This window comes from Pleurodeles waltl, chromosome 4_1, assembly GCF_031143425.1.
Source record: "Pleurodeles waltl isolate 20211129_DDA chromosome 4_1, aPleWal1.hap1.20221129, whole genome shotgun sequence".
Classification (NCBI taxonomy): domain Eukaryota; kingdom Metazoa; phylum Chordata; class Amphibia; order Caudata; family Salamandridae; genus Pleurodeles; species Pleurodeles waltl.
Window position 1 is genome coordinate 975,452,653 of NC_090442.1, and position 72,089 is coordinate 975,524,741.

Consider the following 72,089-nt stretch of genomic DNA (forward strand, 5'->3'; position numbering starts at 1 on the left):
ACAGCTTTTCTATAGAAACTAGGTCCTAACTATAACTACCTAGTGACAACCGCCACTACTGTAGTTAATATAAAAATAAATATATTCAGTATTTTTATCTTCCTTATACCTATATTACCTTCCTATATAATAATGTGTCTACCTATTTATTACTTTAGTCCTACTGTACAAGAGAAAAAAAGTATTTTTTTTAAATGACTCTCTCCAATCCATCCTCTATCTCCACTCTCTGACGTATCCCAAACCTCACTCTACTACTGTGATCTCCAAAATAACCCTTCTTAGACTCTTCCCCCCTCTGTCCCTCCTGGCTCACCCCAAACCTCATTTTACTACTACGATCTCCCTAATCCCTTTCCACAGATTCTACCCTCCTCCATCTCTCCTTTACTCATCCCAAACCTAATCTTACTACTATGATCTTGCAATTAACACTTTATGGATTCTCCCCTCTTCTATGCCTCCATTACTCTATTCAGTCCAACTCAGACAGTCACATGTCCATCGCTCAAATTAACTCATATTTCCTTATACTAATACTATACTCGTATTTCCCTATACTAATCCACCACTAATCCTTTTAGGTTCCGGAAAAGTGTGCTACTCACTGAAAAGCGCTTTGACGCTTTGTCAGGGTTAGTAAGCACCATATAAATACAATTATAATTACAAAGTACCAGTCACACAGTAGTAGAAGCAATTTTATACCAATCTCATGTTAGCAGTCTCACACAAAAAACAGCACTCCCAAATTCATCGGAGTGAAAGTCACCCATCAGTTGCACTCTGATGCTACTGAGTGCCCTATTAACAGCCATATCACACCACTTACAGGATAGCAATAAATCACATAGCCCTGGCTAATTACTGAAAGTGCCTCACCACTGGGGGGTTTGTATGATGTTGTTGGGAGAGTGGATGAATGCAAAAATGAATACATGCATCAGCAAATTGATGAATTAATGCAAAAATGAGTGATAGAATGCATATATGGTGAGTGATTGAGTGCATGGGCACAGAGATGAGTGACTGAATGAATGGATGGAGGAATCCGTTCAGGCATCTTTAGGTATAAACCATACTTATTGTAAGTGCTTGATTTGTACTAAATAGAACTTCCGCTGAGGTTCGGTTGCTGGTAGCTCATCGATTAAATTTTTCTGGTGCTATTAGGCCTGGTTATCCCATCATTTACACAGGACTATACGTAACAAAATGGAAGAATAAAACCTATTAAGAAGAGATTCTCTCGCATGAACATGGGAAACGAGATAACTGACAGTATCTCACTAGAAAACTTGATGACCTGTTGAGAGAACTCTCAGAGTGACGAGAGAGCACGTTTGGAGGCGGAGTATTGAAAGGCAGTGGTTGCCGTGGGCGGGAAGATGTACTCTAGCAGGAAGAGCGGCTCCACTGTAAGGGAAACTGTACGAAGCTTGTTCTGAACCCAACGGCAAAGCAAATATGCAGTAAGTCTGTGTTGTTTTAATGAAATAAACGGCTTCTGTTCAGTGCAGAGCAGGCGCTGTTCTCTTATTTTCTTGCTATGAAGAAGTTAGGCAGTTTGGACTAAAGGTTCCTCTTGTCTGTACAAAGAGTAGAGTTTGCAAACGCCCCTGCTACAGACATTGTGGACCTCAGAAAAGGTTAAACAGTAATCAAGTTCATTTCCCGTTCCTGCTTAAACGCATTGACTGTAAGAAGGAAAGAAAATAACAATCACGATTGAAAGAAATGTATATGTGATGCTTTTTTATATAAAATTCTGGCTTACGAAAGTAAAATATTGTAAACACCTGTTTGGAAGTACTAATAGACAACATATTTTGGCGATGTCAGACGCTTTCATGGGATGCTACAGTTATAGTGCTAAACAGAGCGGAGGGACTGTCTGATTTTAAATACCCCGACTTAAGCAATCTTGAGGAAATGCCTGACTTCTCAAGCAGTTCATTTACCCAGTGAAGAGCAGTGCATTTACCAATTTATGTGGAGCAGCACGTTTCCCGCTGTGAGATGTAGGTAGTTTTTTTGCTCTATCCGCTAATGCAGCTTTCCACCCAAATCAAATGACCCTGGTGGGAAATATCGTGCATGAGTTGCAAATGGATTCTATTAGATCCCGTTCCAGCGTCCATGGTGCGGTTTTGAGCATAGGTCTTTGTTACAAGCGACATTATACTGGTTACATAAATGTACCCCCGAAATCAATGGGAATCATTAAACACCAGAAGCCATTGCTTCATCAATTCTAAGATGCAATTGAAAATCAACAATGCAGAGGTCCAAAAGTCCTTATTACTTGGACTGGACAATTAGGAGATCATGGTGACTGGCCAAGTAGAATTTCAAGCAGAGAAGTGGCTCAGCAAATCTCTTCAGTGGCCCCTATTTGGAGAGTGTGCTCTTCAAACGATCACATTTACAGTCAAAACATAGCACTGTTATTGCTGTGGCTTGGAATCCACTCACAGAGTCCCAACATTAGAGGACTTCTTGCTTGAAGATCAATTCCCTTCACTGTACCTGCATTTTATTTAATCCACCCATGGTCGTGCCTCTGTCTGTCTTCTCTCGTTTCTTCCCCTTCATCATCATCAACATCCCGTTTGCTCTGATTCTACCTTTGTCTTACACTCACAAGCATGGACACCATTTGGACAATCCAGAACAACAGAAATGTCAGCTTGGAGGTCTTGTTTTAAACCCTTACATATGCTCCATTACCTCTGACCTTTCTCCACTCTTTATCTTGCCCATGCTGGCCATATCTTGGCCCTGTAGTCACCCATCACCTTGCTGGTCCCTTCTCCTGGCCATGGTTTCTTCACTGTATTCAACATGCCCACTCAACTTCCACCTACACGCGAGAAAAGAACACTCAGAATGGTGATTATGTTCTCTTCCCATTTATTTATACTTCCATCAGTACAATTTGCCTCGTCTTGGGCTCTCCCACCACTCTATACTTAATTGTTTCTCTTACCTATATCTGCCTGTTGATAAATCTCTTCATTGATTTGCTTAGCACTAGTCCCTTTGGGTGAGCGAACCTCCCCAATTCACTGGTTCCTGAAACTAGTCCCACCTTGTTGCACACATCTCCTTCTCCCTCACATCTTCATCCAGCCCTGGGATAGGCTTATGTTGTGCTGCATCCTAGTTCCTGACTCACCAGCACCCTGAATGCCCCCACTGCCATTTGCCAAGTCCATCGCTGTTGCACCATCTCATGTGACAGGCTTCACAGCCCCATGATCCTACAAGCAAGACTGTCTCATGCTTCACCTCATCCTGGCCCCCTTCAAGAGCCATCCTGTTCTTCTAAGAAGCAGGCACATAGGTCCCCAATCCTAGCTCAGTACTATTGCGACAGCATCTACTCCAGTTCCTCGCTTTGGGACTGTGCACTTCCCATCCCTGCCCCATGCTGCACATTTCAAATCTGCTCCCATACCTCATATTTCCTTCTTCTTGACAACTCTGTATTTGCCTCCTCACTGGCTCCTCTTTCTCTTATCACCTGGATGAGAAGCAGCTTGCCAAAGAAGTGATCAGGATCCCAAGTGAAGCCATTCACCTTGTTGGGCAATAGGAATCAGCAATGGTTTCGGTGTTTTCTGCCACAAGGTTATTCAATCAATCAATCAGTCATTTCTAAAGCCTGGCTAATCACCCGTATTGTCTCAAGGCGCTGTTTGTGGGCGTGCTGCTCGATCAAAGAGCCAGGACTTGAGGTCTTTCCTGAACTGCTTCAGAGATGTGGTCTGCCTGAGTTTGAGAGGTAGCATGTTCTATGTCTGGGCTGCGAGGTAGGAGAAGGATCTTCCTCCTGCTGTGCTTTTCCGGATCTTGGGAACGGCAGCGAGGGTGAACTTGGAAGAACAAAGTTGTCTGTTGGGTATGTAGAAGTTGAGGCGGTGGTTGAAGTATGCCTGCCCTATGTTGTGTAGAGCCTTAAAGGTATGGATCAGGAGTTTTTATGGGATGCGCTTGTTGACTTGTATGTCTCTAAGGTGGGAGTTGATGTGGCTGTGTCGGGGGATGTCCAGGATGAGTCTAACTGCTGCATTCTGGGTTCTTTGTAGTCTTGATTGTAGTTTATTGGTGATTCCAGCATAGAGTGTGTTGCCTCAGTCCAGATTGCTAAAGACAAGTGCGTGAGTGACTGTTTTCCTCATGTCGGAGGGGGTCCACTTGAAAATCTTTCCAAGGAAGGGTGTAGAAGCATGCCGACAAGATGGCGTTGACTTGGCGGGTCATGGATAGAGGGGAGTCCAGGATTATGCCCAGATTGCGTGCGTGGTCCGTGGGAGTGCTTCCCAGTGCGGTGGGCCACCAGGAGTCGTTCTAAGTGGAAAGGGTGGAGCCAATTACGAGGATCTCCGTCTTGTCCGAATTGAGTTTGAGGTAGCTGGCTTCCATCCAGGCAGTGACTGCTCTTATCCCCCTGTGGAAATTTCTCTTGGCCTTTACAGGATCATCGGACAAGGAGAGGATCAGCTGGTTTTTTTTGGCATAGTAGGCTATTTTTTACCCCGTGTTGTTTGATGATCTTGGCTAGCGGGGCCTTGTAGATGTTGATAAGCGTCGGGCTGAGTGATGATCCTTATGGCACTCAGCAGCATGTTTCTTTGGGTTCTGACATGAACGGCGGTAGTCTGACACTCTGTGTTCTTCCGGTGAAGAAGGACCTGATCCATTCCAGTGCTTTATCTCAGATCCCGGTTTCGTATAGTCTGGCGCAGAGGGTGGAGTGGGAGACAATGTCAAATGCAGCAGAGTGGTCAAGGAGGATGAGTACGGCCATGCCACTGTGGTCGCGTATGTCATTGGTGGCTGCTAGGAGTGCTGTTTCGGTGCTGTGGTTGCTTCTGAATCTGGATTGGATGGGTCTAGGATTTGGTGTGTCTTGAGGAATTCAGTGTGTTGCTGCTTGATGGCGTTTTCCGTTACTTTGGCTGGGAAAGGAAGCAGAGAGATGTTTTTTTAGTTTTTCAGTTCTCTTGGGTCGGCGGTGGGCTTCTTGAGCAGCAGGTTGATCTTGGCTTGTTTCCAGTCTGATGGGAAAGTGGCGGTCTCGAAGGATCAGTTGATAGTTCGACAGTGCTCAGGTGCTATCGTGGCACTGGCCAGATTGAAAATGTGATGAGGTCACAGATCCGAGGGTGCTCCACAGTGGATGGAATTCATGAGTCTTTGGATGTCCCCTTTGGTGATGGGGGTCTAGGAGTTCAGGATCTGGTGTAATGTTGGGTCTTTGGTGGTGTTCGTGGGCAGTGCATGTGGGGTTTGGTTCTTGAAGTCTTCACAAACGTCCTGGATTTTTCAGTGGAAAAAGGTGGTGAGGGTATCGCGGAGGTCTTGGGAGAGAGGGATAGATGAGGTGTCTTTCCCACGGTTTGTGAACTCTATGACAATGGCGAAGAGCTCTTTGCTGTTGTGAGTGCTGGTGCTGTGGCGTTCTTGAATAGCAGCTTTTTTGACGGCTCTGATGTTCTGGTGGTGCCTGGTGACTGCATTCTTGTAGGCTATGCGGTCTTCGGTTGATTTGCTGTTTCTTCATTACCGTTCCAGTCATCAGCAGAAGCATTTGGATTTGTGTAGGTCTGCCGTAAACCATTCAAGTGTTTTGCTGTGTCGGTTTCCTGCTGGTTTCTTTAGGGGGCTATGTTGTTGGCTCATTCTGATAACCAGTGGTGTAGTTTGCGTGAGGCTTCATTAGCGTCCACTGCATCTGGTGGGAGGGGTGGCTGAGAGTGTTGGTGAGTTGTGCTTCTGCAACTTTGCCCCAGCGTCTGCCGAGTGGGCGGGGTGAGGGCATAGTGGCATGCAGTGTTCTTTGTGAAGGTAAAGTGGATGCACTAGTGGTCGGTCCAATGGTGTTCACAGTTGTGAGATGGTGATGTTGTTCCCTGCTGAGAAGATGGGGTCGAGGATGGCGGGTGGGGACGTTGACAAGTTGTTTGAGGCCGAGTGTTGCAAGGTTGTCCGAAAGGTTTGTGTTGTTGGGTCATCATGGATATCGTGGAAGTTGAGGTTGTCAAGTAGGATGTAGTCGGAGGAGGTGAGCGATTGGGGGGATGACGACATCGGCGATGTCTTTGCAGAATTGAGGACGGGTTCCGGGCAGCCTGTAGTTGAGTGTGCCGCGGAGGGAGGAGTTTGGGGTTGGTCTGAATCTGGAAGCATAGATGTTTATGCGTTGGCCAAGACTATTGGTGATTGTCAGGTGGAGGGTGTTCTTATAGACTATGCCTCCTCCAAGCCGGTTGGCTCTGTCCTTGTGGATGATTTTGTAGTTGTCTGGGATGGCCGTGGCTATGTCCAGGGCCGAGGTGGGGGTTATCCATATCTCCATGAAGAAGGCGACGTCCGGGGCAGTCGAGGAGGTCCCAAACTCCTATTGCGTGCTTGAGGAGAGAGCGTGTGTTGAGAAGTATGCACTTGAGGTGGTCATCCTTGCTTGGTATGGGAGCGTGTGGTAGTCCTTGGAGGGTGCCGGAGCAAGCGTGGCACAAAAAAGGTCCATGAGTTTTCCTCATGTCGGCTAGGTGGCAGGCTGAGGATCTTTCTGGGCTGAGGGCATGTAGTGTGTTGGAGTCGAACCGGCAGATGGAGCGAGAACCAGGGTTTGTGGCACTGGGAGTGGATCAGGCACGGACGGCCACAGACGGGCTTGCCTTTGGCACATGTCCTCGCAGCGGCTGCCATTAAGAAGGGGAGGGAGGTTGGGGGTCCAGTCAGCTGGGAGACGGGAGGACGGGAAAAGCACATCATAGGGAGGGGGCGTATACGCAGGGGCAGCAGTGACGCGGGAAAAATGCGGGAAGAGTGAAGGGAGAGAGAAAGAGACAAGAAGGAAGGAGAATCAAAAAGGAATAAAAGACATAAAAATAAAACAGAGGAAAACAAACAGATGTAAATCAGAAGTAAAAGCAGGAGTAAACAGAGACAAAAGATACTTACATGCAGATGGCCACTAGGCCACCAGGGATGAGGCACAGGCCTGAGGGTGTAGGTGGTCCTTGAAATGAGGATCAGGCAGGCTCTCAGTTTGCTTGAGGCAGAGACAGCAGCAACAAGTGGAACCGCACAGAGGAGGGCAACAGACGCTGACAAGGTCAGAGGAGTTGTTCTTACATTACACCTTAATTAGGGCTAATGCTCCAGTTTTCACTGCTGCTGCAACTAATGCTGCATTCCTCCTTGCATACTGCACACCTTATACATGTATCTTGGTGTAGAGATGAACTTGGATCTACCCTGGCACGTTCTGACCAGTGATAGGCTCCCTATGTGACCTCCTAAGCTAATCACTGTAGCCTAGTGGTAAGAGGAGAGCTCCTTTCAAGTGCTCAAAGTTAAAAAAGGGGAACTGAGTCACAGCCAGCACCTTTTAGGTAGATCAGACCAGCAACAATCCAATCAATATTGAGAGTCCCAATGCCACCAACTGGAGAACAAAGAGGCTGAGTTGAAAGCGGGGTGTATTGTAAATTCTGTCCATTCTTGGAAGGTGTAAACAAGTCATCAGTGGGATGCCAGCAAGTGGAATTATGATCAGCATGTTTTAATATGATGCACCAGTACCACTGGTGGCAATTCAGAAAGCCATTAACCATTTTGACAATGGAGGACCTACAACAGCGGCTAGGATTCTGCAAACCTTACCTGGCCCTAAAAGTTTGCATAAAGCCACAAAACGATTGCAGCCCTTTGAGACAGATGACGATGATGTTCTGGTTAACACAGATAATGTTATTGGCTCTATTTGTGGAACTTATATTAAGGAACCAGACCTCACAGCACAACTGTGACCTCTAATGAGAAGGGCTGTTCCATTCTTTCTGGTACCATGATACAACCACAGTTGTGGAAAGACACTGGAGTGGATTCACAAAAGCAGTTATGAGTATGAGAAGTAGTACTACACTAGCACTCTTACATGTCCTTGTGAATTGGCCACAAGACTTCCAACGTCCTATTAGGAAAGCTGCAAAAGGCCCAGTCCTATTTGTACTAACGTTTATGAATATTCCCTAAATATTACAATTTTGTTCCTATTTTAGATGTTCTGGGGCCTTCACAAACGTATGTTAAAGAATACTACGGAGTACTCATAAGAAGGCTTAATGTCAGACAGGTTCCTATGGTTGATATTATTTTTTAATAATATTTAGACACTGCAGTCTTGTTGTTGGTAAACAGACACTATGAATGGAGTTGTGTTATTTCTTAGTGACAGATGGGAATTAATGATCACGTGTAAAGTTGGAGTCTGGGGAAATAAGATGAAACAGGAGTAAAAATATGAAAGAAGGTGTGGAGCAGAGCGGAGGGTGTAAGTCAAAGTAGAGAAGCGCTTTGTACAGGAACCTAACTTAGATGTTTCTTGATACTTGCACAGTACACTGACTCCTGAATTCTGTCTATCAAAAAAGGTAGAATTAAAGCAGTTGAATAATTACTATACATTAATTTGACACAATGTCCAACATTTAAGCAATTTTTGTGTTTCCAGAAATTCTGCTTCAAATGATGGAGCTCTTATTTCAAGAGAAATGTTGGAGGAGGCGAGGCGACAAGTCCAAGAGAGCCCTTTGCAAATCATCAGAACTCCACTGATCAACAGAGAAGAAACAACATTGTCTTTGGAAACCAAATGTAACCTGTTTTTAAAGCTTGAAAACATGCAAAATACAGGTGAGTGAATTACTCCTACTGATACAAACCAGTGTCCACTCATATGATTTGTACACACAGCAAGCAAATTTTGGTGTGCTCTCTAGGCCTCGTGAGCAACTGAAGAAAGGTGTGGACTCTGAGTGAGCAAGTATAGTGAGCAGTGGACTCCTTTTTGAGGGCTTCTCTTTCTTTGCCTAAGAGTTATGCAACAGCCAAGACACTTTGGGGGTCATTGACCACGGAAGCACCGCCAACAGGCTGGCGGTGCTTCCTGGGCTATTCTGACGCGGCGGTAAAGCCGCGGTCAGAAAAGGGGAACCGGCGGTTTTGATTTTGCCACCTCTGAGGCACGGGGTCTCAAAGGCAGTGCTAGAGGTCGTAAAGGGCAAGCCAGGGGTCGCAACTGCGACTCCTTGCAACCCCTAGATGACGTCCGTGCAGCTAGTTGCATTAAATGCTTTTGGTTTGTCCCACTGCTGGTTTCCAGCATTTACACTGATGTTTTAGGGCCAGTTCCTGCTTCACTGCATGTGTTTACTCGCTTCTTTAATTGTACTACTAAAGGCAAAAATGTGTTTCTGAAGCTCCCAAATTATTGGTCTGAAGATGTCAGCTTCCTCCTGCTCACAGATTTATGGAGTAGTACTACATCTAACTTTCTCTAGCCCGCCACAAATTTTCCTGTCTCTATATTTTTTAAAGGACTGTGAGTAGTGTTCCTTCAGCTCAATCCTGCTTGTTGCCAAACTGTTCACTTTTACAGCCGTCATCAAGAACTTCTGTGAGCCTGACATACTGTTCTAACCCTGGTCTTCAGTTTCCAGCTTTCCTGGTACTGAATTTAGCCGGCCACCATTAAAGAGAGCATCACATATTTATTTAGCACAAGCTTTACTCATGGGATTGTTCTAAGGTCATATACTAAATCTGCGTGGCCAATATGTGCTCAAACATGAGCGGCTTCTTTACAGCACTTCATCTTTTCGGCTATTTGCTTGTCTACTTAAGATGATCAAGTTCCTATTTGCCCTTTTGATCCTGTCCACGTTGCAGTTCTAGGAATAATGTTACCTCCAGGTCTGCAAACCATCCCTGTCGCTGGCTGTCCTCTGACAGGCATGCTTCAGCTGACTTTTCATTTTGATCACTCTCTGAATGTTTGGTGTCCAAGTTTGAGCGTCATGATGATCCTGTAAATTCGGTCGAATGACCTGCTCTTGATGGGAAAAAAAGTGGTAATGTTGCAAAGAGAGAGAGGAGATGGGAGAAAGCCCCTGTCCTGCAGAAGTATGCAAAAGCAAAACTGTGTCTCACACCCATTCTTTGCTTCTTTCCTCCATCAGTTGGTGGTTCCTTCACAGTGGCTTCTTAACACTTAAACTTACAGCCTCTATATATTTCTGCACACAATTCACTAACTGTTGCAGTTCAAGAGGACCTCATTGAACACAGTGACCTAAATTCTTTATATTGTGTGAATAGTACCCCTGGCCCTTAGAGCTAAAGTGTAAAGTGTAGCACATGTGATCTTAATTACAACACTTTTATTTCATCTTCCCCATCTTTTTGCAAATGTATTGTATTTAATTCCCCTCGTTATTGTTCCCCAATCCGTAATATAGACATTATTTTGTGCACAAAAGTCAATTTTGTCAAAATAATGGAATTAAACATTGAGCTGACTGTTTTGTTGAGTGTGTTTAGTGTTTTTTAAAGTTTTGATAATTATTTTAATAAGGGCATCACTGTTGGGTTCTTGTCAACACTTTTATTTCCACACTAACCTATAGCTTGTGCTCTGCAGTCCCCCGTTTGTTCGTGTCTCTCAAAATTAGCTATTATTCTATGTTACCCTTCTAAACTGCATGCCTGCTATGTTTTCACATTGCTTATGTGTGATATGTCAATGGTTTTAATGTACTTATGAGTGACATTTGACTTTTAAAACTGTGGCACTTAGTGTAACACATCATCATGAGTAAACCAAAGCAATAGGGCTAGGGACAGTATGTCAATGCCCACCGACACTATTGAATAACCACCCTGGCCTGTGACCCTCAGTTGATCATGCCCCTCGAGTCATAGGTTTTAACTTTTCCAGTGTGTAATTGACTCATCCATGCCAAGAACCACCCAGTGGCTGTCTGCCAGGCTGAGCCAGGGCATCATTAGGCGAGCTGAGGGCCCTTAAGTGAGGCTGATTGTATGCTGAGACAGAGAAGCGAGGCCTGATCTGTCAAAACTGGCCTCGGTCAGTGCTGCAATAGTAGATGCAGGTTGGAGCTCCTGTGCTAGGGCAGAGGGCAGCTTTTTTAACATAGAGAATTATTCTAAGAACAATTTAGTCAAGTCCAGGTTATCACCAGAGTAGCTAATCACCTCTCCAAGCCCGGCTTGTTATTGCCTGAGCTGCTTTTTAGGTTGCAGCATACCATACAGCAGAGCTGTCTGATTTGCTAAGGACATCTTAGAGACTTTCAGAAAGTTGACCTAGGAATGCTTTCTGCTCTTTGATTACCATTGGCTTTGTGGTTTGCAACTCACACTTTCTGGCTTTCCATTTGCTGGCTTTGTTTGCTTTAGGTACTCCACTCTCAGTTCGTCAGTCCGGTTGCCTAAACCATGTTTTCTGTATCCTTCCACAAACTCGCTTTCTGTTAACAGGCCTTTAAATCTTGTTCTTATCTTGTCTCATTTGCTGTGCAAGCAACGACCATGATCAAATGTCAGGCTCTGTCTTCCAAGCTTGATACTTTTCTTTCTCTGACGTCAAAATTAGAGGATTTATGTGACAACCTTGCTGGATACTGGGGCATAGGAAAGAGTATGTTTTCTAGCACGTTACATAATTTTAATGAACTGTGCAAGTATTTCAGAATATATCAGAATTATGAACACACAAATGAACCACATTTTTTGTTATTTCTGAAGTGTGTTTGAAACATATACTTTAATATGATCAAAATGAATCCCTAAACTAGTTGATGCAATTTCCACACATTTTTGTCTGTACACTGTATATTTATATTAGTAAAAGTCTGTGCAGATGTAATGGTCATTTTGATAAAAAATGTTTTGTCTGTTAATGCAGTGTGCTACCACACAATGAATACTCCACTCTATGCCTCTCCACTCTACTCTGCACCTCTCCACACCACTGCACTCTACTCTGCACCACTCCACACCACTGCACTCTGCACGACTCCACTCTACGCCACCGCACTCTATTCCACTTCATACTACGCCTCTCTAGTCTACCCTGTACCACTCAACTCTATGCCAATGCACTCTTCGGCACTCTATTGTCCACTACTGCTCTCTTTGCCACTGCACTATACACCACTCCAGTCTAGGCCACACCAATCTTCTCTGCACAACTCCACTCTACGCCACTCTGCAATGCTGCGCTCTATGCCAATGCACTGCATGCCAATACAGTCCACGCCAATAAGGTTTACTCTGTAACACTCAATTCTATGCCCCTGCACTCTATGCCAATCCACGGTACGCCACTCTAATCTACTCTGCACCACAACACTCTATGCCACTCCAGCCTACATTGTGCACCTCTGAATTCAATGCTACTGCACTTAGTGCCACTGCACTCTATGCCACTAAACTCTGCAACACTCTACACCAGTGCACTCTACAACAGTCTACTCTATTCTATGCTAATCCAGTGTATGCCAGTCTACGCAACTCCACGCTATGCCACTCCAATACATGACATTGTCTGCCACTCTACTCTACTCCACTGTTCGCCATTCCACTCTACGACACTCCACACCACTTTCCTCTATGCAACTAACTTTAAGCCATGCTGAACAGCAGTCACGCTGGTGAACAACATGGCTAAAACACATTGGCAAAGCCAAAAGCTCTTGCATTGGCACAACTTATTTGCTTTCCCAGTGCTTGTTTAAAATACCAATATTCTATAGAGGTGTCTACAGCGCTTCAGCATTCTGTTAGGAGCTAGAAAAGTATTGCTAAGCAGTGTAATGCGGTCATATGGACTTGGCAGGCTGACATTGAAGGATCCCTAGGTATTCACGGAGAGCATGAGTTGGTTCTCAGCTGTGCCATAGTTTTAGAAACAGTAAAATATTGGCATATCAGAGCGTATGTGTAAAATGCATTTGTGTGCACACCTGAAATTATAAATTATTGCCAGATGGGGAGCTTGCACAATGGGAAAAACGACAAAGAGCAAACAAAATGCGCACTTCTCTCAATGTGGGTGCTGAATTATGTGTGATAGAATGTATCCAAGACCGCATATTTACAGAGTCTTCTTTTTTTGTGGACAGGTTCTTTCAAAATCAGAGGCGTGGCAAATCAGTTTGCTCGTGCACAGGGGGGACAGTTCGTTACAATGTCTGCTGGAAACCATGGGATCTCCTTTGCCTATGCTGTGAACTGGTATGGTAAAAAAGGGAGAGTCTTAATGCCAAATACAGCCCCAGCTTCGAAAGCCAGAGTAATTTCTGTAAGATTTAGCATTTGTTATCTTATACAAAATGTTGCATGAGCCCATGGAAGCATTCATCCAAAATGGCTTATTTTCTGTGGTTCACACTAAATTCGTCTTCTAATTACATAAGTCCAAAATGGCCAATAATGCATGTTACAAATGTCCTTATCCTCACTTTTACATAAAACCATTCTTAAACATAAAATTTTCAAAAATTCACTTTAATTCGTGCCATGCCCAGTGTAAAGATATTCTACTGACCATTAGTAGCATTTGATCATTCATCGCTTCTGACAATGGGGATTCCTTTGCTGCTCCTATCAGGCAATTCACATATCATGCAGCCACCCTGTGCCTCACAACAAGCACTAACTGAAAGCATTTTAGATGTTGAAGACTTCGTTTATATAATTTTGTGGCCTTAATTACAAGTTTCACAGTACTGGGAACAGGGTAAAATTACTTGAACATTTACAGGTACTGCCCAGTAAAAGCACCCCATTTGTGCGTGGGATTGATTTTTCTGAACATAAATCCACAAGTATTTCACCATTCCATTGGATTTTACAGTATACATGTGTCACTTGCTGTGAGCAGGTGGGAAATGTATGCGAAGGACTGTTGGTGATGGGCCAGTAAGGCAGGAAAGTGGGAGGAGTAGCCAACGGAAGAGAAAGGGGTTTTCTTTATTGGGGAGGAGCATTGCATGCTCCCGCATTACGAAAAAGAAGCCGAATGAGGCTGGGATTTTTCCAGCCAAAAAACAGGATAAAGTTGTCCCACTTCCAGTTAAACCAGATGTAGAAAAACCTAATCACTCATAACCAGCTAGAGCAAAATTAACAGATGTGTTAATTTCACTCCATCTATCTTGTAATCAGGACCTCTGTGTGTGAAGAACTCCGTCATTTCCCACTTTGAGTATGCCTGGTGATAAAGATGGTGCACAAAAGCAGCTGACTCATCTCACTGTTGGAGAAGCCACAGTCGACAGTTACGCAGGTGCATCCAGTAGCTATGCAGAGATTGAGATTTGTAAAGCACTTTATTTTTTTGTGTGGGACAAATTTGGTTTACTGTATATGTATGAATATATTTGGCTGCCTTGACTACAATCTGTTTCCTGTTAGTGTGTATTCTACTTTTTTTTATTTTTTATAATATTGTTTGGTAAATTACTTTGGGCCAGATTTAGATCCTGGTGGAGGGGTTACTCCGTCACAAATGTAATAGATATCCTGTCCGCCGTATTACGATCCCCTTAGGCTATAATGGGATCGTAATAAAGCAGACAGAATATCCGTCACGTTTGACGGATATTCCGTCAAGATCAAAAATCAGGCCCTTTGTCTGGTAAATGTACAATGATAATAAAAAAAAAGAAAATCTTCCATCGGTTGCCAGTGCATAAGCGTGCCATCTACAAGCTTCACCTTGCTAGAATGAGAGGCTGTTCATTTTCTTATCTGGTAGCCTACCATTGGAATTATTTTCTGTAGAATCCCCAGTTAACATCCTGGTTTCCTAGGTTTTAGATGCTTTAAAAAAGTTGAATGTTCTAATCTGCTTTGTTTTTTTAGGCTATCCCATTATGCACCTTGTTGGTGATTAGACTGGATGTGGGCAAGCACACCCCCATCAGGTGTGAGTTTGGCACTCTATAAATATTTTTAACATATCAACGCACTCCATGACATTTTGGTCTGCAGATGTTTAGATTGGATGACATGTATCCTTCTAATGCTAATGCCAGACCTTGTACTGCAGTGCATGTGAGAGACTATTTTCACTTCCTCTCGCTTAACCTCCTTGCTGTCCCTTCTCTACCCAAACCCTATCTTTAGTAAGCCCCCAAACTACCCACCAACCAAACAGACACTTCCATCTCCACCTTCCTCACATATTGAGCGCTGCCTGTTATAAGCAGCAGCCATCTTAAAAACTTTTTCATCAATTCCAACATAGCTGTCTGCACGTGCTAATGAGTATGCGTCTGAGGTGGGCACCTTTGAATGTATTTATTTATATTTTTAAAAAATCTCATTCAAAAGTGGCTGGTGTGGATGCAAGCGCATTTACAGCAGCCAATCTTTTAATGGCTTTTCTTATGCTTTAAAAAACTACATTCACAAATTACCATGGCAGATGCATGCACATCCATAGTGGCCATTTTGAATGTATTTTCTTATCCACTTGACTGCTTCTGTTTCCCTCCCCCCCGGTAATGGGCCCTGTTTTTTAGATGTTTGAGGCAGTTTGCCCTTAAGCCTTCCTAAATTTTATTCCCAAAAAAATGTATCCAGACAAAATGTGCGTCCTTTTTTCTCACATCTTTGGGATTCCACACGGTAACAAGGGTTTCTGGTTTTCCTTGAATTCAACCAAGAAAATAGCCAAAATAAATCAAAATTGTGTTTTTTGTTGAAAAAAATGGTGCAAGAAAGGGTATGAAGAATAAAACCATTTTTTGCCACAGTGTTTGGATTTTTGTAATTGCTAATCCATTTTTCCCACTTTTTGCAATTTCAGCCTACTTGCAGGTTGTGGTTGAACTAGGTGTAAAACCCATGGGAAAACCTGGAAAGCTATATATTTGTGCTTATATTCTTTCCAAAAGCAAGTACTAATTGAAATAATAGCATAATGATAATAAGGAGGGAAAAATAGCAAATGGTGACAGTGTTTCTTTGCCCTGATGGCCAAGTTACGAAAGTAACATACTGTTATATCCGTCAGGCATTCAGGTCATGGGGATATATATAGAGTTTATTGGTTGTCTAAAGACATGTGATACCCAGAGCAACAACGTAACTCCAGTTTGTAAGGATTTTTCATTGTGTGCCAAACAAGCAACAATTGATACTGTAAAATCTAATAAATGAAAAATGGGTATAAAAAATGCATATGTATTTTTGAAATGTGTGAAAATACTGAGTTTAGGAGTAGTGAGGATTTGTACGCCTCTGAATTTGGGGTTACATTTGGAATCCAATAATAGAGAGAAATTCAATCCATAATAACAAATGTTAGAGTATTCTGTGCTCTCACTCTTCTTATTCTGATAAAATGACTAATCTGCTTGTGTGGCTTGGCCTGGTGCTTGCGATACAAAAAGCCCCAAAATTCCACAAAGAGACATCAACATTTCCTGTAAAAAAATGACCTGGTTTGACAACGGAGGTAACTGCAGTATTTGTGCCCAGGCTTGGCTGCTACCCTGGAAAACCTACCCTGGAAACCCAAACGGTTTAGAAAGCTACACACACCTGAAAGTCCAAAGAGGTGTGGAATGCATGAGTCCCACAACGGTTTCTTACCTACAATGCCCTGCAGACCTCAAACTTTCCTTAAAATCAGGCATGTTCCTCACATTTTTGTGGCAGAAACCTTTAGAACCCCTGGGGAACCACAATATTTCTACCACCTAGCATTCCTACTTCTTCTGAATCAAAATAGTGAGATCCAAAACACAAGGTGGCGATACCAACATTTCCTGTAAAAAAATGACCAAATGGCCCCTTCCCCAAAAATGACCTGTTTGAGAAAGGGATAGTGGCAGCATTTCAACCCAGACTTGGCTGCCACCCAGGGAAATGTACAAAGCCCAGCCGTTTTTCAAAACTAGACACACAGGGTAATCTAGTGTGTTGTGTTACATGCACCCCACAAAGCTTTCTTACCCAAAAAGCCCTGCAAACCTCAAACATTGCCTAAAATCATACCTTTTCCTCACATTTCAGTGATGGGAACCTCCTGAATGTCCCACAACATTCCTACCACCCAACATTTCCATACTTCTTCCCCCCAAAAAAATACCTCTCTTATGTGGGTGGGCCTGGCATCTGTGAAAGGGAAGGTCCCAAAATGCATTGTGTGGACATCAGATTTTCCCAGGCAAAATCTCTTTTTATGCGCTGTAGCTAGCTGTGGATTTTAGGCCTGGGTATGGTTGCTACCACAGGAAACCTACTAAACCCAGGTGTTTCCGAAAACTAAGCAGCTAGGGGAGTGGTCTGGCTTGCATGGATCCCGCTACCTTTTCTTACTCATAATGCTCTGCAAACCTCAAACTTTGGCTAAAGACATGCATTTTCTTCATGTTCCTGTGAATCTATGGGGATCCTCCTACTACTCAACGTTCCCACACTTTTACTGATAAAAAACAGTAGTCAGATTGGGTGGCTCAACATGGCTCATATGACAGGAACGGATCAAAGGAGGTACCATGGCAAGGCAATATTATCTTTGCATAGGTCAAGATTTGAACTGCTCCCGCTGTGGGCAGTATGCCCAGCCACACAGGTGAGGTACCATTTATATAAAGAGAAGTGTGGAAACATTAAGAGGTAGGAATTTTATAGAGCCCCACATCTGTCTGAAACTAAAATATAAGAAAAATGTGTAATTCCTGACAAAGTGTGAGGTTGGCTGTGCATTACGGATTAAGAAAAGGTACTTTACTAAAAATGACTGGCTTTGCTAGGTTTTCCTGGTTGCTAGCTGTCTCCATACCTGAATAATTCAGCATGTCAAGTGAGAGAATATTGCCATTTACCCTCTCTGCGAGAAGCATTTACTTCCACCTGTTCTCACCATGTCACAACATATCTTCTCATTAAAGTAGTGCAAGAGGTTTATGTGCTCGGTGCAGAGATGTGGGAAGCCAGAAGACATGAATTCTGGTTGCAATGATTCAGCCTCTAATACTACTGAAGTTGATAAAAATGAGTACCAGTGTATTTGTAGTAAGTGAATTTGCAGCACCAAAAAGCAATAGAACTGTGGCAGCAAATAAACTACATAAATCATGTTATAGTACTCATAGCTTTACCTCCTGTAAGGAAATGCCTCTTTTTGCAGTATAACCCCCAAAGGTTTGGCTGATGCTGCTGATTTTTCAACTCTAGTCTACTAAGGCGTGCTATCCAGACCTCAGTGTCAGTATTCCGACCCTTAAAAAGTTAAATGTTTGATTGTCTTATACCCAATTGGCCTAACATAACTTACTCGAAAGTCCCTTGTATATGGACCAGGGATACCCAAAACCTGTAGGTTAATTTGTCCATTAGGGCTGCAGTACTTATTGGGCTACCATGAGTGTGACAAAATAAAACATGTCTCTCAGCCTGCCACTGCAGACCAGTAGAGCAGTTTCTAAACACCTGACTTGACTTTGCCATTTGAACTAATGGCAAAGCCCTGATCTCCCTTTTTAATTATATAAGTCACCTCTAGAGTCGGCCTATTGAGTCCTAAAACAGGATGAAGTATATTACGAAGCAGGACATAAAGTTTTATATGTCATAACAGTAAAAAAACTAAATTGTTGTTTTCACTTTGGAAAGACTAGTACACCCATTGGCGGGTACAAGGTTGCACGCTGACAACTGAGCTGAGCTAACACCTGAATGAGACGACTAAAGTTGCTACTTCAAGCTATCAAAATAATCCTTACATTAAACCCAAATTTAATGCACCTTTTAGGTATAAGGCAACTTTAGAAAGTTGCCACTCTGTCGCCCCACTTTTCCATTGACCATTCGCAGATACTGGCCACAAGACAGCCTTCTGCCTTCCTGGGGAGAGGTGTGAATGACTCCCAGGAAAGTTAAAAAATAGAGGCCTACCATCGGAAGAGGTGCCACTTCTCCCTGGTAGGAAGCCTCACAGGGTGTGAGCCAAAAGGTAAGCTTTAAAGAGGAAGCAACCTTTGAATGGAAAATGATCTGTACATACGAGAGGGGCTGCTCTTTCCTCCTGGTGGAAAGGTTGGTGTGTAGCCCTCTGGTAGCCACACCTCTAGCGTGGTGTACTGAGCAGCACAGACCGATAGAGGAATCCTGCCATCTTGGGAGTGGGTGGAATGTTGCACTCTGGGATAGCTAGAAGCCACACTTCACAGTAAGTGGTCATCAAGCAGGAAGGGATCTGGTAGCCCACTGGCTAGTGATCTCTGCATTCCCCGAGTACACTTTCTCTGCATATATGGCACTCACACCCTGGATCACATCTGCTCTATAGAGAGGACTGGAGAAGGACTGCTGTGCTCCAGCCGCTGGACTGAAACTGCTGCTCATTGGACTAGCAAAGGGAGGACTGTGCCTGTGGTATCAGGCTTGTGGAAAAGTTGTTCCCGAGCCCCGAACAGAAGAGGTGAACTCCAAGAGTCAGGTGCCTGACTTCCAGTTACAGCTTCAGGGCCGCAAAGGCTGAAGTAGCCCCCATTTGCAGACCAATAGCCACAATTGCTTGACTGACACTAACCTCCAACATGCAGCCTAAGAGACTGAGGGGGTCATTCCGACATGGGCCATTCTGACTGGTGGCAGCGCTCCGCCCGTTTCCGGACGAAGAGCCGCCAACAGCCATACTGGCGGCAGGCGGGGAAGTGGAGGTAGCTCCACCTCCACCGCCACGCCAACAGAACACCGCCCAGCGAATCACGACCTGTGATTCGCTGTGGCGGTGTTCTGTTGGCGTCGCGGTGTCGGCGGAGCTGCCCGTTCCCTCCCGGAGGATCACCAGGAACTGGTAAGGTGATCGTCCGCTAGGGAAGGGGGGTGGGGGGGTGTTGTGAGTTGTGTGCGTGCATGGGGGTGTGCGTGTGTGTATATTGAGGGGGCGTGTGAATGCGTGCATGAATGCAGGGGGGTGTGTGTATGTGCATGAATGCGTGCATGAATGCGGGGGGGTTGTGTATGTGCATGAATGCGTGCATGAATGCGGGGGGGTGTGTATGTGCATGAATGCGTGCCTGTATGTGTGTATGTGTGTGTATATGTTGGGGATCGGGGTGGGGGACGGGGGTCCTGCAACCTTTTGGGGGTGGCAGGGGTGGTGGGGGGGTATGGGAGGGAGTTGGGGTGGGGGTTGGGGGTGGGGGAGACCCCTATCAGTGCCAGGGAAGGGATTCCCTGGCACTGATAGTGCTTACCGCCATGGATTGAATGGCGGTCCCCAACCTCATGAAATCCATGGCGGTAAGCCGGGGTCAGGCGGGTTGGAATACCGCCGGCGGTATGTGACGACCGCCGGGCTGGAGACCCAGGTCTCCAGCCCGGCGGTCGTTACCGCCGTGGTGGTCGGAACGGTGAAGCGCCGGCTGACCATGGCGGTAACCGCCATGGTCAGAATACATGAAAAAAGACCGCCAGCCTGTTGGCGGTCTTACCGCCGCTTCACCGCCGACCGCCAGGGTCAGAATGACCCCCTGGGTCCTGACACTCAAAATGTGCACCTGAATCCACTGGACCCCGGGACAGTTGTCAAAGTGCAGTTTGGTTGCCCAAGAAGAAAACTAACCCCCACCAAAGGGAACCTTTGGTTTCACTGTGACCAGAGACCAGTGACAACTGGACTTTTGCTGGTCCAACCAGCTCTTCGAGGGACATTGACCATGAGGCCAAAGTCGCACCACCAAGACCAGCGAGTAGCCCTGGAAGACCCTGTTAACTGCACAGCATCCTACAGCATCTTCAGCATCCTGTATCCCTTGCATCACGATCACTACATTGAAGTCTATGGCGATGGAGTAGAGACTGTCTTGTTGACATGGTACCTGTCCTACAACTCCTTACTGTCCCCCTTGACTTGCTGCCTTTAGAAAAATTGGTGCCTGGTCTCTTTCGTGTTGTGTAACTTTTTAATTTCGTTGTTTGGGTACATTTAAATACTTTTCACTTGTTCCTTTACTTAAGCCTGGCTGCTTGTGCTACAGCTACCCAGGGCTGAGTTTAGGCTTAACAAATGAGATTGACTAGACCCAAGTCAATATCATGAGTATGCTACATGATGAGGTCACACAACCTTAATATATTATAAAACATTTCCTCTTGTCTCCATTATGTGGTACAATATAACTGTAATGTTATAATGTGAAAGTTGGAGACCAACAGGGGCTCCTGTCCGTACCTGCCTTTAATATCTACTGAGCTCGCAAATTAAAGTAGGCTTGGAGACTAAGAGCCCTCAGTTCTGAGGGCTGCTTTAATCTCAGTTTGGCACAAATATACGTTTGTGACCAATTCAGGAAAAAATATTTTGCCCTAATAGCGCACTCACCATGCGGTTTTCCATGTGAGATCTGATGAAAATGTTGCAGGAAAAATCCACAATATTCAGCAGTTTTCTTCTCAAAGAAAATGAAAATGTGTAATCTTATAATATTGTAACTTGGAGAACTTGGAACAGTACAGTAGAACTGTAATGGGGAAAACTGAATTATGTTTATCATTTATATAATCATATGCAAGAGCAGCAATTGAGCTGGAGACCACAGTGTGTACTTTTGCAACAGGATGTAGAGCAGGCATGCCGGATGTGATTGTCAGCCAGTAACAGATTATTTTTAAAGTAGTCAGTAGGGAGTTTTTAAATGGGTCGTTTGAGTGGGGAGTGGTAGGTGAACTTAACACAGATTGTGTTTGAGGGCAATCAAAGAGCTTGCTCTGTAACTGCAAATCACATAATTGACCTCTGGTTTGCATGTGCATGCTGCTGAATTGTTTTATCAAGTTGAAGCTCACTGCTTCCAGTGCCACTGATGTAGTACAAGTGGTTAATGCATATGTAACTTGTGTAACACGGGTTCCAATTCAAAGGACAATACTCAAAGTTAATGTGTCTGTGTAAGAAACTGGATCTTTATTTGGGGCAGGTGAAGACCCAAAGTCACTAAATCAATCTGACCACCACCTACTGGTAGCTCAGACACAGAACATCCAGGCTTAACTTGGAGCTATGTGGAAAGTATTTATGCAGTACCAAAACAGTAATAAAGTCACAAAGCAAAACAATACAAACCCAAACTGAATTATATACAAAATGACACCAAAATGACAAAAAAACTAAGAGAGGAACTGGAGATATGAGTTTTTGAAATTGAAGTAGAATTTGTGCCAACATAGTCACTAGCCGTCGTAGATTGAGACGTAGGCCCAATTTGAGGCTTATATCGATGGAGCACAGGTCTACTTCTATGTCCTGAATACAAGGAGGAGCAGGTGCAGTCCTTCAGAGCTCATCTCGGCTTACAGACTGCAGGTTCAGTCCTTTTCTGATCTTCTGCAGATCAAGAGAGTGTTCTGAAGTGGGTGACTGGAGGTGCCACGTTTATACTTGGAACCAGCTGGTGGGCTGGAAAGATTCCTGGGCATGCCCTAGCCAATGGGGTAGAAATTCCCTGAGTCAACCCTACCCACATTTGCCATTTTCAAGATGTCAAAAGTCTTCAACCACACTAAACTTGGGCTGTGGCTGTATGTGGGGAGTGTCCTATGTTAATACTAGTGACCTTCTACAGCTGCCACTGAAATCTAGCTTGAGCCAACAATTGTATCCACATCAAACCCAGAGACAGAAGTCTGGTTGAACAAAAGCAGAATCTGTTAGCAACCAGGTGGTGTATCCACAAGTATTATCTTGGCATCCTGTTCTCTCCCCTTTCAAATGTGCCCCAAGTGCCATAAGTGAACCCAGTCATGTCAAGTAAAATTTGACACTCAAGCCGGATTTCACACTGTACAACAATACTGTAGTATTGTTAGACCTGCCTGCTCTTGGCTTGGTTTCCCCTTTGTCATTTTGGTTTTGGCCTCCTGTTTTTGATCCTATGCTGAATTTCGTTTTTGCTGGCTTAGGACTCTGGGCGCTCTAGCACTGCTGACCAGTGCTAGAATGCAAGCGCTCCCTGTCTAAATTGTAGTGGTGATTGGTTTATCCATGACTGGCATATCTGATTTACTAGTAAGTCACTAGTATAAGGCACCCAGTGTGCCTGAGGCCTGTAAATAAAATGCTACTAGTGGGCCTGCAACACTGATTGTGCCACCCACATGAGTAGCCCTGCAAACATTTCTAAGGATTGCCATTGCAGTGTCTGTGAGTGCAGTTTTAAACTTCCATTTCGACCTGGCAAGTATACCACCTTGCCAGACCCAAAACTTCCCTTTTACTACATGTACTTCACCCCTAAAGTAGGCCCAATGCAGTCCCATTGACAGGGTTCAGTTTATTCAAAAGGTAGAGCATGTACTGGTGTGTTTTACATGTCCTAATAGTGAAATACTGTTAAATTTGTTTTTCACTATTGTAAGGCCTATCTCTCCCGTAGGGTAAAATGGGAATGACCTTGAAATATCTTTTAAATGTAGATTCCCATTATGAGCAGATAGAGATATGTAGTGTGGGGTCTCTGAACTCACAATTTAAAAATACATCTTTTGGTGAAGTTGGTTTTTGAATTGTGAGTTTGTAAATAGCACTTTTAGAAAGTGGGCATTTTCTTGCTTAACCATTCTGTGCCTCTGCCTGTCTGTCGAATACATGCCTGGGCAGTGGCGGCCAGCTCGTATTTACAATTGGGGGGGATGCAATAAAAATACAATTAAAAAAAGGCACCTACCTGTCGAAGATCTTCTCTCCTCGCATCGCATCGTCTCTCTCAGCTCCGACGGTCACAGGACCCAGGAAACTGCACAAGCCAATCCTGACGCTGCTTTCATGCTGGTAACCAGGAATTGGTGGGAGCGGGTTCTCTCAGCGCTCACCAGAGCGCAGGAGGCCTGTGCCTTCTCTAACCCAGCTGTCTTAAGAAAGACAGCTGGGTTAGAGATGTTTAAAGTGCATTTGTCAGACTGTCTGTCACAAGACTGGAATTTGCTGTGCATTCCTGCTTGTGAAGAATCTCCAAGGACTTGAATTGAGCTTGCCTGAAGTCTCAGGGCCATCAAAGACTTCCTCTGCTAAAAGCTAGACTTACTGCTGAGACTCCTACCCTGCCAAGTGGTGTTCTATCCAGAAACTGGACCCTGGAAAGGTGAAGTTGGCAAACTAGAGCTGAAAATCCAAGCACAGGGAAATTTCCGACGCACCATCTGCAGCGTGGCTGATAAATGACATGGCGTGGGCTTTGCGGCTAAAATCACCGCTCTTTCTGCATCACTGTTGGGAGATCGACACATTGCGGCTGGAGAAACGACGCACAACACCCACTTGCGGCTGCTGAAAATGACACAAACCCCACGCAGTGCGGTTTTCGAACACCGTGTGACAGGATTTGCCACACATTTTCCCTAAGTCATCCTGACTCTGCACAGATTCGAGATGCCCCATCTGGAAATCAAAGCATCGCTCTCTTGCGAGGGAGAAAAACAACGCATTGCCGACCCCGTCGGAAAAGAAACAACACACGGCCTCCCTTGCGAGGAAGGAATTGACACATTGCTGCCTGTTTCGACGCATGCTCAGCCATGCGGCTTTATGGATTACGCTAACCAGTGGCTGGAGAAACAACGCCCAACACCTGTTTGCGGCTGCTAATAACGGTGCAAACCCCACACAGTGTGGTTTTCTAACACCATGTGACAGGATTTTCCATGCATTGTCCCTGAGTGTCAAAGTCATCCCGACTCTGCTCGGAATCAGGGTGTCCCGTCTGGAAATGGACTCATCGCTGTCTTGCGTGGCAGAAAAAGACGCATCACAGACCCCACAAGAGAAGGAACGACACACAGCCTCCCTTGTGAGGAAGGAGTTGACGCATTGCTGCCTTTTCCAATGCACACTCACCCGTGTGGCTTAACTTTTGACGCTAACCAGGTACTTTGTGCAGAAATCATCATTTCCATTGTTTTTTATGGAGTAAGACTCTTCTTCTTTTGAAAATTCGTATTTTAACTTGTGTATGTTGGATTTGTGCCATTTTGGTCTTGTTTGATTTAGATAAATATTACCTATTTTTCTAAACTGGTGTGGTGTCCATTTTGCAGTGTTTTCACTGTATTACTGTGTGTGTTGGTACAAATACTTTACACATTGCTTCTGAGATAAGCCAGACTGCTTGTGCCAAGATACTAAGGGGGTAAGCAGGGGTTATCTAAGTGAGTACCTCCATTGCCCTGACTAGAGTGAGGGTCCTTGTTAGGACAGGGGGTAACCTGACTGCCAGCCAAAGAGCCCATTTCTAACAAGGATGCACTGACCCACCCCCACCAAGGTGGCATGCTTCAATATCAGATTGTGCTACATGCTGGGTGGACAATGCAGGCCCCTCAGTGGTGACTACAGTTAGCGTTAAAAGCACAATTTTTATTTGTGGGCTTTATCTGTGGCAAGATTAAAAACCTATGTAGATCAGTAGAAGATAAGTTATTCCTTGGTCCAGTTAGTGGTCTACGTGTTTCACTCCTCTCTGCCCAAATGGCTCAGTGGCATTTCCTTAGGGCCTAATGATAGAACCCTACCCTCCCTTATCTAAAGGTTAATGTAGTTTTAGGTGTCTCTACCAAATTCTATCCTATCTCTGTATGTGAAGGAAATATCAGATTTGTCCCTAGATGAGGGAATTCAAGAGTTAAAAATGAAGAAGTGAGGAAGAGCAAGACAAAACTCAAATATAGTTACATATACAAGCAGGCATTACAATATATGGCTACAAGAGAGCTTTAGGTGACATCCGCCTCAGTTTTCTGAGAAAAACACACACTCACAGGCGGATTATTTTCATTCCCCCTCCTCATTGTATTGCAGTTTAGTTCCATTAGAATCGAACCAAGGCAACATGTGACTTTTTAGCAGTCTTTATTGCCCTGCATTACCTACACCACAAGTCCCAATCCTCCAATCTGGACCCTAGGAGTACCTATGCCTTGATGACTGGATCTGAGAAGAGCAAATAGAGAAATGGATTTCGAGTAGCTTTGTTGGTTTTAGTGACATTTGATTACATCATGCCATATGAATAAAGTGTACACTACTGCCGTTCCTATCTGATCTAAAGAGAGTTGTTGATGTAAAAATAGTTCATTACATTTTTGTGAAATACTGTCCTCAAGAAATATCAAAACGAAAATACTCTTATTTCAAACTAAATTTCTAAAATGTTATATTTTACTCTCCGTTTCTAAACTACGAATTAAAATAGACCTATAACAGATTCTTACTTGGATACCTGTGTCATTTCTATCTCTCAATTTATTTTGAGAAATAAAGGTTGGTGGGTGAAATGTGTGAATTGGTCCAGTCACTGGTTACAACCGTGGGTCAGATGTGCAAAATAATGTCTCCAATATGGTTTCCCCTTGCATGTAGCATTCTATTCCAATTGGAGAAAAGTGTTTACTTGTGGCAAAAATTACATCTTTTCTCACCTCATTTTCATTATATATGCTCCTAAGCTCCTCCTAACATATATTTGTGGTAAACTTGATTGTGACAGTTGCACGTTCAAACTGTTTATACCTTTAAAAACTGAGCTCTACTGTAAATATTTTTAGGCGCTATTTTGCCTACCTTCAAACTACCAGTTGCAGTATTACATTTTCAAACCTGATTTTTAATTTCCATGGATTGCTTACACCTTTTAAAAGTTGGCAAAGGTCTCTCTTTGGGATTTGCTTTTATTGCGGTATTCTGGTACTGTTCTTGCAATAGAAGGTTGGTATGAAATACATTTATTTTATATAAGGATAACAAGAAAACAATCAGCCCCTAATTTACATACGACCAAAGGGGCATTACATGGAGTTCCCACTTACTCTGAAGAGTTTGTTTGGACTATACTGAAATTAGTTCCAGTGAATAACTTCAAACAGCTGTCCTCTAAAGATTCAGTAAGCTTACGTCCACATTAGTCTCATAAACTTTAATTACATGTGGTACAACACCTACTGTTTTCTGGTTGGTTATGGAGTGTTGTGACGACAGACAGTCACAAATTTAAGATTATTAGTAGGTATTTGGGACCCACCACAAAGTGTGTAAGGCAAAAGAGCTGGTGATAAGTTACTAATGATTAGTTGCTGTTTGTTTAAAATCAACAATTAAGAAATGCAATTTAAGTTACTTGAGTCACTATGGGGGTCATTCCAATATTGGCGGGCGGCAGAAACCGCCAATTGGCCGCTCCGCGGTCAAAAGACCGCGGAGGCCATTCAGACTTTCCCGCTGGGCCGGCGGGTGCCCGCCAAGGGAGCGCCCGCCGGCCCAGCGGGAAAGGCCCTGCAACACAGAAGCCGGCTCCGAATGGAGCCGGTGGTGTTGCAGGGGTGCGACGGGTGCAGTTGCACCCGTCGCGATTTTCACTGTCTGCTATGCAGACAGTGAAAATCATGCTGGGGCCCTGTTAGGGGGCCCCTGCACTGCCCATGCCAGTGGCATGGGCAGTGCAGGGGCCCCCAGGGGCCCCATGACACCCGTTCCCGCCATCCTGTTTCTGGCGGTGAAAACCGCCAGAAACAGGCTGGCGGGAAGGGGGTCGGAATCCCCATGGCGGCGCTGCTTGCAGCGCCGCCATGGAGGATTCTCCCAGCCGGGGCTAATCCGGCGGGAAACCGCCGGACCCGGCTGGGCGACCGCGGCTTTAAAGCCACGGTCGGAATTCCACATGAAGCACCGCCAGCCTGTTGGCGGTGCTTCCGTGGACAGCCACCCTGGCGGTCAATGACCGCCAGGATTGGAATGAGGCCCTATGTTTTCTGGTTTGAGTTAGAGGCATGATTCACCGAGTATTCAGTGTAACTAGGAGCTTATGGAGCTTATGGTCTTGCAGTTACAAGATCATTAGTGGGACTAGGCTCTTGTAGCATCTATCATGCACTGGCACATTGCATAGTCTGTTTTGCCAACAGATTAAGGGGGTTATTACAACTTTGGAGGAGGTGTTAATCCGTTCCAAAAGTGAAGGTAAAGTGACGGATATACCACCAGCCGTATTACGAGTTCCATAATGGACTCGTAATACGGCTGGTGGTATATCCATCACTTTACCGTCACTTTTGGGACGGATTAACACCTCCTCCAAAGTTGTAATAACCCCCTAAATTCCTTGACTCAATTCATGTGATTTCCATTATCCAAAAATGAATGTTTTAAACAGTAAATTTTAAATCAAAGGTTTTCATGAAAAAGGTGAAAACATGAGTGGTGAATGTTGAATTCAGAACAGTGATTAATGTTATTGTTGTAGGGTTATGGCGTGGATGTAGAAATGCTGCCTTCCGAATGTGTGAAAGTAGAACTGGATCGATGCATCAGAGAACACAATATGACGTATTTGCATTCCTTTGATGATCTAGACTCGATTGCCGGTTATGGAAGGTAAGTGGGTGTTGCTTCTAGAGAAGCATACTTTTCTTAGATATGATTCCTGTTTAGCAGTTTCTTTATGAGCCATGGTCCTACATGTACAGATTGATGATGCCTTTTTCTGCATATTACATCCTATGTTTCACAGGAGGGTGTGAATGAGCTGATTAGAGAGCACCATCATGGGATGGTAATGGTGTGGGATTGTGTATTTAGAAAAGCGAACTTCAAAACCTCAGAAGGAGTAAAGAGGAAAGATAAGGACAGCGGCTCGTCCTCCTTCAAAACCGTACATATAAACCGAACAGGAGCCGTGCCCTAGGATGCAATGTTAACACTCTCAAAACGGGGACCTAGAACCTGTTGAATTTCCTGTGCAAAACCTTTACCCACCATGGTTAACCCTTGGTGGCATGCTTCATCATATGTTCCATTGCCGATCGAGGAGTGCTGCAACCGCCCAATTACGTGGGATCACTTATTATTTAATGACTATGATGATATGTGAATAGGAGTAGGGGTTCATAAAAATTTTAAAAATACCTGCCCCCTAGGAGAACCATAGTTTTAATACCTATTCTAGTGGTGGTATGATTAAAAGTGGGGTGGTTGGAAAATAGAAGGTGTAATATGTACCTGCCTTTCCAAAAGATGGTCTACATGTTTCAAGCCCACCCCTATGCTTTTCATCAGTACCAGGAGAGACTCCCAAGCGCCACTCCTTACAAATGTGCCAATACACCCAAGGTGTTAATGGAAAAATTATATTGCACCTACTTATAGCCGAGTTTATTGTAATACCCGTAGTACACAAAAGAAGAGTTAACCTGCTCATGGCAGAGTCATTGACATCTTGCACATAAATACTGTGCCTCTTGTTTATAATTCTCACCCTCAAAAAGTCCACTTCACTCATGATACAAACAATGTGATAGCACTCAATGATGGCAGCATAACCACACAACACAGAACAACGCATAACATATACATAATGTGGACACATGCATAATTTATAGATATGTGTATCCTGGATCCTCCAGTGGAGGGGGCTTATAGTCACACTTTGTAATGGGGAACAATAAGATTATGGGCTGGCACGATTGCCAAAAAGCGTGTTCCCATCACACGCTGCTAAAAACGTACAGTTGGTACTTACCACTCCAAATCTCAGCTCACCCCTATATACATATTGTTCTCCAGCCCAGGGTGCAAATGTTAGCGTGTGTACCAGAGGCAATACCTTTTAAAGGACAGTGAGAAGCACATGCTGTGAGCGGCACTGCCTGGGTCCTCGCAGCCACGCGTTAAGTCTAGATCGATGTTTCCCCAAAATGGCGGTGTCTATTTGGAACACAGGGTGTCTTCCCCGCAGGGCTCCGAGTACTCTACTACATTGCCTGTTAGAAAATGGCCTATGTTTACAAATGGAGTGAAAATGTGCCACACTTGAATAATTGGTGTAGAAATCACAGCGCCTACTGTATCCAAATAGGTAACAAGATGAGCAATGCAGGCACAAGGGTCCCCAAGAGTGCCTTTGAATGGTGGAGCATAAGATGCTGTTGCAGAGGCCATTTTAGACTCATAATGGTATATATATATATATATATATACGGAGCCCTCACCATAAATAATGTAAACTGGGGTCCCTCTATGTAAACAATAGCTGGGCGGCATATGAGTTCAGAAAGCTCATGAACACTACACAGTATGTAGGCCCTCATAAATGCAAAGATACCTCTGTGTGGAGGTTAACAGTGTGACTAACTAAAGTTATATGGTGGTCGTCATGTCTTTTACGGATTTACCTGGCCCCAAGGACTGTCATCATTCAACCCTTTGACATTTGTTTTCATTTTGTAAATCCAACGTTATTCCTTGTTGAACAATCTTGATTCATAGTTAGAGTTGTCTTTCAGCATTCCAAAATGACCCACCTATAATCCTGAACTGTGCTCTAAAAAATGAGCTGACATTTTCTAGTGGACCTTCCGCATCTGAGGTTGCTGCGATGTCCACTTATTCTTGTCTTGATCTTTCAGGTGGTAATGCCTATGTGGTGAAGATTGCATGGGTATGGTATCAGATATACCACCCATTTTGTATTGCAATTGATGAAATCCGTTAGGTCCAATGTAGTGTTGTTATTGAAGGTCACGGTTGTTGTGACCTTAGTAAGATGGCACACACAACAACCACTGCAAGGATGATGACCCACCACTGGTGACTGTGTAGCCTGTCTGTCTAGACAAAACTTTCCTGTCTGCTGTCCCATGAGGAAAAGTATAATCTAATGTGGTTTATTGTTTCCTTTTCAGTTTATATTATTACACCAGTGTATTTTAAGAGTGAGTTACCATAGTTAGATGATTTTCCCAAATTATTTTTGTCTTTTCTTTTGTTTTGTCCACATTTGTTAGTCTGTCCCCACACATGCAAGTCCAAATTCGTATAATAATAAAGATGGCCCAGCCCTGAAAACCGATTGCTATTAACTGAATTTTGATGATTTACTGATGTCACCATCATCTGCTTTGAACTCTGACTCTAATGTGCATATTATAGTTATGTTAATTTGTGTTATTCTATTGGAGTGTCTGATAGCATTGATGTTTAGTAGGTTTAAGCTCTTTAGATGTTTTGGACAGCCAGTGATTTTCATGTATGTTTATAATTTAGTTTTGCGCACCATATATGTTACATTGATTTTGGGATTGTAATAAAGCTTTGAAACTTTATTCAGTTTAGAGTTTGATTTTGTGTTTAAATTGGTCATGGTGCCTAGAATTATTTACGGTTATTCATGTTATTAATTTTTGTTGAATGAATCTGATTACCACACTCCTCACTGAGTCCAGATCCAATTGACTTCTAGTAGGTGTGATAAGGTATGGTGTCTCACCAGAGCGCTTGTGAGTTCTGAATCCGAGGTGCTCAAGCACTGACAATCTGAGCCACTCTTCAGGTGGAGTGTGGCTATTGCAGGTGTAACCGCATACATGGTTGGGGAAGAAAGGTGGCTGGAAAAAAGGGGATTAGTACAGAGGAGCATATGCTTTTGATTCTGCTTTGTTTTCCTGAATATTTTTTCCCTTTTTGTCTTCTTTTATGAAACATTCTACAGGGTATATGTCAGGTCAGTACTTATGAGACAGATTTTTCTGCTATGTGTATGAATATATTCACTAACTAGGATTAACTAAAACCACTGAGAGAGCACTACAATTGAGCCCAACATGCACGTTGCCGGTTATGAGAGTTAATCTTGTATGAGGAAAACAGATGACTTACCTGCATATATCTTAATTTTCTTTGAGGAACCGGCGGTGTGTGCTTCAGGGCTGGAACATGACATAGAAGTGAGAAGGGGAAATGAATTTACCGAAAGTCTGTTTGTTTCACATGACTTTATAAGACTCAACAAATAGAAAGAGATAGTATCCACCTGAGCTGGTTCTGATTCCTTGTTGACGCCTGACTATAACATGGATGTTTAGTTTGGCAGAGAAGGAACTCTCCCTGCCAAACTCTAAATCAGCCCCCTTTTCATTCCAGATAGAATTTTAGACTTCCATCATCATCGAGCAAGTGCACCCCCACCCTCCAAGCTCCAAGCTGAATCATTAATTTTAAAAAATTGACATCTGATCCAGGCACAGCTCTTCTGCAAGGGTGAAGGAGTGTCGCCCCCTGCCAGCAGCAGCAGCTGCAAACCTTTTACTATAAAACAATATTAAAAAAGTTTACTATTGTTTTATAGTAAAAGGGGTGGGTCTACAGCTATGACGGGGATAAAGGGGGAGTGCACTCCACTCCCCCTTAGTGTGCATGTATGTTTGGCCGGCTCCCTCTGGCCGGCCAAACATACATGTGCACTAGGCTCTCGCCAATCTGGCACTGTGTTGCCGGGTTGGAGAGAGCAGGCAGAGATTTTCACATTTCTCGAAGCTCCCTGGCTGGGCGCTTCATGACAGCATTGTTCGGATTGGCTGCAGGGCAAGATGGGAGCCTGTGCCTGCAGCAGAAAAGCTGCGCGGTGGGGGGGGGGGGGGGGGCAGTGGGGAATCAGGTGAGTGTCGTTTTTTTTGGTTTCATTTTAATTAATTCCCCCCTGCATGCGTCGCACCGCCTCTTCAAAGTGCCGCAAATCGCTCCTGATCTGAGCTGTGCACAGAATAACAGTATTCTCCATTAAAACAGTAAAACATTGACGTCTGATTCTGTGGGAAACACTTGAATGGCCCATGCCAGTGCTATAAATGTGTACTTTTAGAATGGCTATCACTGCGGTCATCAGCGGGAGTGGCAGAAATACGTACACCTTGTCTACATGAAGTTATATGAGGGGCTCCAGGGGCTTTGAAGGATAAAAAATGGAATGGAAATAGGCATGGTAATAGTAAAATATTGCCCCCCCATCTGTGACTCTGAAGTGCACTTCTTTTTAGAAAATGTGCACGTAATCATTGCTACATTCGGTGTAATGGGGTGGGTGGTAGGACAATGTGAATGACAGCTGAACAGACCAATAAATGAAGAGGATTGACCCATAAACTATCTGTGTATACCTGTGTAGTTTGATTTCAATATTTTATTTAAGATTTTTTTTCGATTACATGAGGCTGACGAAACAGTTAAAGCTGTTACTAGACCATCCATTAAAACACAGGAACACTGGCATCACTTTCTGCTTCTCCTCCACTAAAACCAAGTCCTCTTAAATTCTGAAAATCCCTGAAACTCACCTGTGCCACTTATTCTGCGACTTCTAAAGGTTCTGTAACTTTTCCTGCATGTTCCCCTCTACTTATATTTGCCTGTTTTGCCTGTAAATACAAGTTCAGTAAATAAAATAAACCAGGGTATTGTGGTTGGTAAAGGAAACTAGGACCAGACGTGCAGGACAATCCAAAGGCGAATAATTCCTCTACAGAATTCAATACAGCAATTTATTAAAGCAGTGTCTGTCCTTACTGGTTATTGTAATTCACAGGGAAGTGACCAGGAAGAAGGGCTAACAACTTCCGAAGTGCAATTTTGAGTTTGCTTGGCTCTGTACTTGCTTGCCAAAGTATTTGGCAAACAAGAACAATAAACCCTACATTGTAAGCTACGTAAAGTAACTTAGTAATGTACATTAACTCTTGGTTTTCTCATTCAGTTTAGCGTTTGAAATATTGGAGGAGGTTCCCAACCCAGATGTGATTGTTGTTTGCTGCGGTGGAGGTGGATTGCTTTCTGGTATTGCATCTGCTGCCAAACTTTTGTCCCCTTCAACAAAAGTGTATGGTGTGGAGCCAGAAGGAGGTAAGTTGCTTCCACATATCAACAGACAGGCACATAAAGCAGGTAACATTATCATGAAAACTGATGAAGTAAATAGACCAGGCCACGTCCTTCAGGACACTCTCTTTTCCTCCTTGTTCCAACAATGTAGTGCTCCGCTCTCCCTTGCCTCTTTCTCAAAGATGACACCTGTGCTCCAATCAAGACCATTCATATTGTTACAGAATTTGCCTTCACGACCATGTAAGTGTGCATAATGGTGAAAACGGAATGGCAAAAAGAGAAATATCAGACCTGCCCGATAAAGATAACGTTCTGGTAGCGGAATATGTACTCCTTTATATCTAGGTTGTCAGAAAAGCTCAGTTGAATTTGGAAACAGTGCGGAATAATGCCATCTCTATAAGTGAGAGTTTAGGTGTGGCTGAGTGGCAGACAGAAAGATACTGACCATTTAGAAACATCATTCCTTTTGGGAAGACTTGACTTTCGCATGAGTCCTGCCGGTTCGACTGTAGAAAGTGAAGGTGGAGCCAACAACGCAAAAGAATGATTCAAATCAACTTAACTGGGCAGACATTTCAATTAGATATTCATAAATACAATGAGTTTGAAGTGACCGCCTGCTCACCACAGCATCCTTTGTCAGTTGCCATGTATTTGAAACTATTGTTATAATCAGGTGTGAAATTTTATACAGCGCACGTCCACCAGTTACTTGGCTCCATAATGTTTTTACTTGCAGGTGGATGGCCAACGGGGATCAATTTGGGGGTTGTCCCTGGGCAGACCGCACCCCAATATGGTGATGGTGGGTTGTGCTGGATTTAGGCCTTGTGTTGTACGGGGTCCACTTGTACTTTCCTATGTATTAGTTGAGAGTGTATGTGGATGTGTGGGGTGTAGGGACCTGATCGCATTGCAGAGAGTTTTTAAATTATTATTATTTTTGAACCTATAGAGTGCATGACTGCCCAGACAGTCTTTAACTTCTTACAGAAGGTCTTAAGAGAGGTTTGTGTTCTTAATCTGAGAGGCAGCGCGTTCCACACTTTGGACCTAGGTAGTTAAAAACACCCTCCTGCCTGACCAACTTCACCCGGCGACACCAAGACCCAAGCCTCATGAGTGCAGGAGGTTGTTAGGGACATACTGAGACACAAGACTTTCAAGATAAGTCATAACTTTGTACATAAAGCACGTTGCTTTAAAGTTGACACACTGCTCAATAGTCAGCTGGTGAAACTTGCACAAGTAGGTTGCGACCAGGAAGTGCTGAGGAACATAACACAGGAGACTGGCAGTGCGTCCTGCACTGTCTGTAGTCTTTTCAGTGGTGCCTTCTTTATAAAACTAATTTTCGTAGTCCAAATATGATATAATGAGAGCTTGCACTTCAGCCCTTTCAGCAGGGACCTTAAGAAGCCTAAGGATTTTTTGCAAGACTCAAAGGAGCCCAAAATATCTTCTGAACATCCTATTAATCTGAGAATCCATCATAAGATTGCTATCAAGGCAAAAACTCAGGTCTATAACCATCTGTGTAGGTGTGGGAACTGGACCTAATTCCTCAGGCCGACCTGACAAACCCCAGAGCCGGTTATCCATAACGAGGGCTTCTGATTTCGTTCCCATTTATTTTCAACCAATTATTTTTCATCCATTAAGAAGCATAAGATAAGCAAGGCCTTACATAAATACTGATACTTTCCTCTGGAGTAAACGAGGAGAAAACAATTTGAGTGTCATCAGCAGAAGAGAAGAAAGTTATGCCAAAAGCCTGCACTGTGCCCGCCAGTGGGAGGACATAGGTGTTAAAAAGTATGGGTCTCAAGGAAGAACCCTGACACTAAACCCAGACACCAAACAGCATTTGGCAAACAGACGAAGAAGTGGAATTAGAAATGATCTGCAAAGTACAACCCTGCAAAATAGAGCAAAACCATTGCTAGATCATGTTCCCAATGCCACTATCAGTGAACCTTCTGAGAAGTATGGAATGAGAAAACATATCAAATGCTGCACTTAAATCCAAAAGAATCAGCGTGGCATTCTCTCCAGCAGCAAGAGTTGCTCTAAAATGTTATTTTACCCCTAAAAGAGCTGGCATAGTGCTATGGCCCAGACGGAAGCCAGATTGAGAACCATAAAGATTATTTGATTCAAAATTAGAAGCTACTTGAGAGTTAATCTGCTTTCAAGCATTTTTGTTCAGACCAGAAGTGAAATAGGATAAAAAGTTTCAGACTTTGTCATGTCTAAAGACAGCATTTTTGCCACCAGAACAACCGCGACATCCTTCCAGGAGGCAGGAACAGCAGCTTGTGACATAAACATGTTAAAAAGATCAATTCGAATAGGAGAGTTAGTTCACTGCCATATTTTAATGTCCACAAAGGCACAGGATCAGGCAGTGATCCAGATTTAATGGAATTCAAAAGAGACTCAAAGCTTTGAGAGTTCGACAGATTAAATGATGACCTGATCGACTCCCATCCCCTTCTGTCAACAGTGAGTGACACTTCTTCCTCAAGAACATCAAAAGAGGCAGAGATATTAGCTACCTTATTAAAAAAGAAATTAAAGTTTGTTGCATCAGTCTCGGGAAAGAGGTACGCGCGATGCCAGACATGCTGGATCTGTCAAGGATTTACCTATAAGGAACAAATCCTTGGAGGAATTGTTGGCATCAAAATAGGCTGCACGGGCACCATGATAGAGTTTCAAGGCTTCCACATACCTTATTTTCTCACTGATATTATACTGTTTCTGCCAGTAGTGTTTCAGGCGTTTGCTAGCTTATTTTTTTTTAAGTTTGATGTTCTTTAGAGAACGAAGGTGCAGGTAGACACCCGTTGATCAACTTGCATCACTCAACTGTCAATCGAGCCATCCAATCTTGGAATATTGTTCAAGAGGAGTTTACAGAAGGCAGTGGGATTAAACGAAAGTCTAATTTGTATGTCCATAGCCTTATTCAAAATGTCTGTAATTGAAGCAGCTCCATACCAAAATAGCTAAGTGATCTGTCCAAGGCAAGGAAATGGGTGGTTCAACCTTGAGCTTAGGCAAATTGGAAAAAATGAGGTCAAGCTGTTGCCAGCTGAATGTGTAGGATATTTAGCTTATTGGGATAGCCGAAGAACGTTTAGATAGCCCATTAAGTGAGAGGTCGTACGGCAGTCCTGATCATCAAAATGAATATTAAGATCGCCAAGTATGTTGGAATTGACAAACCTTAAAATAAACAAATTAATGGCATCCACAAATAGTGATCTCCAGAATTCCAGAACAATGTCAGTCTGCTGAGGTGGTAATCATAAAGTAAGATCCTGCTATAAGGTTTCATGGCAAAGAGGTGCTAGCTTCTACAGAGGTGTTATTTTTCCAGGTTACTGGCAAACCGAGCACTTTAAACAACAATTACTAGTCTGATAAGATCTTAATTATGCATTCATTAATAGATCTCCCGCATTTTGACAGAGAAAATACATTTTGTTTTTTCTCGACGCTTCGCCATATTGAACCCTCTCTATACCTCTCAGTATTACCAGAGACTGCTGGACAAACATCAATCACTTCTGGAAGGAAAGGGAAAAGCGTAGAGTTTATGGCTGGTTAGAGAGCTGATCACGGCAACATGTGAAGACCCTAGGACCTTGCAAATTAGCAGGAGTAGAGGAGGTAGAAGTGATGAGAAAGATCCACGTTACACGAGCAATTCAAAAAATTACATCAGTTTTGGGTCTAGTTTGGGGGTGTCCAATGTAGGGTCAAGATGAGCAGATCATGTCAGATTTGCAGGACTACCCCACACGCTACGTTTACGTACAATGAATATAAATGGCAATGTTTTACACTTGTGATCCTGAAAGTGTGGCATGGATTTTGCTCTCATCTACTTGCATTGGACACCACTGGCCTAATGTAAGGTGTAAGGCGGTCTCATGCACAAATCAATTCAGTTCGATTTTCAAAAGTAATAGAAATCTTTGGCGGATTCAAAATATGTGTCAATTTTACTAATTTCAATTTAGGATTCACTAAAGTTACCCTCCTTTTTAATGCATGGGTTATTTGCTTTATTAATGTAATAATAACAATAACAACAACATTAACTACAATAAAAATAAGTAATAGAAGTGTGTTGAAGATTTTTCATTCTCAGTCCTATTGATCAGATAATATTTGATCAAGCTTTCATTGTCAATACAAAAATGCTTATATTAGCAAATATATACTACCGTCAAAGCAGTTGTATTCTGCCTACATTTAGAACTTCTTTGGGGCGCATCTGCATTATCAACAATTGCAGCAATCTGAGAAATGAACCTTGTACAACATGGAAAGCGCTCGCACACAGATACGAAGGAACATGAATAATGCATCTAAAGGATGGATTAGAGGTTGGGGAGAATGGTATCCCAAATGCCCCAACAGTCCTGCACGTCAGATTACTAGAACACAAGACCTAATTTTCTCTAGCAGAAATGCACCTGGTAAATCTAGTGCTGTCCTGTCAGGAGCTGCAGGCACAAGCACTGCGTGCCCCCTGGCCAAAACCCTCCTACAGCACAGGAGGGCATAAACACACTCCGCTGACACTCAAAGCCTACTTCTGCCCCTCAATGATCCCCTAACTCCCAGTGGAGAAGGGCCTGTTTTTTACACCAGGATCATCAGGCTCCACATTACAGACCCTTTTCAGGAGCAGTGCTTCAGAAATGCATGGTGCAATTTTGCATTTAGTGGCTGGAATCGATGATTCCAGACTGGCTAATTTATGCATCCTGTCACTCAAAATCGAAGTCTAAAAATGCGGACGGGATGCGTTAAACAGCAAATGTCGCCCAAGCCGTTAAATGATGAGGCCAATTTATTTTTGTTTTCTGAAGATCAAATGAGTTAATATGTTCTCTGTGATATCATGGTGTTTATTGTTTTCACTTGAAAATAAGTATCACTGTGTGGTAAGCGATTTTAATTATGAATGCTGTTGTCTCACTGATAACTTGATTCATGGGGGTGAAATATATCTACTTGTGAAAGTAAGTTGTGAGGTAATTACTTCCAGATTGAACGAAGATCTCCTACAGTAGTTAAGTAATTAAACTTAATAACTGGTAAAACTAACTAGATTCTTTTGTTTACCTATATAGTAATGTAATTGCTTTCTTTAAACACATATCCTGATCGGATATAAATTAACAGAAAATAAAACCCTAGGATAACACCATTGTGTATGTGTTCCCTGACTTTGGATTCTTCATATTCAAGTTAATTACTTCTCCGTACTAACACCATGAATTTTACTATTTTCGTTTCGACAGCTTGCACCATGTTTAGAAGTTTAATTGATGGGAAACCTGCATCCATGGATGCAAAAAGCATTGCAGCCGGACTAGCCCCACCATTTGCAGGTAAGATTGGTTGCATCACCAAAATCACTTGACTAACACATATTCAACACTAGCCCTGCAGTTGCACTGCTCTCACTATCTGCTGGCATAACCTGTTCCTATGTTTTTCCTAGGCAACATCGCATTTACAATCTGCAAGGAACTTGTGGAGGGGGTGATTCTGGTCTCTGATGAGGACATAGTAGAGGCGATGTCAGTTCTGTACCGGGCAGGATTGGTTGTTGAGCCGTCTGGGTCAGCAGCATTTGCTGCAGTGTTAAAAAATAAAATGCCTGACATTAGTGCGAAAACAGTGATAGTTGTATTATCGGGAGGCAATATTTCACCGGAAGAACTCAGTAATGTTTTTATTTAAATTCATATTTTTTGCCCATTTAAACATCCAAAATGTGTTAACTCATTAAATTGTTAGGTACGCTTCTAAGAAATTGTATGATTTTACATACAGATAGTAGTGTCCCAACAAGCACTCCCCAAACCAATAGATCTGGCTTGAATGTGCTAACCCATGTGTACACACAGACATGCACAAATGTGTTTGCACACATTGCATCGACACGTGCTTTTACAGCATGCTACAGTCAGAGCTATTGGTTTGTCAATACTAGAGGAAATGTGCCAACAAAAATTGGCTGCTTTATAGAAAGCATGTTGGAGATGAGGAAGTAAACGTGACAGTGTGATGACTGAGAATACTTTTCACATGTAAAGTAGTTCCTCTTGCATTATAGTGGACACGCTTGTTTGCGGGCAGAATCATGCACCAATCACCCAATAGCATGAAAAGTCGATTCCATGTCTGTTTTAAAAAGCTGGTAGAGTTAGGTCTAACAGACAGTTGCGCTGCCTCGTCAGACCTAAAAAGGCATTATAACTCAAATATTCACCTTGTAGTTCATGCCATTTTATGCAAATATATCAGTTGCTTTTTCCTTGGTTAATATACAGTGCCGTAACTAAGTGTAACCTAGTTTGCCAAATGGTTTTGCCATATTTATGAATGTGTTTCAGTGCTTACTACCCCTGATGAGGTTTCGCTATTAAAACTAGCAGTTCTTCGTATATGCAGAGGCGATCAACGGTTAGTCCACGAGAGTGGGAGCCTAACAAGTATTTATCAACATGAGATACATTTACATACAATCGAGAAGGCACTCATTAGTATGTTTATTGGCTTGCTTAAAATCTTGGATCCTGCAGGTGGCTGATGTGCACTAAAATTGGAAACCTCAAACCAGATAAATGTGCAATAAAATATGGGCTAAACTGGAGTTTAAAGAGATTTACGGATAAAATATGAATTTTGCCAATTTACAAACTCAAAACGTGTATAAAATGAGTATTAAAATTAAAAATGCAAACAATGAGCAATGTAAACCACTTCCAAGGAGAGACAATTTTCAGTCAAGACATAACTAATAGAGGAAAACTTTCACCTCACCTCATCACTTTGATTAAATATGTCCGAACATAAGATCTGTAAAATAAAAATTATGTTCTTTCAGACAGCACAGTGACACGTCAGCTTCTTGCCATTTCTTAGTGATTTGATCTCTGGGTGTGTAAAGGCAATGTTGGAATAGGTCCTTGGTGACATTTAAATCTTAATATTGCCTATGGTGAATGGAGGTTGGTGGGTTGTGGCAGAGGAATAGCTGATTCCTTGCCTGTTGATGTAATGGTGAGATCAGTGATTCTCCTGCTCTTTGGTAGGGCTGCTAGAAGAACAGAGAGACTATATGCCAGTGGTCAATCTATGACGGCAGGTGGCACTCGTATTAGGCATTCCACTGACTCTATGTCATGCAATACCCATCAGCAGTAGATAAATTGGCTCAGTAGTTATTCTTCTGAAGTTTAACATGAGGAGATTTGACTTGGTCTCTGCTGCACGGATATTGTGTTACAGAATCTGAAGACCTATGCTCCAAGATCCCCGCCTCCGTGCCCTGCCTACATAGTAGCGGCTTTGCATGAGTGCTTGTCAACCAAAGATTGATGGATAGCTTAGTGGAGGCCAGCTGCTGCATCATGCATAGGGATCCGAACGTATTCGTTCACTTCGTTGGCACAAAATGGAGTGCTTGAAGGACGGCATTTGTATGCTTCCCACCAGTGAGAAGGCACATACGTACTCTGGTTGCTTAATACAAATGTAAAGAAACCTGTGAGATTACTTATGAGTAGGCTTTATGTTTTACACTGTTAGATAGATTCCCCACACATCTGCTCTCTTAGTATATTCTTAGAATATAGGTTGCGTTGGAAAAACATTGCACATTTCTTTTTACTTTCGTATCACCTCTGTTTTTTCTAACATTTTCTTAGATATGTCAATATACATCATCACTCATGTCAGGCCAGTTATCTGAGGCATATGTGAATCAAGGGCAGTTAGGCAATCATTGTAACAAGTATTGCCATTGTCCTTTAAAATAAAGCAATCTGATACTGCTGTCATCTCACTGAATTTTCGAGAACGTCCTATTTAACTTTCGGGGGAAGCATGAGTCGAACAGCGAAGGATTATTCTTTTAGGGTGGTGTGGGGGTAGAATGCTCAGTTTAGGGCGACCATGCATCACTTTCACAACTATAATGTTCATTCTTTGAAGAAAAGTAAACAAGAGTTATTTACATTTAGGTATCATGGTTTGTCTTGTGGCACATTCGTCATCTTGGGATCATCTCACAGCTCTCTTGCCTTTGCTGCCTGTGCTGATAGAGACTGCTTTTCATTTTCCCCTGCAGTTCATTTGCAGATGCATTGCAGTCTCAGGCGGCAGAGATGTACTGATGTCAGCTGGAGGCTCCAGAAACCTGAAGCCATGCTGCATCCTCACATAAGGGACTCTAGTCTAGAAAATGGCTAAGGACATAGGGCCTGATTTAGATTTTGACAGATGGGCTACTCCTCCACAACAGTGACAGATAGTCTGTCTGCCAAAATATAAATTCCATAGGATATAGTGGGATTTATATTGCGCGGACGGGCCATCCGTCACCTTTCCAGCAAAATCTAAATCAGGCCCATAGTCTTTTATTTGGCATTGCAGTTGCATGCAAGCGCTTCTGGTGGGGAACACAGGGTTGCTTGGGCCGGGTAAGACCTTTTGTGCACTCATGTTATATCTGCACTTAGAGAAGGAGGCTGGCATCAATGAAGACCACCACACATGCTTGCCAACATGCAATTCTTTATTTGGGTCTTCTCAGTTTGGAATGTGACTGGAAAATGAGGGTTAGTTACTGAATCTGTCGTCCAGTGTGTGCCCATTGTGATTGCCCCTTCCTACCTCTGCCCAGGCCATTGCGTCCTTGCACACTCCCTTGGAAGTGGCCAGTTCCTGAGGGGTCAGGGGATCTCTTGCCCCCAGGGTCCTATCTCACTACTGATCTGCAACTTCCTTCACCAGTTATTGGCCTTTGTCACAAATGATATAAACCTGAAGGAGAGGCTATAGCCATCTTAAAAAAATACAATTTGTTTAAAAAATTTCAATTGTCTAATGTCTCCTCCTCTTCCTCCCAGGGGGAGCATGGACTAAAAGTGATATTATGTAATATTAGGTTGGCAGTTGCTTATGTACATCAAATAGCCAACTTATTTGAGCAGCGTGAGTTGGACACGTTATGCAGGACTGTGTCGTGATTGTCTGAATATAGTGTTACCTTAATGGACAAATTAGTACACGTGACTTTAAAGTCACTTCTCAGATCGATTGAACCATCAACAGTGGTGGTGTGGTAGTTATTACCCATGCCTCCCTTTCAATTACAATTGAGCCTTTTCACCTAGCTGATGCATGACTGTCTCACGTACTCCTGCAAAGTCAAAAAACCCTTTATGCTTTTCATAATAATGTATTGGCCTTCCCATGCTACTACTTCAAAACTTCTCAACCTAGCTGAAACAAGCTTGTGAATCCTATGAAAGGGCTATTACTCTTTTGAAGACCTTAATCTTTGGCTCAACAAGCCTTTGATGCCAACCATGCAATTTAAAGAAAGTTTACAGATTTTTAACTTTTAGTAGCTAAGCTCTGAAATCAGCCATTCACCCAGACTGCTGCTAGATCCTGTCTTCTCTCCTTACGATGTGGTTTGGGTATGTGGGCCTATCAACCAAATCACTTACACTGACAGTTACTGTAAAGAATCGATGCTGAGAACAATGCGCCCCTGAATCTATCGCCACTGAGCTGTCTGTCTCAAACCTTTATTCAGGCCTCTCTTTTGCCAATCCATCCACACAGGATCCTTGCATGTTTCAATAATTTTTTAGATGATGTGCTTGATAAAAGGGCAAGCAGAAAGCTAGAGTGAGACCCAACCTTTGGTTCTCTAATGAGTTATTCAAACAAATTTAAAGGTCATCAGCACAACAGAAAATGGAGGAGATCATACACTCAAGACGTAAAAATGATTGTTTCAAAATCTATGTAAGTCTTCTAAGGGACAGATCATAGTGACTAAGAAAAATACTTCTCAGGTCACCAAGACAAAGTAGTTACCCTTCTAAGGGAGTTCTCTAGAATAGTTGCTCACAGGGCTTATTGGGAACAGCAGCTCGGTGGCAGCTCCGTGCCCCTAGCAGCAGAAGTCGCAGTTGCTCGAGAAGACCCTCGCAGGACTTACTGGTAGGGCAACGTGCAAGCAGTCCATATGCCCTCATTCACGGGTGTTGGTCTCTTGCTGATGTCATTTGGCTGGAAAGTGGCATAAGGAAAGATTATTTTGTAAGAAAGAAGTCCCTCGCTCTAAAATCTTTCTTAGGCGATAGGGGGACACTGTCACAGTGGCACAGAGCTGGGAAAACCCTAATGTTTTTCTGTGCAATTCCAACTTTGTCTCAAACAGTGTTCACAAGTGCCTGGTTTTTCCACCATTAAAACCATTACATTCACTGTCGTGTACTGAACTCTGATGGATTGACTGAGGTGAAAAATCTGTCATATTTTTTGGTACTTACTAAAATGAGTGTAAAAAACGTACACAAATGTTTAGACATTTTTGGAGAGCGACCTCAATCTTTGTTGTGTTCAGAGGTTTTTAAGTAGGGGTGCATGAAATTGTAAGGTAAAAAGGTTAAAATGTAGCGAAAGATGGCAGTCAGGCTGACCAAATCGTTCTTGCCTATCCAGGCCAACGTCCCAGTGTCAAAAGGTGAGTTTGGTCAGTATGGGCACACATGGCAGTTGAAACACCTGCTGCAAGTCAAACATTAATTGAAGCTGTAATTGTATCAAGGACCATTGCATGCTATTTCTATCCAAATCAAAATGTTATCATTCAGGATTATTCCTTCTTGTGGGGCTGGGGTGGCAAAGCTGCCACGGAAGGATCTAACTGCCAGTGCTTAATTTCAGCCCGAGGTTGCTGGCGGAGGTCACCGGCACTTATTTTTATGCATCAGACATTTACAGACTGCAAGAGACGGAAAAACACTCGAACAGAAAGACAGAGCAAGGTGAAGACGAAAACATCGTCACAAAGGTGTGGTGAAAGAAGCTGCTCCGCACTCAGGATCCGATAAGTAACCCGTTTATTCAGCCCTGCAAGGAGGCTCAGTCCGTCACTCCTCATCAAGTCGGCTTTAACTGCCCAGAACGTAGCTCAGTCTCAAGCACCGCTTTCTACAATGGATCGCTCCCAGCGCATATATTCTTGACTCGTGCAATAATCTAAAAACAAAAGTGAGAAAGCAGAAACCTGCAAGAGTACAATAAAAGGGTAGCAAGTGTCTGGCAGTGGGTTAAAGAGGCCTGAGGTGAATGTAAGTGTATATAGGTTGTCTATTTGAGGCGCTGACATTTAATTGCACCATCTGCCGGCTTCTGAGCAGAGCTTTGGACACCGGAACTCATTCATTTGCATATTAAGCACTGCTAACTACCAGTAACCAAGAAGTGTGAGTAATGTGAAAACAAGTTTTTAGAGCTTTTGATTCTAAAATGATTTTTGAGGATATAAGTAAATAGGCATAGAATTCGAAAGATTGGCAGACAGGTACGTGAAAGAGCAGCCTCTTACCCTCTCTACACATTTTCGGGCAAAACCAAATGGCCAGACAGAGCAGAGCAGGAAATGCGTGCAGGCTGGTAAAGAGAAATAAGCTTTCGAATAAAGATCTGATTTTTTACCAAAGATAACTTTAAGGAAAGGCAGAGACTCTTAAAACTCACCTCGTGACCACAAGTCAAGGTCCAAGCACTTTACAAGAGGAAATTCTGCTGCAAACATAAGATTAGGTTGATCTTGTCAAATAGAGGATGGGCATTTACTGCAGAGATCAGGACTCACATTTAGTACCGTGAGCAAAATACAACGTTTGCAAATAAGGTTGTGGAAGATCATAACTAGGAGTTTCATCCTTAATTATTTTTTCTAGCTTATATTTTTTTTGCCATTTTTAATTTCCTTTGAAAGGGTCGTTCTGGTGGAGCCACCGAGGTGATGCGTGGTCCTGCATCTGAGCGACGAGGAGCTGTGAGATGCTGGGCTTGTAGCCACTGTTGAGATGCGTCATGCTGAATCAAGCTTGCTGGTCTGTCAAGGCGGTGAAAGGTGCTGCGCCCAAGATGTGTGGTGCAGAGAAGCCTATTGTGCCCTGTGGCTTGAGAACTGTCTGACTCTTGGACATCTTGGAGTCCATTGGCACACAGACAGACTGGTTTCAGCAGGACAGCTCAAGCAGAAGTGCCCCCAGGTGCAGCAACAGCAGCCATCAGGCAGCAGAGCAATCCTGGGGCAGCAAAGCAGATCAGCAGGACGGTCTTCACAGGTCCAGAAGTGATCTCAAGTGTTTGGGGTCTGAGGTCCTATATTTTTACTTGGTGCCCACTTTGAAGTAGGAGAAACCTCTAGAGGTTTCCACACATCTGAGGCGTGAGGCATCCCCTTCCTCCCTGCCCTGATCCCAGCTTGTCTGGGTTCACAAACACTATTGACAAACCCTTTGTGAGCATGCTCACACAGAGCTTTTGTGGTGTGCAAGTGTGGTAGGTGACAGCTCCTCCCCTCGTTAACTCAGATTGACCCAATCCTGCCAACATATACCTTCCTTTCGTCTCACTGTCTGGTAACAGTATCAACTACACTTAGCTATGTGACCAAAGATGCAGGCAGCAGATATAAAATGGTTAGGACAGGAAAATGCCAGCTTCCTAAAAGTGTCATTTTCAGAACTGTGATTACAAATCTGACTTGTCCATCACAGAAGACCTTTAAGTACAATTCCATAAACACCAAACTCGACCAGTACACCTGCTCCCAATTGAAAGTTATGACTTATTAAATGTAATAAGGTAGCCCACTGCTATCCTATGTGAGAGACAGGCCATGCAGTAGTGATTTAAGAGTGGCTTAATACCAGGCCATATGAACTTTGTTTTAATACCAGGATATATAAAACTTAGAAGTATATGTCCAACTTTTTAAATACACTGAACCCTGTCCTCTAGGCTGTTAAGGCCTACCCTAGGAGTCACATGTGTATTAAAAAGGAAGGTTTGGGCCTGACTAAGTTTTATTTTTTGCCAGGTCGAAATGGCAGGTTAAAACTGGCGATCCTGGCTGCAATGGCAGGTCTGAGACATATTTAAAGGGCTTCTTGAGAGGGTGGCACAATCAGTGCTGCAGGCTCACCAGTAGCATTCAGTGTACCGGCCCTGGGTACAAGTAGTACCACTTTACTAGAGACTTAAAAGTAAATCAAATGGCACTTGGGTGTAAGCCAGTTCTACCATGTTTAGAGGTGGGAGAGCAATCACCTTAGCACTGGTTAGCAGAGGTAAAGTGCACAGAGTCCTAGGGCCTGCAAAAACAGGTGCAGAAAACAAGTCGGTGAAGGCAAAAGGTTTACGGATGACTGTACAGAAAGTGCCATGTCAAACAACCAGCATTGAAGCCTGTGTGCAGCAACTGCCTGCAGGGTCCTTGTGGGGCTTTGTTTGGCCCCTTAAAGTGCTGGGTGGCGCAGATGTTGCACATTCTGTGCCTTCTTCACTCCAGGAACAAAGAACCCTTGTGCTGCAGAGTATTCTGCTCACATTCTTCCTGATTTTTAAAGTGGATGCCTAAAGAGTCACATCTATGTGATAATATATGCACGGTAATATACCCACAATGTTGCACAAGTCTATTGTAGTTGACATGTATTCTTTTAAAATATGTATTGCATGTGTTATGAATGTCGTCTGGTGGAGGTTCTTTATTGTGAGCAGTTTGCTATTGGATCATCCACTGACAGGCCATGGGTGATGTGGATGAAACTTAATAGCCATTGATTTACAAGAACAAAAGTGCAGCCTCCGTTCTTGTTACATTTGGCGATGATCTTCTGTCACCCACCGCTACTCACATTACGGAACCTCTAAGATTTTCTGGACGGGATAGGGCTACTCGGACTTCCTGGCGATATCAACAGCTTGACGGACCCTAACCACATGGATACAGGCTTCGTTTGGCCTCCTGTTGCGTCTCATTCTACACAGTGCACGTCTCACTGAGAGGCACTTTGGTAATTTTAGGAATTTTTACAAAGTATGGGGCCTCCTTCCTCATGCCCCCTCGGCGCACTCTAAAGGATTTGACTGTACTGTGTGTCCCTTGTGATCTCTTCCTACACACCTCTGTTTTCTTGGCTGCATGACTGTTCGAAGAGCGCACCCTACCCTGGTCATGATGTTTAAAGAATATCCGGCATAATTACTACTCTGAAGTGCATTCAGTACTTTTCCATGAGGCGCACACAATACTGATAGCTCAGTTTACTCGCGGATCCGCACAGCTTAATCCTGGATACTTTAGCGGATCACCTGCACTGATTCGCACAGCTTTTTATGACTTTTTGAGAATATTTTATTCAACCTTGTGGGCATAAAGGAAAGTAATATATAATTGCTGCCCAGCTGCTTTCTACACAGCGGACCAAAATGTTCTCTTACACTGATTCGCGCAACTTGTGCAGCTCCTGTGTACATTTGTTGTTATACCTACTAACTCGTTTTGGGCTCAGATAGAGTTGTTCAGATTTTATACAGTATTGTATTTGGTTATTGAATACATTTTGTTGACATTCATACTTACATAGCTCAACAGATTACCCAACCTCTGCCATTTCTTAAAAATCCCAGAATACCTACTATAAAGTAGTCCCAGTGGTTCAGGCTTTTTGAGAACCATTTAGTGGCAATAGATGCCATTGTGTATAGCCCAGCCTGAGATTTTGTGTTATTGTTTGGCAGTATTGGTCAAGCAGCTCAACAGATTTTTGATAGCTTGGAAAGTCAATGGAACATTTACATTCAAGCCATAGCTAGACTACAGAAACAGTTCTCAGATTAACCTAGTGTTATGCTAGAATGGTACGCCTTTTACAAACGAAAGCAACTGAACGGTGAAAGTATTGAAGAATATAAATCTTCACTCAGAGTGTTAGCTGCCACATATGAGTTTGGTCATAACCTGGATTTTTACGTCAGAGACCAATTTGTGTTTAACTGTTTTTCACGCAAAATACAGGAGAGACTACTGAGCTGCAAAAACCCTAACTTGTCAGAGGTCACCAAATTAGTGCTAAGCATAGAAAGGTCTCTGGTGTCTACAAAAATGATGCATGCTGACCGCACAACCAACATCAATGCAGTAACTCCAGGACACACTGGCAAAGAGGAGTCAGTGTGTGTGGTTAAACCTGATAACAAGAAAACAAATTCAATGAGTAAACAATCTTCTGTCTCCTGTTACAGGCGTGGGCCCAAGTTCCATATTGGGAACTCTCCCAAATGCCCAGCCAATGGGAAACAATGCCTGAGCTGCAAGAAGATAGGACATTTCCAGACATTTGTAAGAGCTCAAAGAGAACTGTGAGGGTCAATAGCATGGATACAGAAGTAGATATATGTGCTGATACCCTCAACAATGTAATGCTCACAGTGAATGGTGCAAACAAAAACAAACCTATTAAGGGTCCAATGTGTGCTGCCATTTCTAACGATATTCCTACACATGTTATGGCAGATTCAGCATCATCCATAACTATCCTAGACAATATAACATTTAATGAGAAGTGGGATGGAAAAATCTCATTGTATCAAACCGATGTGAACCCTAAAGCATTTGGGGATAAAGAGATAGATATGGTAGAATTATTTTGGTCCAATATACAGTGCTTGGGCAGAGAATCGTACACCAAGGTATATGTAGTGAAAAAATGGAAAAACATCATTGGTTGGAGAGATTTGGCAAAAATTGGGTTATACCTTGTACCAGGGTCAGAAAATCCAATAAGAGTGCAGGAACCAAATGTATGTCAAGTAGATTGTGATAGAGACTCTGAAGGATATAATAATGGAGTTCCAATATGTATTCAGTGAACGAGTGGGGGTTGCGAAGGGTGTGGAACACCAAATCAAACTCATACCCAATGCCCAACCTGTCACATACAAGGTATGACCAGTCCCTATCAATATTTTCAGTAAGGTCACTGGTAACAATATGTCAGCAAGACTCACCAGGTTAGTATCTAAATTGCAGGAACACAACTTTGTGGTAAAGCACATTTCAGGAGAAATAAATTCAGGGCAGACTGCCTATCAAGGTTGCCCCTTGATAATGATGAAGATGAAATGGCTGAGGATGATGTGGAGTATGTTTGATTTTGCAGTGAGTGAGAAGGATTGGGAAGAAGCATATTCGAAGGACAAGGTGTTGTTAGAAGCCATCAAATACACTATTAGTAAGTGGCCTCACACCAGATGTCTGCAAGGGGAGTTAAAAAGTTTTGCTCAGGTAGCAGATGAGTTGTAAGTGGAAATTGACGTTAGGGTGACAGGAGATAAATTTGTACCCCCTTCGGATTTGAGGCCCAACATCATAACAAGGGCACACCAGGGACATCTAGGCATAACGAAAACTTGTATGAAGATAAAACAATATTATTGGTGGCCTGCTATAGACACTCAGGTGAGGATTTTGATAGACAAATGCCCTGTATGTTTGATTTCGGATAGACATTGGAGGACAACAAGATTACCACTACATCCCATTCCACTTCCCAATGGAGCTTGGGAAAAGATTGGGATGGATGTTTCAGGGCCTTATTTGAATCTAGGCAAGAATATGAAATATGTGATTTTAGCTGTGGATTATTATTCCAAGTGGATGCATTACAAATTTGTAGATACACCTGACACTGATTCATCAATACAGTTCCTTAAGCAAATATTTTCAATTGGGGGAGCACCTAAAGCTGTGGTGACTGATAATGGTACCAACTTCGTGTCTGAGAAGATGTGTGGATTTTTAGTCAACCAAGCTGTAAAGCACCTTAAGGTAGCTCTTTATTCACCTACATCTAATGGCCTGGTGGAACATGGCAGTAAGGTGATTAAAGAAGGCATGCAAACTGCAATAGCGTCAGGATTGCATGTGGTGTGTTTGTAGAAAGGAAGGTGTGGAATTACAACACATCCCTGCAGTGAACTACATGGGTGACCTTGTTCCCCGAGATAAGTACACACTAACTTATTCCCTTCATGTCTGGAGGAGAAAAGACCCTTACACAAGAAATTAGGTGGGGTGGAGAGTTTGGAATATAGAGTTTCCAGCGAACAGTTGATAATGAAAAATTGGTTTGATAATAAGCAATGCAATGCCTCCACTGGCTTGGCAGTAGGTGATTGGGTCATAATCAAGAGTCCAGTGAAAGTGAGGAAGGGAGAATCCACATTTTCAGAGCCAAGACAAATTCTCAAGGTAAAGGTTGGTGGAATCAAAGACAATTGGTGAAAATAACTTCAGAACAAGCAGGCATCATACATGGTAGAAGAAGTCAGGGACATGTTGTGGATGTGGAGACATGAATAGTCTTTTGCACAATCTGATGTCAGACGAACAGGGGCAAGAGACCAGTATTCACAGAAATGGAAATGTTGGATGCATCATAAAAGCACCAAAAAGGTTTGAAAATTTCGTAAGATATTAATGTTATTTTTTAATATTATCTGTAAAAGTTCATAAAATTATAAGAGGAGAGGTGATGTGTTAATATATGCATGATAATATGCATGCAATGTTGCACAAGTCTGTTGTAATTGACATGTTGTATGTTTTTAAAATATGTATTGCGCGAGTTAGGAATGTTGTCTGGTGGAGGTTCCATACTGTGAGCAGTTTGCTGTTGGAGATGCCACTGAGAGGACGTTCCTGGTTATGGGTGATGTGGATGAAACTTAATAAACCATTGATTTACAAGAATGAAAGTGCAGTCTCCGTTCTTGTTACAATCTACTTTCTGAGGACTGAAAAAAAAGGAATTTGCCCGCCCTTATTATTGACATCACATATAACTTTTCCTTTGATGTTAGGGTGACATGACAGGGTCCTTTGTTTGGATATGTGTTGTTACTTAATGGTTTCTCCATCTCAAACTATATTTTTAGGGAGACAAGACGTGTGCCAGGGATCATTAATTGCAAAAGAGAACAAATAGAACGAGTGTGTTGTAAATGTGTTGCAGCTTCTGTGCAATCAAAATGCATTGTAAGTTCAAACAACCATTCATCTTCTGTGTCAAGTATTTGCATGCTGGGCTACTCTCCTGCTCAAGAAGGCAGACATTTGCCAGCATAGGTAATGTTCTAGGTAGACTGACACCCTGTGAATGACAGTATTACACTTGAATCTGTCAGTTCTAGCAAATGACTGACAAACCTGCTTTTCAACCAGGCTACAAGTTGACTCACATTTGTAAAGATTTATTTTTACATTCAACAAATAAGATGACCTTTATGCTTGTATTGCTACCTCAAGTGGCCATTTTAACAAGAAAGTAAGACAAAAGCCTAAAGTGATGGGCACCCATGCATGGATATGCACGGCCAGCCATCTTTAAATATTTTAAAATTATTCTAAGATTGTTTACTTTTAAAAGAAGTTTGACAGATTGAAAAAACACCCTTATAAGAATAGTAACAAACAATAAAGCATTGAAAAAAGTCAACACATACACATGCATTGGTGACCTTCTTAAAATAAATATTGTTAATTGATAAAAAAAAATCTTCAAGATGTTTGTCAGTATATGCATACGCTTGCTCATGCATGTGCCTGCACAGGCAGCCAACATGGAATAATTTTGTTTCAGTTATAGAAATAACTTTAACAAAGGCTGGTTATGCATGTGCATGCATGCACGAGGAAACTATAAGAAATTGGTTTATTAATTGAGGGGGATAAGTGCCCATCTCAAATAATAATTACAATCCTTGCCAGGGCGACCCCTCAGTCAATAAATTACCCTGAGTTCAACCCCCTGGTAGATACGGCACAGATCAGACAGGATTAACTTAGAGCAATCTGTAAAATATCTATGAAGTACTTAAACAGTAGTAAAGTCAAAATGCTAAACAATAAAAATCCCAAAATGAATTACAAAATAGAGTAAAATGTAATAAAACAATAAAAATTACACAAATCCAATAAGGAGAACTGAAGATATACTTTGTAAAGTTTTGAGTAGAAATAGCGCCAAGAAGCACCAAGTGTCAATAATAATCAATGGTCTATGTAGAACAGGACCTAGGCTCAATTTGACGCAGACTGCAATGGAACGTGTGTCATATACACCACCCAAGTTCATTTTGGGCAAGAAATTTTACCTTCTGGCTTTATCCTTTAAGTCCTAATCCGTCACAGGAGTACACTTCTGAAACCTCCCATAGGACCTCAGGGGAGGCGCTTAGAGACTCACTATATATCAGAAAGAAATCAACATCAGGGTCCAGACCAGATTACCGGTTTTACCGTGTTATATGCAAAACCCAGCATACCTGTTACGCAGGTTTTGACACTCCAGCAGGATTTGCCACTGTAATGTAAAAATTAATCGTACTGTGATTGGAGACTCCCTGGCTTAGAGGGACAAAGAAAGGTGTCGGTCCTGGGTGTTAACTGCATCTATTTGTAACAGGGTAGGCTTCTTTAAAGCTTAATAAGTTATTGGTCCCAGCCCACAGCACCTGGCATGGGCAGTGCAGGGGTCCCCCAGCCAAGCACCCGGGTGGTTTATAACCTCACAATCAGGCTGCTGAGGGAAGGCCTGCAGTCATGCTTACTTTGTCAGCATAGTGGATGGCACAATGTGTGGAGCAGTCCACTTGTGACATTTAACTTCCAGGTCATGTGTACTCTGTATACCATATAGGCGGGGCCTACAGGCGCTAACTATACCAATAAGGAGTACCACAATTTTACTCTGTTGAAAAAGGAGGAGTAGATTCACTTTGGGCCTCATTATGAGGCTGGCGGTCTTAAGACCGCCAGCCTCGTGGTGGAGGTCCTGACCGCCGCCAATTTGGTGGTCCGGCTGCCAAATTAAGAGTTTGGCGTTCAGACCACCAAACGACTGCCATCTCCACCTGGAACAATGTTCCTGACAGGCTGACGGCAGTCCAGGTCGGAATCAGCTAGAGCGGCACTGAACTCAGCGCCGCCCTGCTGATTACGACCTGGTTCTCCGCCAGCCTTTTCATGGTGGTTTCACTGCCATGAAAAGGCTGTTGGAGAACAGGTGCAGTGGGCCACAGGGAGGCCCCTGCACTGCCCATGCACCTGGCATAAGCAGTGCAGGGGTACCCCTACCAAGCATCCTCGCAATGCTCACTGTCTGCTCTGCAGATAGTGAGCATTAAGATGCGGGTGCAGCATTGCTACCAGCTCTATTCCTAGCCGGCGACAATCCTGCCACCACTTTCCCGCTGGGCTAACAGGTGGAAACCTTGGTTTCTGCCCGTCAGCCGAGTGGGAAAGTCGTAATGGGCCCGGCGGGGAGGTAGCCAGTATGGCGGCAACCTCCCCGTTGGAAGTTATAATCATAATCAGGCCCTTTATTTCTGGTTACCAGGGATAAAGTGCAGAGTTCTATTACCAGCAAAAATATAGTGTCCAGCAATAGGTAAACATTCTGGGACGACCATGCAGAAAAGGCAGGATTCCTACAGATACACATGCACTGGCATTTTTTTAAAATTGTTTTGCATACATTATTATTTTACCATTCCAACGTGGCTGATAGCTATTTCGAAATGCATAATATAAAGTGTGTGTGAGATGCCTCTCACATTTAGATAAGTGAGCAGCCCAGTAGCAGTCTGAATGGAGTTGTCTGACCCTCACAGAACACATAAAAAATGAATAATAATAAAAAACTGAATAATAATGATGATATTCATTAAAACAATAAAATGAGACATGGTCCCATGAGTCTCTGCACCGACGACCACATTCTGCACAGGAAAAAAACTCTCTCACAGTGAGGGAAGCCTGTGGCTGATGTGGGCTGACCACCTGCTGTATTCTGTATACTGTGGTGGGCACAAGCAAAATGTGAATGATAGTTTAACAGATCAGTGGATGATACCCGCTGACTATAACTATATGTATATATGTACATATCTATATCTATCTATCTATATAGATATATATATATATATAGATAGATATATATATATATAGTTATATATATATACAGATATAGATATAGATATATAGATATATTCCCTTAAAAAACCAATGGTTACAGGGGCGTAATAGTTAGGCTCACATTTTAAATATACCAAACCATAGAAATTCACCTGTTATAGTTAGAGTTCTCTCAAGTAACTGTAACTTGTGCCCTAAGGTAACTACAGCTCTCATCCCCGCCATGCACAGTTTTTTCATCAAACATTTCACTGCAAATATTACATTTATATTATCAATGTTGGTATCAAAGATGTCATAAGTACCGTGATTTGTGGGGTAATTAGCAGTGCATGGCGAGATTGCAAATTATAGTTACCTTAGAGCACGAGATATAATTACTTGAGATAATTAATTGAGTCCGACCTAAATATTTAATTTTTTTGGGGGTGGAGGGGGGCTGTGTGGCCCTCTCTCCTCAGGCCTATCTTGGCTCTGGGGGCCCCATCCCTCAGAGCCTGACCTAAACATTTATTTTTTTGGGAGGAGGGAGGCTGCCCCCCACCCAGTGACAATGTTGGGGAAAGCGGGGGAAGCCTGAATGACGCCACGGTCCCAGACAGCTCCCCACCTTTCTCTGGAAGCAATTTTTTCTCTGTTTCCCTGCCTGCATCTCTGTGAGCAGAGAACAGAGGAAACCTCAGTTTGCAGCAAGTGAGAGCTGTTTGACTGCACACTTACACACCTGCTCACAGACCCACTCAGACACTCACTTACCTACTCACAGACCCACTCAGACCCTCATGCACTCACTCACAGCCCCAGTTAGACCCTCATGCACCCACTCAGACAGTTACGCATTCACTGACACACCCACTCAGACCATCACACATCCACTCACAGACCCACTGTGATGCACCCACACATAGACCAACGCACATTCTGACGCACCCACTAAAACACTGGTGTATCCAGACAAACACTCTGACAGCCACTTTTCTCCCCAGATACAGCCTTTCACACCTATTCTCACACCCAGAGAGGCCGCAGCCAACTTCAGCCGCGCATGCGCAAACGGCCGTGCTCAACATTGGGCTGGGTGTTTAGGGAGGGTTGGCCACAGCGACTGGCTTCAGGCCAGCCCTTGTAGGCAACCTCTACTGAGCCAGGCACGGTGCAAGGTTGGGTGCTTATAGGGGGCTGGTCTCAGGGCTTGGCCGCAGGCCGTGTGCAGCGGTGGTTGGATTCACGTATAGCAATTAAAATTACTATACGTTAAAAAAACATAGAAATTCATTGAAAAATCCAAAGGTTACAAGGACGTTATAGTTAGGCTCTGAATTTACTTGTACAAAACCATAGAAATTCAGCAGTTATAGAGTTCTTTCAAGTGAATAAAACTCGCACCCTGAGGAAACTATAACTCGCACCTTCGCCATGCACCGCTAATTTCTCCACATATTATATCATGGATGACATATTCTATGCCATCTTTCATAATCTCACTGCAACATTTGCAATCAAATTATTGATGAAACAACTGTGCATGGTGAAGGCAAGAATTGTAGTTACCTTTGGGTGCGAGTTTTAGTTACTTGAAAGAACTCTAACTATAACTGCTAAATTCTGCTGAACTTCCTTGTAACTTTTGGTGTTTTCACTGATGTATTTCAAATATATATATAACCTACTGGCGGTTGCCAGTAGTTACATATATACCTACTGGCAATTAGTAATAGTTAGCTTTGCTTTTCCATAGATGGAGTGTTTTTTAGTTTACTAATAACTTTGGCCCCGTTTGGTAAACCTTCATGAAACATTCCAACAGAAAAGATATATATCTGTATATATCAAAACAAATCCCGTTGCTGTACAAATGGCAAAATACTTTGTCCCTATCTAGCTTGGTGTGGATAGCACTGTGCTGATCCTATGCTTAAAAACTTTGCTAGATAAACAGACATTTGAGGTGAGAAAATCTAGAGTTTTGCTGGTGTTGCAGGGTGTTCCTCACTGGAGCTACTCTCCACCTAAACCTGGGAACTACCCAGAGTTCTCTTTTATAAATATATATATATATATATATATATATATATATAGATAGATAGATAGATAGATAGATAGATAGATAGATATAGATAGATATAGATATTTGTGTGTGTGTGTATATATATAGATATTTGTGTGCATATATATATATATACATATATACATACATATATATCCATATATATATATATATACATATATATATATATGTATGTGTGTGTGTGTATATATTTATATATATATATATATTACCTACTGCCGATCAGTAATAGTTAAGTTTGCTTTTCCATAGACAGAGCGTTTTTTGGTTTACTAATAACTTTGGCCCTGTTTGGTGAACCTTCATGAAACATTCCAACAGAAAAGTTATTCCACCTAAGCACCTTCCTGGAGAGTTTTGGGGTGATCCGTCAAATGAGGGATGAGAAAAAAAAGGGGTCCCAAAACGTAAAATTCGTATGTATTTTCCATAGACTTCTTTATACACGGCTATAGCAAAAACTGCTGAAGGGAATTACACCAAATTCATTAGGAAGTTAGATCTTGATCTACAGATTGTGCCTTTTGTGATTTGATGTAAATTCGTTCAGTAGTTTTTGAGAAATTATGGGTAAAAAATAATTGTATATTTAAGCGGTTGGGCTTTCAAGAGTCCTGTGAGCCTCCTGCAAGTCTTGTGAGAGTTCTGATTGGCTGGCTTTTGGAATGTTAGAAATGAAATGGCTGCAATTAATGATTACTGTGAAGAATCTGAGGTGTGGAAACCAAGTAAAAAAGCTATATAAAGAGGCAGCAGGAAGGCATGCTGCCTCCCTAGATTTAGGGAGGAGTTGTCTGAGGGATAACTATTGTGATAAAAATAAATGTACATTCTTTTCAACTAATTTTTAAAATTTCGCATGACTCTTGCGGTATCGTGAATAGTAAAAAGGGGTAAATAAGTAGGAATGCATATTGTGGCCATTGTTTTTGAGATGAAGTGTGTAATAGATGAGTACTGTGATGAGTAGATTGTTAATTCCTATTTTCCCAAAAAGTCACGATCTCACGAGACTCTTGCAATATTGTGAACAGTACAAAGGAGTAGGTAATCTTTGAATACACTGTAGTATGCACACTTGTTACTGTAGGAGGAGTATTAATGGAGATGGTGTTTGTCAAAGTATCCTATTTACACCCATCAGCTTTATAAGAGTAATGAGTAGGGTATAGTCTCTTCCCACACCCTACTATGCACACCCATTATCAGGGAGAGGGGTGTTAGCAGGAAGGACCATCCCTGGATAGAGCATACAAGAGAGAGGTCTCAGTGTATAAACCATACTACGCACACCTATCATCAGAGAGATAGGTCTGGAAAGAGAGGATAGTCCATATACACACCCTGCTACGTATGACTATCATCTGAGACAGAGGTTGGATAGAAGAGGCCAGTGCATGTACATATTCTAAGACGTACACCCATCATCTGAGAGAGAGGATTTAGTGCAGAGGCATTCTCTCTCCACGCACCCTACTACGCAAACCCATCATGTAAGAGAGAGGTCTGGAAGTAGTGGGCAGTTAATGTACACACCTTACTACGCACTTCCGTTATCTAAGAAAGAGGTGTGGAAAAGAGAGGGCAGTCCGTGCAGACACCGTACTATGCTCACCTTTCCTGTAAGAGATATGTCTGTGTGAAGGGGCCAGTCTCTCCTCACACCCTAATATGCACACCCATCATCTAAGAAGGTGGTCTCGCTGAGGAGGCCAGTCCCTCCATACACACTACTACGTATAGCTGTCATCTGAGACAGAGGAAAACAACGCTTAGATGATGTCATCAGTGATGTAATATGAAATGTCATCACTGAAATCATAAATGATGTCATAGAACATGTCACAAGTGATGTCATATGTGAGGGCATAAGCAGTGCATCGCAAGGGTGCACACATATAAATATATATATGTGTATATATATATATATATATTATTTTATATATATATATATATATATATATATATATATATATATATATATATAATTATATATATATTCATATGTTCACTTATAAAAAGGTTAAAGTAACATGGGTGTATATGACTCAAAGGACATAATTGATGACATCACTGATGACATCATCCAGGGAGTGTGCTTGTTTATTTTATAGTTTACATAGTGGCTGGTAACAAGCATAATATTATTCTACCTAATTTTATACAGCCTGGGTCCAGCTAATGGGTGTAAATGTGTACAAAATACATGTGCTTCTAATGCATCATACTTGTGAAGTGGGATTGAACACGTTATAAATCTTTGTATTGAAGAGTAATTCTGTGTGCAGATGGCAGTTGATGACTTGCATCCAGTATGTTCCACATACGTTTTCACCACAGTTTGACGGCTGCAATTAGAATGATTTGTAGCACCTTCAGACCTTGGTTAATTTATGTGAATAGTGTATTTTATGACAAGTGTTGCATAGAGTGTACACTGTTCTAAATAGAGAATTTTTAATACTCTCTGTTGTATTTCCCATGAGAGGTTCACTGTCTGCAAACAATGTGGTACAGCATAAACTCTCTCTCCATAGAGTAATCACTATTTACAGTACCCACTTTTCTAATCATATTAACTTCATTTCTCAGTCTAAGTTCATTGACTGTGAGGGGTTTGATACAAATAAAAGCTGTCCATAGTTGAGCCTTAATTATGGTACAGATGTTGAGTATCATGAGGAAATTGGCTTTCTCTGAACAGTTGCATACTTTTTGAAAACAATGTTTAATGAGGGTTTCCCACGTATCGTTGGTTGATTGTTAATGTGAACTAGGCTATCCTTGAAGTGTATGGTGCAGGGTCAGTGTTGCACATTACAGATGCTTGCCACACCTAAGGGAGTTGTATCTGTGATGGCATTAATGATGCTTCATATTGCCATACTGGTTTATAGAGTAATGTGTAAAACAGAAGCTTAGATGATCTCATCAATGATTCCATTTGAAGTGTCATTAGTGATGTCGCAAATGATGTCATAGAACATGCCATTAGTGATGTAAAATGTGAGGTAATAAGCAGTGCATGGCAGGGCCACAAGTTATTGTTAGCTCTTCTAACTATAAATAGTGAATTTCTGTGTTTTTCTTTAGTTCAAAATGTTAATGTTGCTACTGACGTAGTCACCTAACTATAATGTTACTTCAACCTTTGTTTTTTTAGTGATTTGTTTTAACACACCTAGCTATAATGTTACTTTCGTGTGTGTGTGTGTGTGTATATATATATACATATATATATGTATATAGATATATATATTCATTCTCCTTCTATGTTAAAAAAGGAATACGGCACTCCATAGCTGCTAAAAAATAATTTATTGACCCGTTAAGGAACGCGTTTCGGCGTTTATGCCTTTGTTAACCTCACATTCGCCATCTTAGATTCTCCTTTTATACCATACGATCTATTATACAAATCTAATCGTTTCTTAAATCTCGTTCAATTTTAGTTTTTATGTCATATGGCCAGACAAACAGTATCAATTCATTTCTCACATAATAATGCTTCAATAAAAATTATTATTTTAACTTATCTCAAATTCTACTCGTAAGTCCCACCAGACACAAACAACATAACGAAATGGTTTGCCACAAAATTAAAATTAAACATATCACTAATTTCGCTCATGAGTCCCTCCAATCAAAAACATCATAACGATATGGATAATTATAGGGTAATCATATCAATTCATCCTAATTGCGATAAATGCGCACTTCCAGAATTGAAATAGAGCACCTTATAAATCCTAAATTTTAAACAATTTCTACGTTACACTTTTCATGCATGTTTATCTCGGAATCTTACAATTTCCATATCTACAATTGTGCTACATATTTAAAAAAAATAACTTAATTCTACTGATAGTGATGTGATGATGACTACCCAATGCCTAAACCTATATCCTAATTTAATTGATTGAGGGCATGACATGTAATCAGTATTGGATCACCTACATGCGGGAGCCTGCATTGCACTCACACTCAGGGAGTTGCTAAACATGCAGCTCCCTCTGTGTGAGAGCAATCCTTTTGTCTGTTTCTGCGGGCAGGGAAACAGACGAAAACTTTGCTCCCAGCAAGTGAGAGCTGTTCGATAGTTCTAGCTTCCTGGGAGCGGAGTTGTGGTTGCTCTGATTTGGTGGGAGCTGTCAAAGCCCCTCCCCTGAGCACCAGCTGTCCCTGGGAGGAAGTTGTCCCCAGGGTTGTATACGGCCCAGAGGGGAGCCACATGGCCCCTCTCTCTGATTTGAAACAAAGCCCCGGAGAGGTGGTGGTCGCTGGGTCTTCTTAGAAGTCTAGGAAGGGGGGTCCCTGGGGCCCCGCTCCATTATTAATAACAAAGCCCTGGGCTGTGGTGGTCCCCGGGGCTCAATGAACCTTAGGAGGGAGGCCCTGTGCTCCCTCCCTCCTTTTTTAGAAAAATGCCCTCTGGACCCAGTCCACCTGGGGGCTCTATTCAAAATAAGTGCATTTGTTTATTTGTTTTGTTTTTGCCGATGGATCTGCTGCGATTTTTGCCAATTTCTTTTTTTTTTACTGCTTTTTCGCCCTGGTGGGGTCCTCTGGGATTCTTTTTTTAACCCGGAAATTTGCGGTGAAAAGTAAAAAAAAAAAACACAAACATGTTTCTGTGAGGCCCCCAGGTTGGCCAGGAGCCGAGGTCATTTACAGTTTTAATGTGGGTGGGCCTCCGGTCCTCCCGCTGCCCAGGGGACTGCCATCTCTCCAGGGCTTTAAAACAATGAAACCCAGGGAGGACCCCCACATCCCCGGGGACCACCACCTCCCCAGGACTTCATTCAATTGTAATTAGCCCCCCACAGCCCCAGGGTCCACCACCTCCCAGGGGCTTTAAATCAGTATAGTCCCCCCTCAGACCCGGGGACTGCACCTTCCCAGGGCATTGCTGAATTTGTGTGCTGGTGGCCACATGCCCACCCTGCAGCTTCGGGGACCACCACCTCCCCAGGGCTTCATGCAATTGTAAAGGGCCCCCGCAGTCCCCGGGACCACCACCTCCAAGGGGCTTTAAATCAATATAGGCCCCTCTCAGACCCAGGAACCGCAACTCCCCAGGGCATTGCTGAATTTGTGTGCTGATGGCCACATGCCCACCCTGCTGCTCAGGGTACTACCACCTCCCCAAGGCACTGCTCAGATTGCGTGCGGGTGTGCCACACGGCCCCCTCCACAGCCCCAGGGACCGCCACCTCCCTGGGACATTTCTCAAATTGTATGCAGAGGTTGCGTGCCCCGTCTGGTACCACCACCTCCCTGGGGCATTTCTCAAAATATGTGCAGAGGGCTGCGCAGCACCTCCCTGCAGCCCCGTGGATCACTGCCTCCACAGAGCTTTAAATCAATATAATGCAAGAGGCCATGCAGCCCCCCCGCAGCCCCGGGGACCACCACCTCCCCAGGCCATTGTTGAATTTGTGTGTGCGGGCCATGTGGGCCACCCAGCCTCGGGGACACCACCTCCCCAGGGTGTTTCTGTAATTATGTGTGGGGGCCGTGTGGCCCCCACCACAGACCAGGGGACCACCACCTACCAGAGGCATTCCTGTAATTATGTGCGGGGTGCCACGCACCCCCCGCAGCCCCATGGGCCACCACTTTCCCAGGGCAAAGAGGAAAAGGGGGTCCATTTAGGACCCCCACAGCCCTGGAAACCACTACCTCCCTGGGGCTATTTTAGTTGGAGGGGGACGCACAGTCTCCCTCGGGGAGTCCCTGCTGGCCCCGGGGAGGGCCACTCCTGGCTCCTGCTATGTCCCAGGGTGTCCACCACTGACACATGGCTGTTTGCTGTGGCTTGGCAGCAGCTTAAGCCACATCAAACACTCTGCTCACAGCGAGAGAGAGCTGTCAAACAGCTGCAAGCAGAGGTTTCCTCTGTCTCCCTGCCTGCAAACAAGCAGGACAGAGAGCTAGAGAAAACTGCTCTCACAGAGAGGGAGCTGCTTTAGTAGCACCCTCTGTGTGACAACAATGCCAGCTCCCACAGGAGGTGGGAAGCTGGCTGGGACTGTGGGAGCCTTCAGGCTCCCCCGCGGTCCCCAACATTGTCACTGGGTGCCCTGGGGGGCACCCAGGTCACATGGCTAGGCCTCTGGGCATGGGGTCCATGGGGCCTAGATTGACTCTGGAAAGGGGGCCACGCAGTTCTCCTACCCCCACCCCCCAGGGGATGGGGTCCCAGGGGACAGGATCAGCCTGGGGAGGGGAGCTGCGAGGCCCCCTCCTCAAAATAAAAATTAAATGGTTAGGCCGGATAATGGGATCTCCAGGGCTGAGATCGGTCTGAGGGGGCTGCACGGCCCCCTTCCCCCCACAAAAATGTAATATTTGGCCTGGACCCCTGTGGATGGGGTCCCCACGGCCAAGATCGGCCTCGTGATGGGGGACCATGCAGATTGGGTTATTATAGGGGTGTGTGCAAGGACTAGCCACAGTCCAGGCCCTGCGGCCAACCCCTGCTGGGCACGGCCAAATGGTCGGGTGGTTTTAGGGGTTGCCCTCAGGGTCTGGCCTTCAGCTATTGCTGACCACGCTGCTAAACTAATTAAAGGTGATTTTCATCAGAACATTTGTTAATCACTTAAGTATCCTTGCTTCACTTGGACATTTAGTCAAAATCTTTCATGAAATCAGTTTTACTGTGTCAGTATATCACATAAAAATGTGTTAGGGGTTTATATACCATGTGCCATAAAGTCAACCTCATATTCCATTTATGAAGTGAGTCCCAAAATGTGTGCTAGCACCCTCGAGCATTCTTTCCCAGAATAATCAAACAGCATAGTTTCAAGTCAGTTTGAGTTTTGGAAGTCTTCTTTTATTCAGTTTGTATTCATTCTAATCTAGCCAACAAGTGTTGCTGACTTCATTAGGGCTAGAAATTATACAATTCATGATTAGTCCTTTTAATACTAAAACAACCTTCACCAAGGTGGTTCACCAACCTTGTAAAGAGCTGTACTAGTAGGGAATTGTGAAAGTTAGTGGTAAGCACAGAAAATAGTAACAGACTGTGAACTCATTCCATTCCTCATAATGACTCAATATGATTCCCAGACAACAAGCGCTTGCGTCATCTTTGATTAAACTTGGGGAAAATGGCCAAGATGACGACCTTGTAGGACATGCTACATGGAGCTCTGCACAATTCAAGAGACAACTAAGGACCTCAGAGCAAGATTCCCCTCGCACCGCAGACCATAGGTGGTGTGTGTTGACCACCATAGGCAACAAGAAGACGTCTAAAAGATCATGCAGAGGTGCTTGAACGGGATTACTAATTCCACCCACCATCTCCCCCACTTTTCTGGTCTGCAAATATGAATAGACTGATGATTGATGCAACGTGAAAAAACATGACTGTCAGTTAAATAACTATGCATTACCTGGGCCATTGGCTTGCTATTGTAGACAGCTGATCAATATCAGCCCTCCCTATCGTGGGCACAAACATCCTCAATGTGAGTAGACAACAGCCTCATTTGCTGCAGTTAATGTTGTTAACAAACTACAAATGACCCACCAAAATGGCATTGTTAGAAGGTACCAACACCAACTTTCTTACATATTAAAGGGCACACACTGGGGGTATATTGGTAGTGAAAGTACGAGATTACTTCATAAGGGCACCATAAGCTTCTTATCTTGCCTACAAGCAGGTACCCAGAGAATCCCAACACACAGCATTGTGAGTAGATCTCCCGGCATCTGTAGTTTGCCTCCACCTTTAACACTCTCAGCTGACATATAATATCACTATCATGGTTCACAAAAAACAGGAGAAGGCCCACGCATCGGATCACAAGGGATGGACCACCAAGTGAAGGGCTGCAGTGTAAATCTGAGAACACACTTGAAATATCATTGGCTACACACGCATGCAGGTTCAATGAGATATTGACATCGAGACCACTCTTGAACCCAAGATAGACGCACTGCGAATAAACATGAGTCATGTAAGAGACGATCACAAAAAACTGAAAGAATGTGTGGAAACAACAGAATCCACACTTGCATCACTCCGGCCAACAGTGACGGAAGCCGAAACATGCATCAAGGCTTTGCAAAAAGAGGTAGCTCATCTAAGGAAACGTGCAGATGACCAGGAAGGCAGGTCATGACACAATAATGTAGGTGTGCCAGAATGTGCCGACAGCCTGAGTATGGAGCTACATCTAGAGAAGTGGTTCTCAAAGACACCCTTGCAAGGCAAACACTCCACTTTTTTCTCATTTGAGCAAGCTCACAGGATCCCAGGAGCCCCTCCACACCCTATGGTTTCACGCCTATTTAATTACAGAGCTAGAGACCACATTCTTCAGGTCACTTGGGCGGGGGCCCATGGACAGTGGACAAAGCACAGGTTGATATTATACCGTCCAGAATCAACGTTCTTCCTTCTTGCTGGTTAAGCAATGCCTCTGCGATAATAACATCAAGTATGCTCTCCAACTCCCAGCTACGCTAAGTATAATCCAAGGAGATTCTGCTACTTTCTGTGCAACGCCAGCAGAGGCCTGTAACTGGCAAGAGAGAAAAGGAATAGCCACCCCCCCAAAACACCTCAGGCTCCTCATCCAGCTGGTCAGTGCAACAATGTCACAGAATGTGCAAACCACGTCCTAGGATGGGCCCCCACAAAGGAGCAAGCAGCTATTGTAAGGGAACAGGTCGTGGCAGAGGTGGAACATAGGGCAATGCCATCATATCCAACCCACTCGGACCGGGCTGACCCGGGCTGACCCAGTAGAGGAGTTTGCACTGACCCCCTGGAACTGGTTGATGAACAACTGGGAGGCAGCCCACGGGTCACTACACAATCATATGACGAGGTAAGACATAGGGGGTTCTAATATCATAAATACTCCTGTTCATGTACTCCAATAGGGAGATAAAGAGAAACAGGTGAGACATCCTTTCCAAAGGCTGAAAGCTGCGGGCACCTGCCTTGTTACTGTAGACTTTGTTCTGTTGAGCATAAACCCAATGGTAAACTTTATCACAATTATTCACTATTTCAAATATATTGTGGCATCTTAGTGTTATTGGCTAGACACACTGGTGTACCCATCTCAGATGGGGAGTTGGGAACCAATTATAAACCAGTTGGCTTTTCATGTTTTTCAATTGTTATGTTATATCTCACAATGATGGAATAGCAGGGCAAGGGGGTGGGGGTTGGCAGGGAGGTGGGGAGATGGTATAGGGAAGGCTGACTGCTATGGAGGTACTGTCTGACTCTGATCACTAGATGAGCACATTTGAAATGGTTATGGGTCATCAATACACCATGCTGACCTGGAACGTCCGGGGGATGGGTAATTACACCAAAGGATATCACATTCATCAGTATCTATGCAGGCACAAAATACAAATTTCTCTCCTAGAGGAGACGCATTTAACACATCCGGACCTTGAAAGCACACGTAGGCGCTCAAGGGAAATAGTGGTGGGAACTGCATGTTCAAGATACGTTAGGGGTGCACTCATCTTGGTAGTTGCAGGGACTGCCATATAGGTTATACACACCCAGGCTGGTCCAGAGGGGAGATATGCGATATTGGAAAGGATTATAGAGGGCTGCCCAGTGTCGTTTATTTCACTTTATGCCCTGAACTCCAATCAAGCTCTCTTCCTGCATTCTCTCACTCCGGCACTCCTCCGGAAGACACTGGCACCATGCTTGGGGGGGAGCCTTTAGCTGTGTCCCTGACCTTCTCCGGGACTGATCCCATTCTCGGAGCACACTGAAATGCATTAGCGCAACACCTCACGTGTTGAGCCACACAAAGACAAGTAATAGATGTTTGGCACAGTCTACACAATCTAGTCAGGGAGTACTCCTTTTAACTCTGGATTGCACGATCTTCATACACGCATTGATCTTATTTATTGCAGCTCACATGCACTCACAAAGGTTCAGGGAGCAGAATACATAGGCCGTACAAAATTCTGACCACTGCCCCCTACAACTTCAAATATTCTGGGGCCACTGAGGTTCCAATATCCAGACTTTGCATTTATCCGCAGACGCACTCCTCAATGAGATCTTTCGTACTACACTGGGGGAACACATCACCACATACTTTACTGAAAATGAGGGCACAGCCTCTGAACCCAGTACAGAGTGGGATGCTTTTATTGTGGTCCTGTTGGGACATGCAATCAAAATTACATATGGTGCCAAGATGATGCTTCGTACAGAGTTACATGAACTAGGGGGGTGACATTCACAAATAAGAACTAAGGACCTCACATGATCGCTTGACCGCCATTGACTTGGCGAAGACACATCTGGCACACATGGATGCATCAGCCCAGCTGATCAAACTGGACTACTAGCCTGAAAGCATATAGCAGGTGATAAAGTGGGCAAATGCTGGCACGGTTTCTCCACTCTGAATCACAAAAAGCCCTCATCACTGCGATTTGTGGGGCAACAGGCCATATTCTTAACACCCAGGTGGATATAAATGAAGCATTCTGCAGTTATTATGTGGATTTATATGCAACACCAATAGGCGTGGATACTAATCGTATGGTATCACTCCTTGATACTTTGCATCTCCTGCAGCTTCAGTTCTCCCAACGTGATGATCTTGAGACTCCGCTGTCCATGTTGGAGATCACAGACACGATTATACAAATGACCAGGGACAAGACCCCTGGTGCGATGGCTGGCCAATATAATTTTATTTTACCTATTGTTCCACGCTTGCCCCTGACTTACTGAAAATGTATACCTCTATTCGAGGTGTATACTGCTCCACTCTCTTTGAGAAGCAATCCTGATGTTCTTCCGAAGTCGGGCAGGGACATATTGTTGAGAGAATCAAACCATCCACTCTCCTTATTGAGCTCAGACTACAAATTTTAGGAAAGGTGCTGGCTAACGATTGATTCTGATAGCCCATACCATTATAGATCCAGAACAAAATGGGTTTATACTCAGGAGGAATATGTTCCTCAATTTATGACAACTGTTTATGATGATGGGCCTGGGCGAAGACCTCCAGAACCCACCCATAGAAAATACGTTTGACACCCTCGGGTGGGACTACCTACAAACTATCCTTATGAGAATGGCAATAGGCCCTAAATTCCTACAGTGGGTGGCCCTCCTCTATAACCAACCTGGAGCCTGAGTGAAAGCAGGCCGCATTATCTCTGACCCATTCCTGATTGCACAAGGCTCCCGTAAGGGATGCCCACTATTCCTAATAATATTTGGGCTGGTGATGAAACCTCTTGCATGTCCTCTGCGACAGTGCACACCCAATAGGGATATCCAGGCCAATGGCTGCTGGCATATATCGTTGTATGCTGGTGATGCCCTGGTCTATCTCCATAATGAGGCTGCCGTTCTTTCCCGATTTATGGACCTCTTATGGGACTCTGGTTAGGCATCCTGACTTAGAGTTAATTGGGACAAGTATCAATTGTTCCTATTGACGGACTTGACTGAGGCCTGGAGGGAGGCGCTCCCTGTCACCCCACTTCCCTAGTCTTGTACCACTATCAAATAGCTAGGAGTTCAGGTGTATCACTCTAACAGGGACCTTATTACAGGAAATATAGGTAAATCCCTAAATAAAGCGAAATCAACACTACGGTACTGGACATCACAGCCCCTGGCCCCAGAAGGAAGAGTAGCCATCTCAAATATGTTAATTCTTCCTAGATTCCTGTAGTTTTTCTCCACCTTACCATTTTTCCACTAGACGTTTTAAGGAATTACTTACCCTCCTCACTACACTTATAAGGGGCAAGAGCCGCAGGAGAGTGGCATTATCTAAACTCTATGCCACTGTAGAGCGCGGAAGATTGGGCTCCCCGAGCTATGAATATTATTATGGAGCAGCTCAGTTCCAATGGCCCATTCGATGGATAGCCTGTCATAGTACCATAGAATTAGGACATTAGTTTGGAGGATTAGCATCAACCGCAAAATTACAATGGTTGATGGGCTCAGAAACTGAGATACCAGGCAAGGGTGGTAATGCTGTAATGAAAGTGGCTAAATTCTTCTGGCCAAACTATTTACATAAATCACAGGAAGTACCCCCATACGCACTGGAACTCCCTCTCTGGGTGCCATCTGACTGTCAAATATTGCAGGCACGACCGGAAACGGTAATTTAGATGGAAGCTGGCATCACAGGTTGGGGGACCTATTTACTGATAAAATCCTTAAAACCTTAGATAATTTAGTGAATGATTATGGAATCTCACAAGGATCCTTTCTTTTGCACACCACCCTCACTCATTTTTTTCACACGCTCTGGCACAAAACACATGACGAAACAGAGGTATCTCAACTCCTCCAGATATTAGTGTCACATGGGGTTGGACATAAGGTTATCACGCACCTGTACGGAGCCATACGTGCAGACAGGGTGATCCCATTACGGCCATTGCGTGCCTACTGGGATAAGACCTTGGCCACTTCACTGACTGACAAACAATGGGCACAATGTTGAGAGGTCCCAAAATTGATCTCCATAAATATTAGACTTAAGTATAGGCAATTTAACTTCTTACACCATACCTATCAAACACCAGAAAGACTGGCAAAAATGTACCCCGGATCAACTGATACCTGTCCCCACTGCCACTCCCTAGCCGCAAATGTTATACATATGAGATGGGATTGCCCTCAAGTGACAGGATATTGGGAAGGGGTGACATATTACATCTCAGACACTGTGGGCAATCCAATCCACAGGGATGGCATGCACTGTTTATTAAAATCACCTCCTGCTTGGCTGCTCGCAAGCCGGTTAATAAATTCATTGATCTAGCCATGGTCTTGGCGAAGTGGAGGATTGCTATGTGCTGGAAATCTCTGGTGCCTCCCCCCATCGACACATGACGCAAAGATTTGTGTGCTGGCATCTTGGTGGAACAGCAGGCCTTGCGGTTTCAGGGCCCGGGTCACATGTCTTCCACAAACCACCTTGACTGGTATATTTAGAAATATAGAGGCCAAGTTGAACGACAGGCCCCCTTGACCACCATGCATGTATGTAGAGAACCACTTGCAACACTACAGGCATTTATTTACACTTAACAAACACCACCACATTCCAGAGATCACTTTCACAATACACAAGTTATAAGATGCTAACTCGTTTAGTCCAGTCAATAGCATGTAAAGTTAATAATATACCCAAAAGGACCCTCTCCATCTGAGATATGTATTTTTCTCCCTCCTGCATTGAATACCCTCAACCAGAGCACGGGGTTTCTTCCTTTCGTATGATGTAAACTTCACATCTGTGGTATCAAGATAGCAATACCCTGCTTTATTGATCTTCATATATATCTTAATGAGAATAATGTTATGTTGTAGTTATTACAATAGTTTTTTGTTTCTCTCTTATCGTTGGAAAGAACCAAATTGATGTGTTGGGTCAACAAGTGACAACTCTAACTGCCATACGAAGATAACAGACTTTATTCGTTTAGCACTCTGTATGTACTTACAACTAATATACTTGGACATGCCTATTGTCAAATTACTGTCATATTTTATTACTGTCATATTTTAACCTCAAAACAAATAGTCAAAAATATAGAAACAAGTACACAAGTTAAGGAAAGGTGTGTTTAGTTAATGAACAAAAACATGCAAAAATCGAAATTTTAATGGCAGTGGGTAGGTAAAATATTTTCAAAATATTGATTTATTTCCAAAAGATGGGCGATATACTGGACCTTTGCACAAGAATTTGTCTTTTTGTCCCCTAATATATGTGCAGAAAAACTGCACAGCAATGCTTCAAATGAGGCCACCAATTGGTCCATACTACATTCAGTTTACTGTACTGGTGATTCTCCCAGGGGTTAATGTAAAGATACCAACTTAATTTTTAGCTTCCTTTCTCCAACTCCTTTACTTGTACAGAGCCTTTCAAAATTCTCAGTTTTCAGTTTTATAAATTATATAATTTTAATAATCTGTGAGAAATATTGTCACAGAAATTACACATTTCTGAAAATGCATTCATAGTATTAAAACCCAGTTTAACAAAACAAATATGAAATAGACCGAAATTGCATTCAATACTGGGCAATTTGGGTGTCAAACATTCTTTCTTGAGTTAACTTAATGTGATTTCCCAAGGGAGTTTAAGCCAGGTAACATTTTAATGCGTCATGTCTAGTATGGCACCCATACTTTGACAATTCTGGCTGTAACAACTTTTTCCCTTCAACTACTATCCAAGACAAAGAGAAACAAGTTAAAATTCATAGTTGAACGACAAAATCAGTAACTACCATTAGCATTATCCACTGGTCTAAAACCTTTGATCTGCCTCCATGGATCAGTGGCAATCCTAATTCTCAGAATTATTTCCCTTATATATTTATTTGGAATCCCTGAGAGATAAGGGAATATTCTATGTGCTCTGTTCCAATTTTCAATTTAGCCTTTTTATGTATATATTTTATTGAGCTGACAATGTTATTTACTTTTCGAAACGGCCACAAAACCCTTGAATAGAGCATCACAGACCCCAGGTGTGTGCATCCGAGGTTAAGAATCCTCGATCTAGACATCGGACAACACGCTAGAGACTAAGCCCTACTTTAATGGAAAATCATATGAAGGCAATTTTAGCAATCATTACAGCAGTTCTGAGGCAGTGTCCAAAAAAGATCCTTCAAGCAAGGCAATCATTCACCGTGTGGCTGAATTTAGTCCATCTAATATGGAACTGATTACGCTGTTATTTTTTGACCGAATTCTGGACACTAAGTTGAAAGAAAGTTTCTGCAGTCGAAATATTTATTCCCCACAAGTGATTCATCTGAATAAGAACTGGGACGCAGTCTAAAGTACAAACAGATTAGTCTACCCTATGAATTTTCCTGCTCAACAGTTTACCCTCTCCAAGTGTGGTAAAGCTTGTAATTTTTCAGACATTTTTCAATCTCGTCTATGTCCCAGCATGGACGTAATTTCAGGGTCATCAGTGGTCGCAGCTGCGCCCCCTGGCTTGCCCTTTTCTACCCCTGGCACTGCTTTTTCAACCCCTGGCTTCAGATGTGGCAAATTAAGGCCCAGAGTCACAAAGCTCGCATGGGCAAGCGCAGAGCCAAAAATGTTTTGTGTTGCGCTGCATGTCTTTACAAATATAGCACAGCGCCATATTCACAATACCAGGCACAGTCAAGCTACGTGTGTGCACAAAAAGTTGCAACACAGCACAAAACATCAATGTGTCACACTAGCTACAAAAATGCACGCAAAATAGCGCCAAACAGAGCAACAAATTCTGAACACACCCATAGACCAGAATGACAGTGAATCAACCTGCTGAGGAGACCACAACCACGCATGAGGTGACCCAGAATCCTGCCCATAATGTCTCCCTTGAAGGCTCACAGGATGGAAGTCGGAAAAGAAAATACAAATTCACTGAGGAGGAGTTTGAAATTTTAATAGCAGAAGTGACTAAGCATGAACATTAGCTGTTTGTCAATTCAAAACTACCTCAGTCCAAGAAAATTGCTCTTTGGAATGCCATAGTCCAAAAAATAAATGCAGTTGC

At 43.2% G+C, this 72,089-nt stretch overlaps 1 protein-coding gene across 1 annotated transcript; it reads left to right on the top strand.

The window, feature by feature from the left end:
• Window positions 1-1,359: 1,359 nt before the first annotated feature.
• Window positions 1,360-41,420, top strand: LOC138288295 (serine racemase-like). The gene is made up of 7 exons (XM_069229733.1): window positions 1,360-1,472; window positions 8,528-8,709; window positions 13,002-13,180; window positions 28,131-28,261; window positions 33,411-33,556; window positions 38,866-38,955; window positions 39,069-41,420. The coding sequence occupies exons 1-7, from the start codon at window positions 1,468-1,470 to the stop codon at window positions 39,308-39,310; spliced, it is 975 nt and encodes a 324-aa protein (XP_069085834.1). The 5' UTR covers window positions 1,360-1,467; the 3' UTR covers window positions 39,311-41,420.
• The last annotated feature ends 30,669 nt before the right edge of the window (window positions 41,421-72,089 follow it).

Coding starts and splice junctions, on each gene's coding strand:
- LOC138288295 (XM_069229733.1), top strand. Junction 8,710..13,001: donor TGAAAACATGCAAAATACAG/GTGAGTGAATTA, acceptor TTTTGTGGACAG/GTTCTTTCAAAATCAGAGGC. Junction 38,956..39,068: donor ACTAGCCCCACCATTTGCAG/GTAAGATTGGTT, acceptor TGTTTTTCCTAG/GCAACATCGCATTTACAATC.